This window comes from Bombina bombina, chromosome 3 (assembly GCF_027579735.1).
Source record: "Bombina bombina isolate aBomBom1 chromosome 3, aBomBom1.pri, whole genome shotgun sequence".
In the NCBI taxonomy this organism is placed as follows: Eukaryota; Metazoa; Chordata; class Amphibia; order Anura; family Bombinatoridae; genus Bombina; species Bombina bombina.
In genome coordinates, this window is record NC_069501.1 from 561,689,100 (window position 1) to 561,761,188 (window position 72,089).

Genomic DNA, 72,089 nt, shown 5'->3' on the forward strand with positions numbered 1-72,089 from the left:
AATTCCGATTGGCTGATAGAATCCTATCAGCCAATCAGGATTCGAGGGACGCCATCTTGGATGACGTCATTTAAAGGAACCTTCATTCGGACTTAGGACATCGGAAGAAGAGGATGGCTCCGCGTCGGATGGATTCAAGATGGCTCCGCTCCGCTTGATTGAAGATGCCGCTTGGATAAAGACATCTGCCGCTTGGAGAACCTCTTCTGCTCCGATCGGATGAAGACTTCTGCCGCTCCGGATATCCACTTCTGGCCCATCGGTGCCCGGCTGGTTGAACACGGCTCCAGGTAGGGTGATCTTCAGGTGGGGTAGTGTTAGGTTTTTTTAAGGGGGGATCGGGTGGGTTTTAGAGTAGGGGTATGTTGGTGGTGGGTTGTAATGTTGTGGGGGGATTGTATTTTTATTTACAGGTAAAAGAGCTGATTACTTTGGGGCAATGCTCCGCAAAAGCCCTTTTAAGGGCTGGTAAAAGAGCTGATTACTTTTTAATTTAGTATAGGGTAGGGCATTTTATTATTTTGGGGGGCTTTGTTATTTTATTAGGGGGCTTAGATAAGGTGTAATTAGATTAAAATTCTTGTAATATTTTTTTATTTTTTGTAATTTAGTGTTTGTTTGTTTTCGTACCACAGTTTAGTTTATTTAATTTTATTTTAGTTTAGCTAATTGTAGTTAATTTATTTAATTAATTTATTTATAGTGTAGTGTTAGGTGTAACTTAGGTTAGGATTTATTTTACAGGTAATTTTGTAATTATTTTAACTAGGTAGCTAATAAATAGTTATTAACTATTTAATAGCTATTGTACCTAGTTAAAATAAATACAAAGTTGCCTGTAAAATAAAAATAAACCCTAAGCTAGCTACAATGTAACTATTAGTTATATTGTAGCTATATTAGGGTTTATTTTATAGGTAAGTATTTAGTTTTAAATAGAATTAATTTATTTAATGATAGTAAATTTATTTCGTTTAATTTAAATTATATTTAAGTTAGGGGTGTGTTAGGGTTAGGGTTAGACTTAGGTTTAGGGGTTAATAACTTTATTATAGTAGCGGCGACGAGGGCGGGAGATTAGGGGTTAATAATTGTAGGTAGGTGGCTGCGATGTTAGGGAGGGCAGATTAGGGGTTAATAAAATTTATTATAGTGTTTGCGAGGCGGGCCTGCGGTGGTTTAGGGGTTAATACATTTATTATAGTGGCGGCGAGGTCTGGTCGGCAGATTAGGGGTTAATAATTGTAGGTAGGTGGTGGCGGCGATGTTGGGGGGGGGCAGATTAGGGGGATAATAAATATAGGTGTCGGCGATGTTAGGGGCAGCAGATTAGGGGTTCATAGGGATAATGTAGGTTGCGGCGGTCTGCGGAGCGGAAGATTAGGGGTTAATAATAAAATGCAGGTGTCAGTGATAACGGGGGCGGCAGGGGTTAATAAGTGTAAGGTTAGGGGTGTATAGACTCGGGGTTCATGTTAGGGTGTTAGGTGTAGACTTAGAAAGTGTTTCCCCATAGGAAACAATGGGGCTGCGTTAGGAGTTGAACGCTGCTTTTTTGCAGGTGTTATGTTTATTTTCAGCAAGTTCAGCCCCATTGTTTCCTATGGGGAAATCGTGCATGAGCACGTTTTTCCAGCTTACCGCTACCGTAGGCAACGCTGGTATTGAGAGTTGAAGGGAAGCTAAATTATGCTCCACGCTCCCTTTTCTGAGGCTAACGCAGCCATTCAGACAACTCGTAATACCAGCGTTGGCTTAAGGGTGCGCTGGAAAAAAAAGCCTTGTTAGCACTGCGGGTCTTTACCGACAAAACTCGTAATCTAGGTGATGGTTTATAAATCATTTAATGTATAATAAGAGAGGTTGATTACACTATTCACTGGTACCTTGTCTGTCTTTGACTGGTTCTCATTGGGGGGGGCATGGAAAAAACCTGATTCAATTCCAGTTGTGCCGATGTACTAGGGAGGACTATTATAGGAAATGAGAGGACTATTATAGTAGAAATAAATCCTCTGTAAATAATGTCGAGACAATTTGGCAAGCCTTTAAGGCTGTGATAAGGGGGGAAATTTTAGCTTTTTTAGTTAAAACAAAAAGGAAAAATAATAATTATTGGATCCAACTTACAAATCAGATTATTAATACTTATCAGCAATATTTGCAGTACACCACTAGAGAAACATGGAAGGCATATATGGAGGCGAAAAAGCAAAGAGATGCTTTCTGTTTTCAAAAAGAGGCCCAATCTGAGTTAAAGAGAAATAGCAAACATATGATGTTTGGTAATAAAATAGGGAAGTATTTATCAAATTTAGTCAATTTTCAGAAACAAAAAAACCTGATCATCTCTATCAAGTTGAAGGACAGAATACTCAATAAACCAGAGGATATAGAGCGAGAGTTTTATCATTTTTTTAAAAATGTATACGCGAATAAAGAAGTAGACTCTAATAAGAAATATTCATTTTGGGGAAAGATTAAACAACCCCCAATATCGAGAGATGGTTTGGAAAAGCTTAACTATCCAATCACGGAGGATGAAATTAAAGCGGCTATTAAAAACTTGATGCTAAATAAAACGCCAGGCCCGGATGACATACCAGGAGAACTTTATAAAATCTTAGATGACAAAATTATTTCTTTATTGAAGTTAATATATAATTCTTTTTTATAGAGGGAAAGACTCCATCAAGATATTTTAAGGAATCTAAGACAATCCTGATTCTGAAACAAGGGAAGGAAGCTAATTTAATGAACTCCTATAGACCTATTTTCCTATTGAATGGGGACTATAAAATCTTTACACATATTTTAGCTATAAGACTACAATTGATTATTAATACCCTAATCCACCCGGACCAAACGGGTTTTGTTAAAGAAAGAATATCAGGAATATCAGGAAATTAGAGATAGTGTTAAATTATTGCTATATAGCCCGTGAGGAAGATACATTCTTGGGCAAGGATGCAGCTATTATTACTTTGGATACACAAAAAGCATTTGATTCCTTGATATGGAACCATATGTTTACTACCATTAGGCAATTTGGAATCATGGGCCACTTTTTTAGCGTAATTCAATCGTTATATATTAATCCTTCATCGGCCTTGGTAGTAAATGGGAGCGTCACAGAGAGCTTTGCATTACAGCGAGGAACTCGTCAAGGTTGTCCTATTTCACCTCTCCTCTCTCCTCTTTAATTTAGCATTAGAACCATTAGCTATACACCTCTGGGATAAGATTGATGGAATTAATATAGACAAGTATTAGATTCAGCAAGCTATTTATGTGGATGATTTATTGCTTTTTACTCAAAATCTTCAAGTTAATCTACCATTGATCATTAAGATCTTAGACAATTTTCAAACTTTTACTGGTTTTAGTATTAATAAAGATTAAACAGAAATACTTTGGTTGATTAAACACAGGAACTCACCCTTAACACCATTTAAAGAAGCAAAAGATTAAATATTATACTTGGGGCTGAAATTCTCACGAGAACCCAAAAATTGGTATGCTTTAAATATTCCTCCCCTGATTACATCTTTTAGGAGAGATATTGATAGGTGGATGAATCTGCCTTTGTCTCTGGCAGGTAGAATTCATTTAATTAAAATGGTTACCCTACCTAGGTTTTTATATACACTCCAGGCTTTTCCACTAATAATACGTAAAAAAGATACTCTTTTGATTAATAAACTTTGCAGCAATTCATTTGGAAAAACAAAAGATCTAGAATTGCCATGAATCGATTAGCTGCGGGTAGAAAAGGCTTTGGAATGGCAATACCGGACTTTGAGAGTTATAATATAGCAACTAATGTTAAATATATATTTGATTGGTTCTTAGAGTTAGGACATTTTTCACTCTATGAAATAGAAGAAGCGATGGTAGCGCCTTTTACATTAAAAGCACTCATTCATATGTCCAATACTTCAATGCCCAAAAAATTATTGGTTATAACACAACCTATACAGGCTTGGCATAAGATGTGTGCAAGATTAGGTGTTAATTATAGAGTATCTTCATTCTTAACTATTAGAGGAAACCCAGACTTCTCTGAAGGATATGATTTAGCAAGATTCCAAAAATGGTCTTTGGCAGGAATTAGATTTATAAGTCAGCTTATTAATATGGAAAATAATAGAGTTAAAACCTTTGATGAATGTAAGAGAGAGTATGGGATTTTAAATAAACAATTTTTCTCATATCTACAAATATATATTATGCGGACCAATTATTAGGAATTAGAGATGTGGAATGGGAGAATATAGCTATAAAACACAATTTAACGCTATTTGGGCAAGGGAATTTATAAATTTCAAGTATATATTTGTCCTTATTGAATTCGCAAGAACTTAGTAATGTTACATACCTTAAGCTTAAATGGAATGAAATTATTCAAATTCAAAATGAGATTGATTTACTGATGACTTCCTTGAGCAGGACAGTTGAAGCTATGAAGGCAGAGTATTTTAGAGAACAGCAAATAAAATTTTGTATCAAGTCTTCATCACTCCAAAGTACTTCTCATATTGGACAAAAGAAGGTGATAAGTTATCTTGTATAAAATGCAAGTTTAAGTTGGCAGACATAGTTCAATATTTTTGGCTATGCCTAATAATTCAAAGAATTTGGGGAAGATTTAAGTTTGGGCGACCAGGACGTTAAACCAACATATCCAACTGTCTAAATGTAATATTTTCTTTTTAACAACGTATAAGTAAGCTGGTGGGAAACTTTATTTCTTAATACAGCTATTCTCCTTGGAAGAAGAGTGATTTTGAAATATTGGCAAACCTATAAAGAGCCTAGATTTACAGAGTTTAAGAATGCTATCCGAAAATAAGCTATTAGAACAAGTAAGAGTACAGATGGAAAATGAGAATAATATAAAAGGGTTTTTTACAAAATGGGAAGATTATATTAAAACTCTGGACATCAATACACAAAAGACAGTGATCCATCCTTTCAAAAATGTAACCTTCATATTAGAGTCCAATCTAAGATGCGATTGGCTTTACCCATAGGGTTGACGAGTATTTATTTATAGGAGGGTTATATATATTTCCCCCTGTTTTTTTGTTATGTTTTTTTCTCTCTCAAAAAGGTAAGGGGAAGGGGAAGGAAACGTTCATCAGCTAATCAGATTTTTTCCCCTTTAATTCCGATTGTCTGATAGAATTCTATCAGCCAATCGGAATTCAAGGGACACCATCTTGGATGACGTCACTTAAAGGAACTTTCATTCGGGTAGAAGACTTCGATTGAAGAGGATGCTCCGCGCCAGATGTCTTGAAGATAGAAGATGCCGTCTGGATGAAGACTTCTGCCCGTCTGGAGGACCACGTCTGCTAGCTTGGAAGAAAGACTTCTCCCGGCTTCGTTGAGGATGGATGTCTGGTCTTCAAAACTGTAAGTGGATCTTTGGGGGTTAGTTTTTTTAAGGGTTTATTGCGTGGGTTTTATTTTTAGATTAGGGTTTGGGCAATTGAAAAAGAGCTAATTGCCCTTTCAAGGGCAATGCCCATCCAAATGCCCTTTTCAGGGCAATGGGGGCTTAGTTTTTTTTAGTTAGGATTTTATTTGGGGGGTTGGTTGTGTGGGTAGTGGGTTTTACTGTTGGGGGGTGTTTGCATTTTTTTTACAGGTAAAAGAGCTGATTTCTTTGGGGCAATGCCCTGCAAAAGGCCCTTTTAAGGGCTATTGGTAGTTTATTGTAGGCTAGGGGATTTTTTTATTTTGGGGGGGCTTTTTTTATTTTGATAGAGCTATTAGATTAGGTGGAATTAGTTTAAATATCTGATAATTTCTTTTTTTATTTTGTGTTTGTTTTTTTGGTAATTTAGGTAATTGTATTTAATTTAGGTAATCTATTTAATTGTAGTGTAAAGTTAGGTGTTAGTGTAACTCAGGTTAGGTTTTATTTTACAGGTACTATTAGTTATATTATAGCTACCTTAGGGTTTATTTTACAGGTAAGTATTTAGTTTTAAATAGGAATTATTTAGGTAATGATAGTAATTTTTATTTAGATTTATTTTAATTATATTTAAGTTAGGGGTGTTAGGGTTAGACTTAGGTTTAGGGGTTAATAGTTTTAGTATAGTGGCGGTGACGTTCGGGGCGGCAGATTAGGGGTTAATAACTGTAATGTAGGTTGCGGCGATGTTAGGGACAGCAGATTATGGGGTTAATAATATTTGACTACTGTTTGCGAGGCAGGAGTGCGGCAGTTTAGAGATTAATATGTTTATTATAGTGGCGGCAATGTCGGGAGCGGCAGATTAGGGGTTAATAATTTTATTTTAGTGTTTGCGGTGTGGGAGGGCCTTGGTTTAGGGGTTTATAGGTAGTTTATGGGTGTTAGTGTTCTTTTTAACACTTTAGTTATGAGTTTTACGCTACAGCTTTGTAGCGTAAAACTCATAACTACTGACTTTAGATTGCGTTACGATTCTTGCGGGATAGGCTGTACCGCTCACTTTTTGGCCTCCCAGAAAAAGCTTGTAATATCGGCGCTATGAAATTCCCATTGAAAAAAGACTTTATGCAAATTGCGTAAGTTAATTTGCATTATGGCCAAAAAAAGTGTGCGGTACAGCTTTTTTTGCAAGACTCGTAATAGCAGCGGTAGTGAAAAAGCAGCGATATAACCCATAACGCTGCTTTTTCACTCATAACGCAAAACTCGTAATCTAGCCGAATGTTAGATGTCAAATAATGGACATTAAAGCCCATACACAAACACAATAAAGTGTTTTTAGTGGGCAGTAAAGCAAAACTATAATCTTAATATCATAACAATAGATGGGAAGCTGTGTATGCTACCTACCTATCCTCTATATACAGGAATATACAAGTTATGGGGTTACTTAGCTATGGACTGCTTAGCATTTGTGTATAGATCATGTTGATCATCAGTTCTTGGATTCACTAGCATTTCTAGTATGGAGACAGCTACATTAGATGTAAACCATAATATGTCTTATTTTACCTGATGAGTGACACATGTTCAGCCTCACCTATCTACTGATGAGATTATGTCCTTACTGTCTTGTTGGCTTCTGCCACAAATCTTCTGTAGTGTAATCATCAATGTAAACTGGTAGGCTACAACTACTTAGGTCAGAAAAAAACATGTCATATAATGCATGTACACAAAAATTCATAGATATTCTCCATGGTACTTTCTTTAGCTTTTCCTGTTCTATTATCCCCATAGAAACACATGACACAACCATTTAGTGTGTGTATATTTTAGTGTGTGTCTGTGTTAGTGTCTCTGTGTGAGTGTGGGTATGTGTTAATGTGGGTCTGTATGTGTGTATTAGTGTGTGTATGTGTTAGTTTGTGTCTGTGTAATTTTATGTGTTAGTGTGCATCTGTGTTAGTGTCTCTGTACATCTATGTTATTTTGTGTCTGTGTGAGTGTTCCTGTGTGTAAATTTCTGTGTTTGTGTGTGTGCACAAATTTGTTTTAGTCACTTGGCCAAATGGGGGGAGGGGGGGCTGATCAATAGCTTAGTCAGGGGCCCCAAAATCTCTAGTGGCGGCACTGTGAGTGTCTATATGTGAATCCCTTTGTGTGACTGTGTGTTTCAGTGTATGAGTGTGTTTGTGTCTTTCTGTGTTTGTGTTTTACTACCTTACAACATTTCCAAGTTTGACTACACTTAAGAATAAAGTGCAGATATCTTTTAGTCACTTGGTCAAAAATTGCACATGTCAAAGGGGGGGCACCTGTTCAATGGTTAAGTAAGGGGCCCCAAAATTTCTAGTGGCGAACCTGCTGTTACCTTTATTAGTACCAGAGGATAGGAATAAGTGCTTCCCCTCTAGGTGTGATTGCGGAAACACTCTGGGTCTGATATTCTAAACCTCGCTGCACAGGTGAGATGATCTAAGAAGTCTCGTCTGTACCACAAGACCCTTAAAAAAACAGAGATTTTGTTTGATTTCTTTCCATGCCAGCGAGGTTTTGAACATCAGGCCCTCTGAATCAAGGAAGTTTTTTTATTTATGTACAACTGCAGTTGTATTTGAATAAATTATGGTAATACTTACATGGGATGTTATGTGTATTCACTGTGACACTAGGTAACATCTCTGCTTAGGGACAGTCTACTAGAAAATGTTTAGGGCTAGATTTCAAGTGGATCACTAAATTATCATGCACCATTACAAGTGGCTGATTATTGCTACCGCGAGCTCGAAAATTAACCAGAGATTAGATCTCTGTTTAAGTTTCTAAAAATGCTCCAAATACCCTCAAAATAGAGGGAATTATATATTTTTTTTTATTAAAAATAAATTACTGCACTAGGCAGTTTTCAGGCTTTAAAATGTGTTAGAAAAAAAAAAGGCACTAAAAAGTACCTTTACATTGCGGTCTATGAGAACTGTTTCCATAACCATAATGTAAATATATATGTATATGCTCATATACATATATATTTATGTGTTAATATGTGTATACATATTAAGAAAAGCAAAAAGGTGAACCAACACTCCCACTATACAAAAAAAAAATCTTTAATATCCCACTGATATATAAATGTATTTCATAGGTGTGCAGAGTCCCAGTGTACTTGTAATAAGATGGCTGAAGACAGACTTCCCCACACAAACCAACACAATATAGCTTGTATTCGCCTCAATCTCAATGTCTGCTAGCTTCCATGCCCATAGTTGGGCGGGCTTGTTCTCAGTTTGCCCTTTAGACGCCAGCGGATCCTCCGACTACAGCATCCACACAGACTGAGAAGGCGTCCAGCCACGACCAAAGCACGTGATGGGAGAATCGGCCAATCCGCCTCTACACACGTGCTTCAGCTGATCTCCACATTAACAGCACAGACAAATGAAACTGGATAGATGTATAGTAATAAGAAAGGATATCGTCTTGTGGGTTAAAAGTCCAAAAATGTATTAAGTCAGCTAGCACACACGGCTTACGTGTTTCGGGTAAAAAGCCGTAATTATAGCCTGGCTGTATGCATGTGAACCTTATGGTTGCGTATTCCTGTTTTAAGCTGACTTAATACATTATTGGACTTTTGACTAGACTGTCCCTTTAATATTGTTTCTATTTGAGACATCTTTAACAATGATGTTCATACCAGGAGGTCAATTTCTCAGCTCTGAAGACTGTAAATACAATTCTAATAGTTTAGATTGCCTGTGCCATACATTGCTACACTATTTGTATCCCCATCTTTTTACATATTCCCCAGAGATCATATGGTTACAAGACATTTTAGATATTATCTGAATATCAGTGGAACATATTATTTATTATGTACATACAGTGTACAGTATTTGCACAATATTATTATTGTCATGTCATTGGTTTGTGTATAGGTTACACCACCATTGCACTTTTTTTTACTTGTTATCATCATAGAGAGACGTATGCTCATTATTAAGTATCAGTGTATAGTAATGATTCACAAACATTTTTGCTCTGGGGCTTCATTAGCACATTTCTGTAATGGGTGTGAAACTATTTCTTTTCTATACATCTGTGATTTCCCAAAAAAGCATTAAAGGGACATTCCAGTCAAAAATTAAATACACATAGATGAATTATATCTGTGAATAGAAACATATTTGCAATATACTTGTGTTAGCAAAAATGCTTCTAGTAAAAGTTATCACTGTTTTAGTGTTAACATTTTTCTCTGCACATGCATGTGACACATAGCTAGATATTGTCACTGCACCCACATTTTAAATAATGCAGCTGCTCAGCTCATCAGTGGGGCTTGTAGCATGGCAGCAATTAACAAATTGAGTTATTACCAGATGGTACAAGCACCTTAGGCTCTCTGAGCAAGTGCTGTGTTTAAAATGCTGGTGCACGGTGCATACTTAAATACACTTTTGAAACAGCTATAGCTTTTATTAGAAGCATTTTTGCTAATACATGTATATTATAAAATTGCTTCTATTCAATACCGAAATGCACCCATGTGGTTTCCTATTTTGGCTGGAATGTCCCTTTAAAGGGACATGAAAGTCAAAGTTTAACATAATTCAGAGAGAGCGTGTCATTTTAAAGGGAAATGACAGCCACAATTTTTCTTTCATGAATCAGATAGTGCATGTGATTTTAAACAACTTTCTAATTTACTTCTATTATCAAATTTTCTTTGCTCTCTTTGCATGTTTTGTTGAAAAAAGCTACGGAGTGTGCACGTGTCTGGTGCACTATATGGCAGCAAGAATGTTATCAATTTGCAAAAGCACTACATGGCAGCACTATTTCCTGCCATTTAGTGCTCCAGGCACCTACCTAATTATCTCTACAACAAAAATCACTCCTATTATTAAATTGAATGTAATCTCTTGGTATCCTTTGTTTAACAGCATATGTACATATCCCTGGCAGCAGCAATACTGGGAGCTAGCTGGTAATTGCTGGTTTCACACATTTGTTTCTTGTTCTTGGCTCACCACATGTGTTCAGCTAGCTCCCAGTAGTGCATTGATTATTGCTTTGGAACTGACTTTCACTCAGCATTTAACCCCTATGTATTTTTATGCGATTGATATAACATTAATAAAATGCTCTAACATATTATTTTCATTTTGCTCTTAAATGCCATTTTAATGTAACACAGTGGAAAAAAATATATAAATATTGTAAATTAAGACATTTGTAAGCAATAAGACACAATGAGCCAGATTACAAGTAGAGCGGTATTTAATGCTCCCGCTCGAGCGTTAACTCTGCTAGAAGTAAGCTTTTTGCATGCATTGGGTAGCACTCATATTACAAGTTGAAAGTAAACTGTTTTCGCTCGCGTGTTAACCTACCTGAGATGCATAAAAATATTAGAATATTGTGTTGTGATAACGTATTCCCCCATAGAAGTCAGTGGAGCAAAAAAAGTGGAAAAAAACACCCTACTCGCCCGAAAACCCTATCTCAAGTGCGCTACTCCAAGATGAAAATATTAATACATTTCACATTCCAAAGTTCTTCATATAGAAGAATATGTTCTATTTACTGATAAATACATACTTCTATTATATATACTGTATATATATATATATATATATATATATATATGATGTTTTTTTGCACAAATATATATTTATACCTATATACAGTATATATATATATATATATATATATATAGATATATATATATGATGTTTTTTTGCACAAATATATATTTATACCTATATACAGTATATATATATATATATATATATATATAGATATATATATATGATGTTTTTTTGCACAAATATATATTTATACCTATATACAGTATATAACTGTATATGTTTCCCATTCCAATCTTATAGTGCAAAAAATTGGAATGGGAAACATTTACAGTAAATACACACTATAACACTTTATTAAAAATTAATATTGCATAAATTTGCTTTTACTTCTTTTAATCTACTTATTTGCAAAGGGCTCCAATGCACTTCTATATATGTCTCTTTATGTGTACATATGTATTTATGTGTTTATGTATATATATAAAGCCCTTTTGCAGCCTTTTCCCCCTAACACCTCATATCTTTGAACTCTTATAACTTTTTTACACAATAATTTTTATTTGATGGTTATTATGATAACTCCTTATTTATACAAAGCAGTAGTTTACCGGTGTAGTATATAGATCATTGTTGTACAGAGGAGCAGGTTCTAGTGTACAGAGGGTTAATCATCAGTGTATAGATACTCATTATTACTATGAAGTAGACCATGCTTATTAAGTGTGTGTAAATACATACATCATTATGTATTCCCACATATGTATTATTAGTATCATTACACAATATCTGTTCTTTGTCAGCATATAGATATTTTTAAATACACAATAAAGTCGTCCTTAATCCCAGTATTGTTTTCTTATTCCCTCCCCTTTCTTTTCTTCCCTATTACACATTACATTCTCCTTCGTTCAGTTTTTAATTTCCTGTACACTGTCTTGCAACTCAAGGGTTAACCCTTCCCAGTCTCATTTCCCTCCCATATACAGCTTGCCCTTTCCACACCAAGAACTGTCCTAGTCCTGATAAGGAGTCTTTCCTGAGAAACAAGCAGGCTGATCCTATCTGTCATTGTCATTGGGTGGAGACCAGGGGCGGAGCCTGCAAATGCTTCACTACTTACCTGGCTGTTAGAATAAAGAGGGGGAGTATTTAAACACTATGAAAAGGGCAGACTCATAACACTTAGCAGCACCTCTCTATCACAGGATGCTCGGCTCAAGCTTGATTCTTCTCTACTCTGCAGCAGGTGAGTTGTGCACCTGGCTCACCTTCATTTTCAGGCCATGTTTATAGAAAATATTAAACTTAGATTTCTTCTGCTGACACAACTTTGTGCACCTTCATGCAAAGAGAGATAGAGGGGAACGATTAAAGGTAATGTTAGTGATGTGAGTGCATGTCATAGTATCAGGATGATAAAACAGATTTGATTGAGAGTTACTGTATTTAATGCATAATATTGGTAAAGAAAAACAGGGATATTAAACACATTGGTGCAGGGGGAGAGAATGGATTGATTATTAATTGCAGTTTATGATAAGCTAAGATGAATGAGTGCACTGAATTGCACAGTGGAGAGAGAACGAAAAAGCAGTGTGAGAAATAGATGTTTTAAAGGGACAGGAAACCCCAACATTTTCTTTCATCATTTGGATAGAACATACAATTTTAAATAACTTTCCAATTTACTTATATGATCAAATTTGCTTAATTCTCTTGTTATCCTTTTCTGAAGGAATAGCATTGAACTACCAGCAGCTAGCTGAACACAGTTAGCCAATCAGTGCAAGAGACAAATGTGAGCAGGCGCCAATCAGCGGCTATCTTCCATTAGTGTAGGATATGTGTGTATTCCTTTAAAACAAGGGATACCAGGAGAACAAAGTACATTTGAAAAAAGTTAACTTAAAATTACTTTACTATCCCTTTAAATACTTTATTGCCACAAACAAGTGAAGATGGGAGATCACTGACTCTGAGAACTGAGTAGAAAATATAGTTATTACAGAAAAAACAACAGGGAATGATTAAAAGGGGATTGGAAGAATTTATATAACTAGGTATTAACTGTGCAGTAAAAATTGAACTATTTCAAGGTTATGTGTTACTACAGATAAGCAAAATGTGAGTTAAGTTGATGGGGTGCACTCTTACCAAATGCAAATGTGTAGCGCTGCGGAATCTGTTGGCGCTCTACAAATAACCGATAATAATAATAATAATAATAATAATAATAATAATAATAATAATGTGTAAGAGGGGAGTAAATGTACTTATTATTAATGTATATGAAAGAAGGAAGAGCGCTGTCAAGAAGCATTATATGCAGTAAGAGTATCAATCAATTACTAACGATGCAAAGAGAGATAATTACTGGAAGATGGTATAAAAAAAAATACTTTTATATAGAAGAGTGAGGAACATGTCATGGAGAGGAGAGGGGGTGTCCAGTAGTGGTTCTAGGAAGGTGATGAGATGCTAAATCACTCAAATCAATATTGAAGCCCCCCATAAAATGAAAATATGTGCTTTAATTTGATGTCAAGTCTATTGTTCAGTGTTAGTGTCCTGGGCAGACCCTTGAGTCTAGATTGAGATCTGCTGATTAGCATTACGTAGACCTAACCCTCAGACCCTGTGTCCAGGAACAGCAGTAACCTGGACCCTAAGAGAAGCAGAAGTGTGTTAATGGAGATGCTGCAGGAACTTGTATGCAGCTGTGGTTACAAAAAAAAAGGGGGAGAAAATAATGAAAATAGACCAATAAAAATTGGGGATAAGGGACATTTAAATAAGTATGATGACTCATAGATTATAATGTGCACAAGAATTCATTTGATGAATATATTCATTTTAAATCATCTAGGAAGAGAGGATAGTAAAAGCTCACTAATTACAAATGGCAACGATCAAAGGACATTTTTTTTAGATAGGACACTGTATTTATTACTGGAAAAAAATCAGATCGGAAAGGTATTGCGGAACTGACTGTGTCCTAAATCTGTTATCTAATAGAGAAATTGATAGTGTTTATAAGCATAGTGCATTCAGCAATAACTGACAATAGAAATCCTGTGCATTAGGCAGACAGGCGAAATGTAGACAATGACATTTCTATGAGTGTGGATTAGAGAGAAGTGAGAGTAATCCTTAATCACTGTCTTGAAGCAGAGAGTGTTTGACTCCTGTGAGTGAGGATGAGAAATGAATGTTCTCAAATCAATAAAAAAGGATAGATTGTTCCTATGAGTTTGAATTAGACAGATCTCCCTATCTAATCTACTTATCAGTATTACAAACTGTGATAGTTTTACCAGGTGTAGTATTTTTCAATGTCACTCACACTGCAAAAAACACATAAAAAAAGAACAGTATATATATATATATATATATATATAAATATATATATATATATATACAGTATATATATATATATATAATATATATATATATATATATATATATACAGTATATATATATCTGTGTGTGTGTATACAATAGTATGTCATCATAAATATAAAATACATTAACAGTTTAATTAAACCAATAAAAGCGATTATAATTAATTAAATGCTGAGTAAATGTAACTGTATGCAATATGTATCTATAGAAATATTATGATAATTATGTATACGCTTGAAATGTCATTTTCTAATGTTTTATAATAGAAAAACAGTGTGAGTATAAACATGAATAAAAAGATAAGCATCACTGTTTTAATATCAGAAGAATTAGATAAGGTTTGCAGTTTGTGCTGTTTTTTTTTTTTTCTTCCTAGGGTAGTGAGTAAGGTGAAACTGGGAAGGGAGAGTTAGCAGACTGGCACATTCCAGGGACTTGACACACACAGTAGACAGGACGGGAAAGGGGGGGGGGGCGAATAAACCCTGAGGTGCTAACTAGCAGTCTATGAGACCACTAATCCAACAATAATACAAAAATAGCCTAGAATGTGCACCTGCATTGTCTATAGCAACTGTCAAATATTCTAGTTTGTCCAGTGCCCTTCTGGATTTATTAGTTTTTATCTTGGGGGAGCCAGAGGTATTTTGCATAAGTAATAGGGGAGCAAGTGGTCTCATGCACAAGTAATAGGGGAGCAAGTGGTCTCATGCATAATAAATAGAGGAGCAAGGGGCCTCATGCATAAGTAATAGAGGAGCAAGGGGTCTCATGCACAAGTAATAGGGGAGTAAGGGGCCTCATGCACAAGTAATAGGGGAGCAAGTGGCCTCATGCATAAGTAATAGGGGAGCAAGTGGCCTCATACACAAGTAATAGGGGAGCAAGTGGTCTCATGCATAATAAATAGAGGAGCAAGGGGCCTCATGCATAAGTAATAGAGGAGCAAGGGGTCTCATGCACAAGTAATAGGGGAGTAAGGGGCCTCATGCACAAGTAATAGGGGAGCAAGTGGCCTCATGCATAAGTAATAGAGGAGCAAGTGGTCTCATGCACAAGTAATAGGGGAGCAAGTGGTCTCATGCACAAGTAATAGGGGAGCAAGTGGTCTCATGCACAAGTAATTGGGGAGCAAGTGGTCTCATGCATAAGAAATAGAGGAGCAAAGGGTCTCATGCACAAGTAATAGGAGAGTAAGTGGTCTCATGCACAAGTAATAGGGGAGCAAGTGGTCTCATGCACAAGTAATAGGGGAGCAAGGGGACTCATGCATAAGAAATAGGGGAGCAAGGGGACTTATGCACAAGTAATAGGGGAGCAAGTGGTCTCATGCACAAGTAATAGGGGAGCAAGGGGCCTCATGCACAAGAAATAGAGGAGAAAGGGGTCTCATGCATAAGTAATAGGGGAGCAAGGGGTCTCATGCACAAGTAATTGGGGAGCAAGTGGTCTCATGCACAAGTAATAGGGGAGCAAGGGGCCTCATGCATAAGAAATAGAGGAGAAAGGGGCCTCATGCATAAGTAATAGGGGAGCAAGGGGTCTCATGCACAAGTAATTGGGGAGCAAGTGGTCTCATGCATAAGAAATAGAGGAGAAAGGGGTCTCATGCACAAGTAATAGGGGAGCAAGTGGTCTCATGCATAAGAAATAGAGGAGAAAGGGGTCTCATGCACAAGTAATAGGGGAGCAAGGGGTCTTATGCACAAGTAATTGGGGAGCAAGTGATCTCATGCACAAGTAATAGGGGAGCAAGTGGTCTCATGCACAAGTAATAGGGGAGCAAGTGGTCTCATGCATAAGAAATAGAGGAGAAAGTGGTCTCATGCACAAGTAATAGGGGAGCAAGGGGTCTCATGCACAAGTAATTGGGGAGCAAGTGGTCTCATGCACAAGTAATTGGGGAGCAAGTGGTCTCATGAACAAGTAATAGAGGAGCAAGTGGCCTCATGCATACGAAATAGAGGAGCAAGGGGTCTCATGCACAAGTAATTGGGGAGCAAGTGGTCTCATGCATAAGAAATAGAGGAGCAAGGGGTCTCATGCACAAGTAATAGGGGAGAAAGTGGTCTCATGCACAAGTAATAGGGGAGCAAGGGGTCTCATGCACAAGTAATAGGGGAGCAAGTGGTCTCATGCACAAGTAATAGGGGAGCAAGTGGTCTCATGCACAAGTAATAGGGGAGCAAGTGGTCTCATGCACAAGTAATAGGGGAGCAAGGGGTCTCATGCACAAGTAATAGAGGATCCAGGGGTCTCATACAGAAGTAAAAGAGAGGTGGTCTTACGCACAATTAATAGGAGAGCCAGTTAGTGGTCTCATGTACAAGTAATAGGGGAGCAAGTGGTCTCATGCACAAGTAATTGGGGAGCAAGTGGTCTCATGCACAAGTAATAGGGGAGCAAGTGGTCTCATGCACAAGTAATAGGGGAGCAAGGGGTCTCATGCACAAGTAATAGAGGAGCAAGTGGTCTCATGCACAAGTAATAGGGGAGCAAGGGGTCTCATGCACAAGTAATAGGGGAGCAAGGGGTCTCATGCACAAGTAATAGGGGAGCAAGGGGTCTCATGCACAAGTTATAGGGGAGCAAGGGGACTCATGCACAAGTAATAGGGGAGCAAGGGGTCTCATGCACAAGTAATAGGGGAGCAAGTGGCCTCATGCACAAGTAATAGAGGATCCAGGGGTCTCATACAGAAGTAAAAGAGAGGTGGTCTTATGCACAATTAATAGGAGAACCAGTTAGTGGTCTCATGTACAAGTAATTGGGGAACTAATGGTTTCATGCACAAGCAATAGGGTAATTAGTGGTCTCATGCAGAAGTAATAGGGAACCAGTGGTCTTATGAACAATTAATAGGGGAGGCAGTTAGTGGTCTAGTCAAGCAAGAGCCAATGGTCTCGTGCACAATTATAAGAGGAGCTAGTGGTCTTATGTACAAGTGATAGGGGAGCCTCTGCTCTTGCGCACAAATAAAAGGGCAGTCGGTAGTCTCATGCACACGTAAAAGAAGAGCTTACTTCTAGGGGAGTCAGGAATCTCTTGCACAAGTAATAGAGAACCAGTGATCTCATGCAAACATATTAGGGGAGCCAAGGTTTTCATACAGAAGCAATAGGGTAGCCAAGGTTTTTATGCACAAGCAATAGGGTAGCAAAGGGTCTAATGCACAAGTAATATGGGAGATAGGGGTCTCATGCACAAGTAATAGAGGAGCCAAGGGTCTAATGCACAAGTTATAGGGGAGCCAAAGGTCTAATGAACAAGTAATAGGGGAGATAGGGGCCTCATGCACAAGTAATAGGGGAGCCACGGGTCTAATGCACAAGTAATAGGGGAGCCAAGGGTCTAATGCAGAAGTAATAGGGGAGCCAAGGGTCTAATGCACAAGTAATAGGGGAGCCAAAAGTTTAATGCACAAGTAAAAGGGGAGCCAAAGGTCTAATGCGCAAGTAATAGGGGAGATAGGGGCCTCATGCACAAGTAATAGGGGAGCAAGTGGTCTCATGCATAAGAAATAGAGGAGAAAGGGGTCTCATGCACAAGTAATAGGGGAGCAAGGGGTCTTATGCACAAGTAATTGGGGAGCAAGTGGTCTCATGCACAAGTAATAGGGGAGCAAGTGGTCTCATGCACAAGTAATAGGGGAGCAAGTGGTCTCATGCATAAGAAATAGAGGAGAAAGTGGTCTCATGCACAAGTAATAGGGGAGCAAGGGGTCTCATGCACAAGTAATTGGGGAGCAAGTGGTCTCATGCATAAGAAATAGTGGAGAAAGGGGTCTCATGCACAAGTAATAGGGGAGCAAGTGGTCTCATGCATAAGAAATAGAGGAGAAAGGGGTCTCATGCACAAGTAATAGGGGAGCAAGGGGTCTTATGCACAAGTAATTGGGGAGCAAGTGGTCTCATGCACAAGTAATAGGGGAGCAAGTGGTCTCATGCACAAGTAATAGGGGAGCAAGTGGTCTCATGCATAAGAAATAGAGGAGAAAGTGGTCTCATGCACAAGTAATAGGGGAGCAAGGGGTCTCATGCACAAGTAATTGGGGAGCAAGTGGTCTCATGCACAAGTAATTGGGGAGCAAGTGGTCTCATGAACAAGTAATAGAGGAGCAAGTGGCCTCATGCATACGAAATAGAGGAGCAAGGGGTCTCATGCACAAGTAATTGGGGAGCAAGTGGTCTCATGCATAAGAAATAGAGGAGCAAGGGGTCTCATGCACAAGTAATAGGGGAGAAAGTGGTCTCATGCACAAGTAATAGGGGAGCAAGGGGTCTCATGCACAAGTAATAGGGGAGCAAGTGGTCTCATGCACAAGTAATAGGGGAGCAAGTGGTCTCATGCACAAGTAATAGGGGAGCAAGGGGTCTCATGCACAAGTAATAGAGGATCCAGGGGTCTCATACAGAAGTAAAAGAGAGGTGGTCTTACGCACAATTAATAGGAGAGCCAGTTAGTGGTCTCATGTACAAGTAATAGGGGAGCAAGTGGTCTCATGCACAAGTAATTGGGGAGCAAGTGGTCTCATGCACAAGTAATAGGGGAGCAAGTGGTCTCATGCACAAGTAATAGGGGAGCAAGGGGTCTCATGCACAAGTAATAGAGGAGCAACTGGTCTCATGCACAAGTAATAGGGGAGCAAGGGGTCTCATGCACAAGTAATAGGGGAGCAAGGGGTCTCATGCACAAGTAATAGGGGAGCAAGGGGTCTCATGCACAAGTTATAGGGGAGCAAGGGGACTCATGCACAAGTAATAGGGGAGCAAGGGGTCTCATGCACAAGTAATAGGGGAGCAAGTGGCCTCATGCACAAGTAATAGAGGATCCAGGGGTCTCATACAGAAGTAAAAGAGAGGTGGTCTTACGCACAATTAATAGGAGAACCAGTTAGTGGTCTCATGTACAAGTAATTGGGGAACTAATGGTTTCATGCACAAGCAATAGGGTAATTAGTGGTCTCATGCAGAAGTAATAGGGAACCAGTGGTCTTATGAACAATTAATAGGGGAGGCAGTTAGTGGTCTAGTCAAGCAAGAGCCAATGGTCTCGTGCACAATTATAAGAGGAGCTAGTGGTCTTATGTACAAGTGATAGGGGAGCCTCTGCTCTTGCGCACAAATAAAAGGGCAGTCGGTAGTCTCATGCACACGTAAAAGAAGAGCTTACTTCTAGGGGAGTCAGGAATCTCTTGCACAAGTAATAGAGAACCAGTGATCTCATGCAAACATATTAGGGGAGCCAAGGTTTTCATACAGAAGCAATAGGGTAGCCAAGGTTTTTATGCACAAGCAATAGGGTAGCAAAGGGTCTAATGCACAAGTAATATGGGAGATAGGGGTCTCATGCACAAGTAATAGAGGAGCCAAGGGTCTAATGCACAAGTTATAGGGGAGCCAAAGGTCTAATGAACAAGTAATAGGGGAGATAGGGGCCTCATGCACAAGTAATAGGGGAGCCACGGGTCTAATGCACAAGTAATAGGGGAGCCAAGGGTCTAATGCAGAAGTAATAGGGGAGCCAAGGGTCTAATGCACAAGTAATAGGGGAGCCAAAAGTTTAATGCACAAGTAAAAGGGGAGCCAAAGGTCTAATGCGCAAGTAATAGGGGAGATAGGGGCCTCATGCACAAGTAATAGGGGAGCCACGGGTCTAATGCACAAGTAATAGGGGAGCCAAGGGTCTAATGCACAAGTAATAGGGGAGCCAAAAGTCTAATGCACAAGTAAAAGGGGAGCCAAAGGTCTAATGCACAAGTAATAGGGGAGATAGGGGCCTCATGCACAAGTAATAGGGGAGCCACGGGTCTAATGCACAAGTAATATAGGAGCCAAAGGTCTAATGCACAAGTAAAAGGGGAGCCAAAGGTCTAATGCACAAGTAATAGGGGAGATAGGGGCCTCATGCACAAGTAATAGAGGAGCCACGGGTCTCATGCACAAGTAATAGAGGAGCCAGGGGCCTCATGCACAAGTAATAGAGGATCCAGGGGTCTCATGCACTGGCAATAAAGGAGCCAGGGGTCTCATGCACAAGTAATAGGGGAGCCAGGGGTCTCATGCCCAAGTAATAGGGGAGCCAGGGGTTTCATGAACAAGTAATAGGGGAGCCAGGGGTCTGATGCACAAGTAATGGGGGAGCCAGGGGTCTCATGCACAAGCAAATAGGCTTTCCTTTTACCCTGCTTGTATTATTGTCAGACTCCTAAAATGTACAGCTTGGGGAAACTCCTACTCATTTCCCTTGTAATATGCCTAGATGAGATTGCAAATCAATCTCCTAACAGCCTAATGCCTGCTGTCACTGCAGTGTAGCGATATATATGTTACCAAGAGCTGACATTTGTGCAGCAGAGTAGTGCTGCTATTCAGCAGGTGTTTACACTGCATTTCTGGCTCTTGTGTAACTCCTTGTGGTGAGGGAGGGGAAAAGGTGAGCTGGCGGTTAATTACAGGCTTGTAAATGAATGTACAATGTGAACTTCGCCGGTTAGAGGAATGTAATGTGCATTGCAAGTGCCTTAAGCAATGTTATGTGTGTGCGTAGAACATATAGGAGAAATTCATAGCTGCATAGATTTTGTTCAACACAAAGTACAGGCACTATTATGTCTGAGACACAAACAGCTCTTTAGATAATTGTGCTGAGTTTCTAAAAGTAGATAATAAACATGTAGCCTATACATTAATTACAAGTATAATCTAATAACAAACACTGTAATATGTATAATGAGGATGATGATGAGATCTGCAGGTTGCCAACTATATTGGCATATTATATTGAAAATATAAATATTGTAACTGAATTGTCATTAGATATTAATATTTAACACACATATATATATATATATTTTCTTTTAAGTTTTATTTTGTTTTTCAAATGATCTGATTTTAGACACTAAATTAATGCGGAGGCTGATATTTTTAGTGATTCCAGGGTGACAACCACACTATGAGTAGATTTATTAAATGTCGAGCGGACATGATTCGTTATAGCGAATAATGTCTGCTTGACATCGCTAAATGCCGACAGCATACAATGTCCGCATTTATTATTGTACAAGCATAATGCTGCTCACTGGTGGCCAATCTGCTGCTAGCAGGGGCTGTCAATCATCCTGATCTGATTGGATCGGGATGATTTCGATCCGCCACCTAAAAGGTGGCGGAGAGGTTAAGGAGAAGCGGTTTTATGACCGCTGCTTCTTAACTTCCGTTTCAGGCGAGGCTGATACGATGGGGCTCGAAAAAGCATTCGCTGCTTCATAAATGGAGCCCTATATTTTAGATATGATCTGTTGCATGTTTCTGTTATTATACTGATAATAATCAAGTTCTGTTTTACAATATATTTATCTTCTTTCCTTAGCCACAGGGGTTCTTTGCAGCATGGAGCCCCCCTCTCTCCCACCACTCAACTTGCACATTAGGACAAAAAGATGTTCCTGCAACAACTGGATGGATAAGGAGTGTGTGTACTTCTGTCACTTGGATATTATCTGGGTAAATACAGGAGGGTAAGTAATATGATTGGCAGTATCTTAAAGCATAACGATTCCTACATTCTGCATCATGTTTATAGCATTAAAGGGACATAAAAGTTCAAACAGAAAATTATATAACGTGTAAGAGCATTTTATTGTTCTACTATTTTTTGCCGATGATCTAAATGTTGCAGGTTTCACACCGACTCTCGCATGGGCTTCCCTGGCGGAATTATCTGTAAAAAGGGGCAGTCCCTGTGAGTGGCGAGATGTCTCCTATATAAAGTTATGCAGCTCACTGGAAAGAGAAATTGCGCTGGGTAGAGCAAAGTTAGTAGTGAGCAGGAGTATTGATTATTTTGCAGATTTTGTCACAACCTCGCCACCTTTAAGTTTGCAACAAAAAACAGTGAGATCAGTTGGGTGGAAATGTTTAGATAATTACGCTTTGAGAGACTATTTCATACACGCCCATGTAACGATAAAACAACAATTACGCTTGTATTTTGTACTTATAAGTAAGACTTTCTATGTGTTTTTGACACATCCAGTGTTCTTAAATTACGAGTTATTCTGCGCATATTTAGTACAATCTATTTCTGTGTAATTTACATAAAAATTTTATGTTTTTGATAAAATACGATTTTTTGGTGAACAATTTAGTTCCAATTTTTGATGCACCTTAACAATACAATTTTTACTATCTATTTATGTGTCAATGGTTCAGTTATTTATTTAGTATTTTTAAATTACATTTTTTATTGTGCATTTTTGTAATTTATGCATCTCCTCCCAATACGAAATTGCAGTATACGTCACTTAGCGATACACCATGTTTTCAGGGTAAAAAGTGGCTTTAGATAATTACACCAGGGAAACAGATGTACTGGCAACATTATTAAAGGGCCACTAAACCCAAAATCTTTCTTTCATGATTCAGATAGAGAATACAAATTTAAACAACATTACAATTTACTATGATTATTTATTTTGCTTCATTTTTTAGATATCCTTAGTTGAAGAAAAAGCAATGCACATGGGGGAGCCAATCACACAAGGCTTCTATGTGTAGCAACCAATCAGCAGCTACTGAGCATATCTAGATATGTTTTTAAGCAAATAATATCAAGAGAATAAAACAAATTAGATAATAGAAGTAAATTAGAAAGATGTTTAAATTGCATTCTCTTTCTAAATCATGAAATAAAAAATTTGGGTTTCATGTCCCTTTAAATAATATCTCACAGGCCTTATGTGTTTAACCCCTATTAGTTAAATATCAGCTCCAGAGTACCAATGCACTACTGGGAGGAAGCTGAAAACTTCTGGTTAGCCAATAACAAGAGGCATCTGAAAATAACCCACAATCACCAGCTTTCTCCCACTCGTGCCTTGCTGCTCTTAAGCAGTTTTGCCTTTCAACAAAGGATTCCAAAAACAATGTAAATTTGGGCTTCTATGTCCCTTTAATGTTTGTCTAATTTCTTTGCACAGACAAACTCTCCCTTATGGTCTGGGGAACACCCAACAACGTCGCAGAAGGTCAGCCCCACGCTGCCAGTGTAGAGATGCTACAGATGGGAACTGTCTCAAATTCTGCCGCTCTGAGGCCAGGTGAGAACGGAGAATCTGTCTCTTTAGCTGTTATTGTATGTTAAGAGTGAAAGGAAACATATACAATAGCAATAACTCTCTTGTGTGTCATTAAGTAGACATGAAACTGTCATTGTTTAAATAGAATATGCAATAAAGAAATCCAATTTACTTCTGCTATTAACTTTGCTTTGTTCTCTTGGTATCGTTCCTTGAAATGTAAATCTAGCTAGGCTCATAGGAGCTCAAGCTTGTGCATGTGTCTTTAGCAAACTATAGTAGCAGTGTTTACAATAATGTTTTTAGCAATGTTGTACATTGTTGCAAACACTTTTAACCTAACTAAGCATACTCTTTGACAAAGGATACCAAGAGTATAAATCAAATATTGTCGTTTAAAGGGACACTAAACCCAAACATTTTCATTCATGGTTCAGATAGAGAATACAATTTTAAATAACTTACCAAATTACTTTTATTATCTAATTTGCTTTATTCTTTAGATATCCTTTGTGAAGAAATAGCAATGCACATGGGTAAGCCAATCACACGAGGCACCTATGTGCATCTACCAATCAGCAGCTACTGAGCATATCTAGATATGCTTTTCAGCAAAGAATATCAAGAGAATGAAGCAAATTAGATAAAAGAAGTAAATTAGAAAGTTGTTTAAAATTGCATTCTCTATCTAAACCATGAAAGAAAAAATTTGTGTTTCATGTCCCTTTAAGTAAAATGAAAATTTGTTTTGTTTTTATTTCAAATTGCATGTTATATCTGGACATTTTCATTTTGACTTTAGTGAACATTTAAGTGGGATTAAATCCTCTCTAGTCTTATCTATACTTAAATGAATTTGTGGAGTTAATTTTCCAGTCAATGGAGAAATAAGTACAATTTATTAAAGGTTCAATGGAAAAACAATGGAACTGGAAGGGCTAAAGTTAGTGAATCCAGTCCATTTCATCCCCCTGTGTTGAGAGTGACAGACTTTATGTATCATATCTGCTTCTGGTGGGAGGGATAGAATGCTTATCCATAGCTCTTTTTTCCTGTCAGTCTGAAATAAATGGGTTAAGTGGGTGGAATTTGTTGTCTCTCTTTGTCTCATAATTGCTTTATTATCTTGCTTTACTGGAGCAATATAAGATAGCTGGTATTTTGCAAGTTTGTCCTCTATCAACACTTTGGCTGTGGGTTACATAAAAAAATATGGGACAAATCCTAATTATGCAGCAAACAGAACTGTCTGAATTTCCATATGGTCATGAGATGTTCCCTAATATAATGCATTGTCATCATAATAATTTCATTTCAAAAGCAAGACTCTTTTTTTCTGTTAATATGTTCCTTTATTGCATTTGACATTAGCAAACATATAATAACTGTAGAATATGCCACTCATATGAAAGCTAAGGGACACAAAGTATGGCTTCTTATAACAATGTAACACAGTGACACATAAAGAGCTATGGGACGTGGAATATGAATTTGATTGACATTGCCTCAAGTGACCTGTGACCTTTGATTTTCTTTGTATTTCCTCTCCCTCTCCCTGCTGCATCTGTATTGTCATTGCTATTATATATTTCTTCTTTAGGGATTTTGCTGCAAATCAGTCAGAGGGAGAAAAGGCAGTATTGCCAGGAAAAGGTTTCCAAAAAGCAAAGACGTCTCAAGGTCGCCTGTTGCGTGCACTTCGGTAAGAACATAATAATGCTTATCATCATCAGTATTCCTTACACAGCAAGAAAATGATGAAACTGATATTAAAATGATATTGATGGGAAAACTGAAATTTGCATGAGTGTGTTTTAGTTTTTGATAAAAGCATTTTTTTGCATGTTGCTTGTGCCTCGCTCGTACACCTGCATTCCAACACTGCACCTGCTTTAGATAGACTTTAATCTATCACTTCTAATGAAGATGAGCTGTAATTTACTTTTAAATCTAGCCGTGTCATTCTAATACACCGTGCTCCAGCTGCCTACTTCAAAACTCATATTTTTTGTGAGCTAACGGTTTGAACTGTTCTCCAATTGTAGCTAGAGCACTGATTGGTGAAGAACAGTTCAAACCATTAACTCACAAAAAAAATTGAAGTGGGCTGCCGGAGCGCAGAGTATTAGAATGTCACGGCTAGATTAAAAGTAAATTACAGCACATTTTCATTAGAAATTATCAATTCAATTCCATCTAAAATATAACTTAGTTTCTGGACCTGATTTTAAAACATGTAAAGTTTACCTGTCTTTTTTTTGGGAGCCAAATCAGACTTGCTACTTGAGTAAAATTTAATTAATTTGCAGTATTCCTTGAAAAGCATGTTATCCTCTCTGCCAATTGTTTGTAAAGTCCAGAGTTTGAACTTAATTTCTTGCAAGAGTTGATAAATCTTAATTTCAAATTTATATTACAAGAATAGAGGGCAACGTAAATTATTGCATTATACGGCAAAGTTTTTTTACAACATATAATTAAACATTTTATATTACAATTTCAGTGTTTCATGTCCCTTTATAGTCTCTATAATATACATGCCAAAAGCCAGGCAAACCATTAAACCTGTAGTGACAAGGAACAGCTACCCTGCAGAGATGACAAGTGTCAAGGATACTTCTAAATTCTTATTTTTGTGTAGACTTCACATTTGCTAGGGGTCTGTTATGTGTATAGCTCAAGGGAAGATTCACTTTGCATTGTGCCTTTAGAACAGAAATCGTTGGTCTCTGCACTTGATCTTTCAAAAGTAATAGGCAAAAGCGTCCAGGGAGTCTTAATTGATAAATGAAAGGTTAGAAACTGTTACAGATGCCATTAAATGGTTATTTCATCTGTGTTTATGTCAGATCCTTACCTTATATTTACCTCCCCGCACCTCTATGATTTACAGACACTGGAAAGGCAGAGAAATTTTAATTGCCCTATAAAAATTTCAGAGATAAGACATGTAAACAAACAGGAAATTTTATTCTCCACAATCATTTGTCAAGGACTGAAGGTGGAAAGAATTCTTTATATAAGATGAATAGATATAGGGGCCTAACTATCAAGTTCCGTGGTGAGCTTGAAGCCCCGTGTTTCTGGCGAGCTTTCAGATCTCAGGAAACACCAGTTATGAAGCAGCGGTCTAAAGACCGCTGCTCCATAACCTGTCCGCCTGCTCTGAGGCGGCGGACAAACATCGCCGGAAATACGATTGGGTTGATTGACACCCCCCTGCTAGCGGCTGATTGGCCGCGAATCTGCAGGGGGCGGCGTTGCACCAGCAGTTCACAAGAGCTGCTGGTGCAATGCTGAATGCAGAGAGCGTATTGCTCTCCGCATTCATCAAGGTCTGTCGGACATAATCCGCAATGTCAGATCAGGTCCGACAGGCCTTAGACTGTAAATGACTTTGAATAGGATGGCAGACCATTGCTGTTGCTACAAGGGGTAGATTCGCTTTAAGGACTTGTTTAGTTTGGTATCATAAATACATTCAGTGTAACATTGAATACAAATATTTAACATTGGCATTTCTGTCACATTTTTGTACTCAGCAGTAAGTATTTTACAATCAACATTACGCTGATTTCTGCTATTGTGATGTGAGAGCTTGTGTTTGCTCACTTAGTAGTCATAAATCACCCTCGCTGAATAATATCTAATTAATTATGTTTTACAAGCACAATTTCTCTTTTATCCCTTGTACTTTGCCATCCCAAGAAGGTGCTAATTTTACAATGCAACTCAAACAGCAGCTTTCTTATATTTAATCTGAATAAACTGAAGTAATATTAAGCATAACCCTTCCTATTGCACGTTAACAAATGGCTGCCTTTCTGCTGAATTTTACTTCCCTTAGATCTCTCAGCCAATCAGAGGTCACATATGTGCTTAGCTTAAAATTACCAGCCAGTTTCAGCTCAGGATCGACAGAGCATTGCCATTCTGATGCTGATTTTAACTGTATTTAACCCTGTTGCTGGCTAGAAAATATCACATGAACATCTCTTTGTAGAAAGGAAAATAATATACCATACTTAAAAATATGTCACATACCATTGTAAAGCGAAATTGAGCATCCAGTCAAGATGTCAAGATGCTTGTCTCAGGACTTGCGAGGGAGCGTGTATCTGGCTTGTGTAGGCACATTATGGACTAGATTTATCAAAGCTGAGGCATACAGGGGCACATATACGCTCCCCTGTACGCCTCAGCTCGCCTGTGGCGGGGCGAAATTACCCGCAGGTAATCAACATTGCACATCCCGCCCCCTGCCCGCGCACAGCCGATCACGCATGGGCAGGAGCTGTCAATCTCCTCGGTCGGACTCGACCGCAGAGATTGAATTTCGCCACCTTAGAGGTGACGAAGAGCTTAGGGAAGCGGCGGTCACCAGATAAATTACGCTCACCCTTGATAAATTACGGTGAGCAAGTTCTTGTGAGAACTTGCAGCCGTAGGGGCTTGATAAATCAAGCCCTTACTTCCCTCCTCCTGACGGTAAAGGGACATAATACCCATAGACTAAATCACTTAAAAGTGATGCAGCATAAATTTAAAAAGCTGACAAGAAAATATCACCTGAACATCTTGTGATATTTCATAGTAAACTTCCATATGCCGAGAATGGAAATAACATGACTGTAGCTGCTCATACCAGATGCACGCTCCCTTGAAAGTCCCGGGATTAGCATCCTGATTGGCTGCTTAAAGTCCCTTTACAATGGGATGTGGCTACTGAGGAAATCTTAAGGTCCTTTATTACGTAGAGATGTTCAGGTGAAATTTTTTGCTGCATCACTTTTAAGTGCGTCAACAGTTGAGTATCATGTCCCTTTAATGAAGTTTACTATGAAATCTTAAAAGATTATGGTGAAATCCTACAATAACACAATAAAGCAAAGTGTGAACTGGTAATGCTGATTGGCTGTATTTTACCATGCAGATGACAGGAAAAAGAGTGCTGTAGCACTTATTCTGGTGGTAATAATTGATATGCTTTAATTTGCATTACTGACTGATGACTCAAACAATCAGGAACAGCATTTGCACGTACCCACCAATCACCAGCTGTTTTTTCTTAGTAGATGCAATGCCAAAACAGGACTTTACCAATGTTTTTATCCTTTTTGTTGACTTAAACACATAGGGCTAGATTACAAGTGGAGCAGTAGTTTGTGCTCGTGTTTGAGCGTTAAAGCAGCAAGAGTAATTTTTTTTGCGCTTAGAGATTTGAGTTGAAAGTAATACGGTTGCGGTAACAAAGTTGCATTAACTAATAGACTTTGCCAAGTCACAAACGCAAAATCACATTCCTCCATAGACTTTAATTGAGCTGAAAATGTTGACAAAAAAAAACCTAACACCCACAAGTCACGCAAACATGATCGCAACATAAGACGATAATATTGTATATTTCATAATCCAATGTTCTACACGTAGCAGAATAGGCTCTCTTATTCAAATATATATCTGATCGATTTTTGCACAAATATATATTTATACCTATATATAGATGATTATATATAAGTATAGATATATACAGATATAAATAAGATTATCTATTGTAATACATAGAACATTTCCCTCTGTTTGCAGAACATTGGAATGGGGAGTATTTACAGTAAATGCATAGTTAAAACCATTATTAAATATAAATATTGCATAAATATGATTTTTCATGTTTTCATCTATTTGACTGCAAAGGTCTTCATTGCACTTATATATATATATATATATATGTCTATATATGTATCTATGTGTTTATAGGAGTATATATGTCTGTAAATACATAGATACACATATAAATACATAAACACATATGTACACACACACACACACACACACACACACACACACACACACACATATATATATATATATATAAATATATATATATATACACACAATACATACATATTTAGACATGTATATGTATGTATCTCTCTGTTAAATCCCTTTACAGTCCTTTTTGAGACCTCATATCTTTAAACCCTTAAAACTTTTTTATGCAATATTTTATTTTAAAAATAATTTTTATCAGACCGTTTTATTATGAGTGTAACTGCTAAATGCATTTTGGTGTGTTTTGTACAACTTTTTTTAATCTCATGTAACAGTTAACCAGAGCTCTGAGATCGTGGTAATCATTCTAGAGTAAATCGCGATTGCGCTCATGTATTCACATTTATTTTCAACTTAAAATACACGCGAAATTTAATTTAAAGGGCCTCGAAAAACCAAGATTGCTAGTGCGTAAGCTATAGCACTCCACTCGTAATCTAACCCATAGAGAACTGGAGTAAGTAATGGAAAAGATATGCCCTAGCAAATTAGAGCACGCCATTTTCCCATTACAATATACCTTTAAACATGATCTTAAACAGCAGGAATTTCCCGGCTTTTGTACATTTAAATGAAAATGTAAATTCTACTGCTGATAAAAAGTTGTTTGCCTTTGAATTTAGTTTAGATTTATATACTTCATGTGAAAAATAAAAGACTTATCAAACAGGAAGATCGCTCATTTTATAGGAGCTTCCACTAGCTCCAAAATGCAAAAGATGTGATACGATCAACTCTTAACAAAATTATTATTTAAATGCTATTTGTCTTCTAACCAACTCAAACATTGAGTTGATGCAAAGAGAAAAGAACATACAGATCATAGTATTGTTAATAAGGAAATAACAGACAGGGTATTTCATTGTACTTAAAAAAAGACTAGAACATTTTTCATATCATATTTTTTTTTAATCTAATTGAGATTAAATGGTGTGTTTTATAACTTGTTACAAAGTATATTTATCTAAATCAGATTTAACACTAAATACATTTCAGGCACCTACCTCTAATTATGGGTGCTGCCATATTGGAACCTAGGTTTCACTGCAGGTATCTTAAAGGGACACTAAACCCAAGAATTTTCTTTTACGATTCAGATAGAGAATACAATTTTAAACAACATTCCAATTTACTTATATTATCTTATTTGCTTCATTCTTTAGATATAGTTTGTTGAAGAAATAGCAATGCACATGGGTTAGCCAATCACATGAGGCATCTTTGTGCAGCCTCCAATCGGCAGCTACTGAGCCTATCTAGTTATGCTTTTCAGCAAAGGATATTACGAGAATGAAGCAAATTAGATAATAGATGTAAATTAGAAAGTTGTTTAAAATAGCGTGTTCTTTCTAACTCATAAAAGAAAAAAATGTCCCTTTAAATTAGTTGCAGCATGTCAGTGTTGGAATGCAGTGAAAGCTAGATCTTAACTTGGCAGCACCCATGACTACAGGGAGGTGGGGAATAATCCCTATACTATACTTATAACATGTACTTAGAGTTTAATGTCCCATTGGAAAATACTTTTTCTCTACTGATGTTTGTCTTTGAAGGGATAAAAATTCTGTGCACAGATAATTTAATATAAGGAATTCAGTGCACACATTATAAATTATGACTGCACATCTGTCTATAGAGGCACATTAAAATATTTACAGTAAGTCCTCAGACCTCTAAGCTACAACACTATGATCTGTGTGTCTATTTCTCTTGACATGATCTACATACTTTGAGTTGGTTGGAGGAGATACAGCATTTAAGGGAACCTACCTTTCAGAAGAGGATTGCAATCACACCTGTACATTTAGTAGCTAGTGGAAGCTTCTATACAATGTGAGTCTTTTAGTGATTTGTTTTTCTATTTGATAAATGTATTTTTATCTTGTGTATATGCATTATGTGAGGGGCCGATTTATGATGCAGTAGTTTCCGCGCGAGCCTTAAGACTGCTGCTTCTTAACTCATCCGCCACCTCTGAGGCGGCGGATAGTAATCATCCTGATCAGATACGATCGGGATGATTGACACCCCCTGCTAGCAGCCGATTGACCGCGAATGTGCAGGGGGCAGCATTGCGCAAGCATTTCATGCATTTCATACGCTGTCTGCATTTATCAATGTCGTCGGATATGATGTCCGTCTGAACATGATAAATCGACCCCAGGAAATGCATTTTTAAGCAACTTTCTCACTTACTCCTATTATCAATTTTTCTAAATTCTCTTGCTATCTTTATTTAAAAAGCTGGAATGTAAATCTTAGGAGATGGTCCATTTAAGGTTCAGCACCTTGGATAGCGCTTGCTTATTGGTAGCTACATAATAAGAGTAAATTAGAAAGTTGCTTAAAATTGCACGCTCTATCTGAATCATTAAATAAAACATTTGGGTTTAGTGTCCCCGTGATACTTACATTTTGGTTTGGTTGTTGAAAAATAGATTTTTTTCTGTGCTGAATAAATATTGATTTTTTTTGTAGTGGGAGTTGTCCCCATCAGCCAGTGTGATGCAGAGTCCCACGACTCATTTATGCATAACCATGCACTTCATGTTTGTTTCTCCTTAAAGGGACAGTATACTCCACAATTTTTATTGTTTAAAAAAATCGATTATCCCTGCAAACAGGACGAGATTTAGATTTTTAAATGTTATAAATGTTATTAATATAATAATGTTGATGGTGCAAAGCTGGGGAATTGGTAGTAAAGACGTTATCTATCTTTTTAAGCAATACAAATTTTGGAGTAGACTGTCCCTTTAAATTCCAAACGCTTTTACTTAAAGAGACACAAAAATCTAAAATTTTTTTTCATGATTCAGATAGAGCATACAATTTTAAATAACTTCCCAGTTTACTTCTATAATCAATTTTGCTTCATTCTCTAAGGGGTCAATTTATCAAGCTCTGTACGGAGCTTGATGCCCCTTCAGGCTCGCCGGAAACAGAAGTTATGAAGCAGCGGTCTAAAGACCACTGCTCCATAACCTGTCCGCCTGCTCTGAGGCGGCGGACAGAAATAAACCCGATCGAATACGATCAGGTTGATTGACACCCCCTGCTAGCGGCCGATTCTCTGCAGGGGGCGGCATTGCGCCAGCAGTTCACAAGAACTGCTGGTGCAATGATAAATGCCGACAGCGTATGTGCAGCGGACATGAGCCGCTATATCGGATCATGTCTGCTCGCACTTACATAAATCGACCCCTTAGTATCTTTTATTGAAGGATCAGCAATGTACTAATGGGAGCTAGCTGATCACATCAAAAAGCCAATGATAAGAAGTGCATACCTACAACTGAGCTGCCAATCAGCAGCTAGCTTCCAGCTCCTGAGCCTACCTAGGTGTTCTTTTCAGCAAAGGATATCAAGCGAAAGAAGCAAATTAGATAATAGAAGTAAATTGGAAAGTTGTTTAAAATTTGAATTTCAGCCATATGAAAATCTTAAAACAACATGACTCTGACTGTAATCTGTTTTTTTTTTCCCCTGCAGGAAGGCCATAGCTAAAAACATGCAAACTGCAGATGCCTCATCACAGCATTGGTTTTCTATGACAAGGAAGAAAAAGCGGTAGATGGTAGAAGCAGCAAGAGAGAGTGAGAGACTTATAATTGCTTTGATGAGCTCCAAAGATGAAGGAATAATACAGCCCCCAGTAAAGGAAGGTGTCCTCTTCGCAGGAGACTGCATTAGGCTGTTCAGCCATATTCTGGAGAGAGATAAAACAATTCTCTTATCTTTGTTCTTGGATATCAAAAGAGTTTTGAGGATTGTAGACATATATGATCGCAAATATAAGGCTATGAATCTGCCTCTGAGTTTGGATGACTGTGAAGGAGCTAAACAGTTTTAAAGGTCCTCTCTAAAACACACATTTCTCAGTGCTATACTGGATGTGTTGTTTTTGCTGAGGTCCTGGAATAACATCTAGTGAGAATGACAATGCACCATTTAATATTTATTTTTATGTCATACAGTAGTTTGTACTGGACCATACATGGAACTACAAGATTTCCTTCCCAGGAAGATATAAGGAAGAAAGATTCTCTGGACTGGATTGGTTTACTGCTGGAAGTGGGCAAGCAAATCAGCTAGACTACTAGTTGATGTTTCAGCACCATGGACTTGTGACCATGTTTCCTGATGACTTCCATTGTGATTGAAAACATTATGTAATCTTGGATGCAGCTGTCACCAAATAATCTATCTCCTCTGATATTGGAAACATGTTTAAATGATGGAGAAAATATTTGCTTTATTTATGGTATCCGTAAACACGTAAACAAATCCTAGGCTTTTAGGTAAAGAAAATGGTTAAGTCTATGGAACATTTTGGGATATTCTGAGAATTTCTAGATCTCCATGGTATAATAACTAATCGAGGCAACCACATGCTAAAAGACATACACTTTTTTGTATCAACATACATACTCATTCTGACAAACTGCATTTCATGTTCTCTTCTTTGTTTTCAGTAACACACTTTTTAGCCGACACATACTGTAGACACACACTTTAATCTAGGTTTTCTAAGGCTGGAGAGGGAGTCCTCATATTCTGTGTCCATATATTTAATTATAAACAGACCTGCATTATATTTCACTTAGAAAGTTGTGGGCTCGGCCATCAAACACTCATCAAACACTAAATACATTTTATAAGTATAGTTTTGAGGCTATTACCCGCCTTCCTCTAGTCGTAGGTGCCACCAAGTTGAAATCTAGCTATCACTGCAGCGACTCTCTTTCACATGCTTGCAGTCAAACCTAGGTTTCAAAATGGCAGCATCCACAATAAGATAGTGGTGCATAAAATGTACATGTTGTACAGTGTTTGATGTCCCTTTAATCATAAATTTCCTAAAAAAATATCTACACAATAAACTTTGATGTTTAAATCTTGGTTTAATTTAAATTCACATCTATTATTTTTAACAATCATAATCTGGTTTGTAAGCACTGCTTAATCTTATATGTAAAACATGCATAGGTAATTAAGTATACATTATATTTCCCCGGCAAGAGCATGTTCTAAGCAGAGTAAAAGTAAGTAATATCCATTATAGTGATTATTAAAAGGGTGTAGTGAATTTAGGACATTTTCCCTCAACTTCTGTTTTCAGGTACTCATTACAGACCACATTTAAATAAAAAAAAAAATCCTACATGATAAAGGCCCTGCTATGGTGTAATGTAAAGTACATATTTACCTTCTGGAAAAACTGAGGACATCTCTGCCTACATTTTTTCTGGCCTCTGAATGTACTCTCCCAAACATTATGAAGGTGAGGACCAAATTGGAGCTTGGAGATTAGAACCAGCATATTTAGAGAGTAGTGGAAAACAATGGAGGAAACAATGGAGGTAAATGTGGAACACTTAGGGACCAATTATCTAAACTTTGCCAGATCAGACCTGTTTTTTTTACACTGACACTCGCGGGGACTGACCTGGTGGAAATATCTTAAAAAAGGGGAAGTCCCTGTGAGTGGCGAGATGTCTTCTATAGAATGGGGCTTGCTGAAAAGGGAAACTAAGTTAGCAGTGAGCAGGGGGCACACTTTAAAAATTAAATCATGCAGCCAATGTTAAGTTTTTTTTATAAAATATGATTTTTTGATGAACAATTTTTTGTTACGGTTTTTGATGCACATTAACAATACAATTTTGTCTTGTGTATTTTTATGTGAATGGTTCAATTATTTGTTTTGTATGATTTTTAAATTACAAATTTTTATTGTGCACTTTTGTAATGTATGCATCTCCTTTCCATAAAAAATGCAGCACATGCCCATTACCGAGACAACATGTCTCAGGGTAAAAAATGGCTTTAAGTAATTCCACCAGGGAAATAGAATTATTGGCGAGCATTCCTAAATAATCTCATCAGCCAAGCTTTAGATAATCGGCCCCTTAGCTTTTAGACAATGTAAGTATACGAATTGAGGGACATAATGCTACACTAAAAAAAATTATGGCATTATTGCTTAGTTGTAAGTATGTGTTTGATCGCGCAAAATAAGTTAAATACGTAATTAAAGTGAACATTAGACTGGCAATGCACTGCTGATCCTGAGCTGAGAACACACCTGTGATTGGTGGCGAGTCTGACGACACATATATGCCCTTACTGATTGATTTATTGCTGATCCAGGACTGTCTTAATGATAGCATTTTCCTATTACAGCTTTATGTCTGTTTAAGCTTAATCAAACCATTATTCATATCAGTACCACCCCACTAAAATATGGTCATTACAGTAAACACGCTCTCATATATAATTTCTTTCTCTCTCAAGTCATATTTTCTTCATAAATCATATTAATTTTGCCCGAAAAGCTCTCATGGTTTTGTCTGACATAATTAGAGCATTCCTGGAATACTATGCACTATCACAGTTATAATTATTATAATTATATGTTATAATTATTATACATACGGGTTAATAATTCTTAACCTGCAATTAACAATCATCCTGTTTGTTTTCTTAAGTATTTAATGGGTAGAATAGAAATAATTAAATGTAACATTTGTCTGTCACACCACTACAGCCCTATCTACAGTACAAGATGATTTCTGATAAGGTATCTTACTGGAGGCATTGGAAGGGACATCTCCACGTAATGATTTGTTTGTAATAGTTAATTATCTGCCTTGTACAAGATACAGTTTGCGTAGATTGTTTGTACAAATCCATGCATATCTATATATATATACACACTTCAAAAATAGACAGGCACTCTCCGGTATTAAATCCAAAGTTTTTTCCTTTTATTGTGATGTTTTAGGGTATTTAGCCCCTTCCTCCGACAGAAAAATACATACGTGTATTTTTCTGTCTGATGAAGGGGCTAAATACCCCGAAACGTCACAATAAAAGGAAAAAACTTTGGATTTAATACCGGAGAGTGCCTGTCTATTTTTGAAGTGTAGATACGAATGTTCAGGAGCACCCTGGATAATTGCCTTTTTTGGAGAGTGCTGGTCTATAATTGAATGAAGTGTATATATATATATATATATATACATATATTATGCACAAAACACAAGCTTAATTTGTTAGTTTGTAAGTCATGTTATTTAAAGTGCTGTTTAAATATTGAAAATATTTATAAATTATTATTATAGTACAATGTTGTTTTGTTTTTTAAGTTGATTGATTTTATTTTTAATTCCAGTAAAATGTATAGTAGTATTTTTGCTTTATTTTAATTCTGTTTTGGAAAGTAGAAAGAATATTCATTGCCAGAAGCTCATTAACAATACCCTGTTCATGATGTATACTGTACTTTAAAATTCTACATGTCTCTTAGACAAATCTAAAAAAATAAAGTTGTGTTCTGAAAAAAATAGATGTGTCATTTTAGTTCATTTTTAGTCATTTTAATTTAAAATAAAGACTTGTATCTGTGGATGTTTAAAGGTTCATCAAACCACATTTTTTTCTTTTATGAATCAGATAGAAAATACCGGCTAGATTACGATTTTTTGTCGGTAAGGCTTGCGGGGCTAACGAGCCTTTTTTTCCCACTGCTCCCTTAAGACAACGCTGGTATTACAGGTTTTTTTAAAACCTGGCGTTAGCCGCAAAAAGGTGAGCTTAGAGCAAAATTTAGCTCCACATCTCACCTCAATACCAGCATTGCTTGCGGTAACGGTGAGATGGCTAAACGTGCTTGTTCACGATTTCCCCATAGGAAACAATGGGGGAGAGCCGGCTGAAAAAAAACCTTTTAAATGACATCATCCAAGATGGCGTCCCTTGAATTCCGATTGGCTGATAGGATTCTATCAGTCAATCGGAATTAAGGTAGGAAAAATCCTATTGGCTGATCCAATCAGCCAATAGGATTGAGCTTGCATTCTATTGGCTGATTGGAACAGCCAGTAGAATGCGAGCTCAATCCTATTGGCTGATCCAATTAGCCAATAGGATTGAACTTCAATCCTATTGGCTGATTGGATCAGCCATTAGGATTTTTCCTACCTTAATTCCGATTGGCTGATAGAATCCTATCAGCCAATCGGAATTCAAGGGACGCCATCTTTGATGACGTCATTTAAAGGAACCTTCATTCAGTGTTTGGACGTCGTTTGAAGAGGATGGCTCCACGTCGGCTGGATTGAAGATGGACCCGCTCCGGATGGATGAAGATAGAAGATGCCGCATGGATGAAGACTTCTGCCGCTTGGAGGACCTCTTCTGCCCGGATCGGATGAAGACTTCTGCCCCTCTGGAGGTCCACTTGTGCCCGGCTGGGTGAAGATGGCTCAAGGTAGGGAGATCTTCAGGGGGGTAGTGTTAGGTTTTTTTAAGGGGGGATTGGGTGGGTTTTAGAGTAGGGTTGGGTGTGTGGGTGGTGGGTTTTAATGTTGGGGGGGTATTGTATTTTTTTTACAGGTGAAAGAGCTGATCACTTTGGGGCAATGCCCCGCAAAAGGCCCTTTTAAGGGCTATTTGTAATTTAGTATAGGTTAGGGAATTTTATTATTTTGGGGGGCTTTTTTATTTTATTAGGGGGATTAGATTAGGTGTAATTAGTTAAAAATTCTTGTAATTCTTTTTTTTCTGTAATTTAGTGTTTGTGTTTTTCGTAATTTAGTTTATTTTATTTAATTGTAATTAATTGTAGGTAGTTTAGGTAATTTATTTGATGATAGTGTAGTGTTAGGTGTAATTCTAACTTAGGTTAGGATTTATTTTACAGGTAATTTTGTACTTATTTTCACTAGGAAGTTATTAAATAGTTAATAACTATTTAATAACTATTGTACCTAGTTAAAATAAATACAAAGTTGCCTGTAAAATAAATATAAATCCTAAGCTAGCTACAATGTAACTATTAGTTATATTGTAGCTAGCTTAGGGTTTATTTTATCAGTAAGTATTTAGTTTTAAATAGGATTAATTTATTTATGTTAAATTTATTTTGTTTAATTTAAATTATATTTAAGTTGGAGGGGGTTAGGGTTAGGGTTAGACTTAGGTTTAGGGGTTAATACCTTTAATATAGTAGTGGCAATGTTGGGGGTGGCAGATTAGGGGTTAATAAATGTAAGTAGGTGTTGGCGATGTTAGGGACGGCAGATTAGGGGTTAATAAAATTTAACTAGTGTTTGCGAGGTGGGAGTGCGGCGGTTTAGGGGTTAATATATTTATTAAAGTGGTGGCGATGTCCAATCGGCAGCTTAGGGGTTAATATATTTATTAAAGTGTTTCCGATGTGGGGGGGGGGGGGGGCTCGGTTTAGGGGTTAATAGGTAGTTTAGGGGTGTTAGTGTACTTTTAGCACTTTAGTTAAGAGTTTTATGTTCCGGCGTTAGCCCATAAAACTCTTAACTACTGACTTTTAAATGCGGTAGAAGTCTTCACAGGAGAGGGTCTACCGCTCACTTCTTCCAAGACTCATAATACCAGCGTTTGGCAAATCCCATTAAAAAGACAGGATACGCAATTGACGTAAGTGGAATTGCTGTAGCCTCGAGTCACGGAAGAAAAGTGAGCGGTAGACCCTTTCCTGCCTGACTCGTAATACCAGCGGGCGTTAAAAAGCATCGTTGGGACCTCTCAACGCTGCTTTTTAAGGCTAACGCCAAACTCGTAATCTAGGCTTACAATTTTTGAAAAGTTTCCAATTTACTTCTATTATCACATTTGATTCGTTGTCTTGTTATTCTTTGTTGAAGAGCTATCTAGATAGGTAGCGTGCACATCTGCCGCACTGCACGACAGGAAATAGTGCTGCCATCTAGTGCTCTTGCTAATGTATAATATTGTAGCAAACTGCTGCCATATAGTACTGCAGACACGTGCACACTCCTGAACTTACCTCAGCCAGTGGCGGCTGGTGACTTTTGAAGATGGGGGAGCACTAGCCCCGCCCCTCAGATGGCCCCGCCCATTTTATTGTGTGTGTATGTATATATATATATATATATATATATATATATACACACATACATACATACATACACGCACACACTATGCCAGTTACCTTAACACATTCTTGTACAAGGTGAGGGCAGTGTGTTATGTGTTATGTGTGTTGTATGTACATAACTAACCTGAAAGACAAGAGCACCACTTACACCCTGCAGTTACTATATATATATATATATATATATATATACTGGGTACAAGAGTCCTGTTACTGGAGCAGTATAAGGACATATATATATATATATATATATATATATATATATATATATATATATATATATATATATATATCTATATTTATAAAGTCCTTATACTGCCCCAGTGACAGGACTCTTGTACCCAGTATATATATATATATATACACACTGTCTGACAGTAAAGTAGCCAGCCATCATAGCAAGCCACTATCCTGACACCCAGAGACAAGCAGACAGTATATGTATTAAACATTATTAAAACATGTATTCTGTTTGTCTCTGGGTGTCAGGATAGTGGCTTGCTATGGCTGGCTGCTTTAGTGTCAGACAGTGTATGTATTAAACAACAGCATGCTGCTTACTTTCCATCTGTCTGTTCTGAATACTTTCTCTCTCCCCTTGCCATAGAAACACAGATCTGCAATTAAAGGTAAAGAAAAACAAAAGAAGCTGCTTGTTGAACTGTTTACTGCGGCAATATCATGAGAGCTGGAGCACTGTAATCAGTTCAACAAGCAGTTTCTTTTTTTTCTTTACCTTTAATTCCAGATCTGTGTTTCTAGGACAAGGGGAGAGAGAAAGTATTCAGAACAGACTAATGTTCCCTCTAATTATATTTACAGCTGTGCGGACTTGCTACTGGTCTGAGCAATTTTTTTTTACATGACCTGACAACTGGGCAGCACTTTAAAATAAAAATTATAATATAAATAATATAAATATTCAATGAAAACAATGACAACCTGTATACTTTTTTTTATAGAGGCAAATACAATTTGTGGGGTAAGTGTTAAATCCCTGAAAGCTCCATCCAATACAAAAACATTACCATAATATAAGAAATATATATATATATATATATATATATATATATATATAGCCCTAAATGACAATAATTTAGGCTTTATGATCTATGGGCAGTTGAGCACTGTCATATCAGGATATCAGAGGGTTTTCTATACAGGCATACTGACAGATATACACTAATCACTGTGTGAATCTGGTATCAGCACGTGAATACTAAGTATTCAACAGAAGACATAATGGTTATTAATCCAACATAAAATATGGAAATACCAGATACATCATCCTTCTCCCTACTGTCAGTAATAGTACAATCACAGAAATGTCAGCCAATTCCACTTTTAGGTAATACTTAGCCATACAATGTCACCCTGTAGTTCAGCAAAAAGGTACCAAGCAGAAGCTCTATCTGAGATATAGCGGTCCCCACTGGACTCACTTGTGCAACAACAAAAGTTACCTTCCATAATTGAGAGTTACCGAGGCCCCACTACACCAAACGTAGGCCCCTGACAACCTACTCACAATCTTTGCCGGCTTATAATACATACCTCCCTGCAGCTGATCAGTTTCCATAGGGTCTGGTCACATTCAAACGGTGCAGAGCTGATCTTATTAGTACAGTGGTGCGGCAGAGCTGATCTTATTACAGGAGTGCTGTAATAAGATCAGCTCTGCTGCAGGATTGTTGTGTGTAAATCATTGTGTACATTTTACATTGTGTACCATGTTTGCTGGCTACCAGTTAGATCAGGTACCTCACCATTCTTACCTGTAAGGCTCAGAAGCTCCAGTCATCCCAGGAGTCGGACACATCCTGCTGTTACCGGCGTCGCTGTAACTGTGTTTTGCCGGGCTGAGGGCTCAAAATCTATAACTAACCCCTGTGATGCGCGGACTTCATTAACATTTGCGCAGGGATTTGAAAAGCAGTGCGCGGTCGCGCTGCCGCGCTCGCTACAGGGAACAATGGAACAGACAGATGAAAAGTAAGTAGCATGCTGTACTGTACGGTAGCACTAGTTTTTCTCTGAGCCTTGCTAGTACTTACCCTCCCTGTGCTGCTGCTGCCCCCCTCACTGACTGTTCTCTCCCTGGGCCGGGCTGGACAAATGCCTCTCACTGAGCTCCTCTCAGCTCAACGACTATCTCCGCAATGAGATTTTGCACCGTTGAGCTGGGAGGAGCTTGTCAAGCGTCATCACGTGACTGTGAGTGATGACTCTCTACTTTGTCACTGGCTGCTGCCTTTCTCTGTAAATAACACCTCCCACAGCTCGCACAGGCTGAAGTGTGCGATACACAAAGTATGGGGATGGGGAGGCTGGGAGCTGCGCAGGCTGCAAATTTAGGATGCGCATAGCACACTGCCATATCTCTAGCTACCGCACATGCGGTTAGTGTATAAATTATATAATAAAAAAAATAAAAAAAATTTTTTCCTTATTAAACAAACTGTTTGGATTTTTTGGGGGACAAAAAAATATATAATTTTTACAGTAGGGGGCTATTGGAAAAATTATATTTTTTTTCTTCTGTTTTTTTTTCTTTCTTCTGGGTTGTTGGGGGGGGGCACGTGCGAGTGTGCTCAAATGGAGGAGCCTCCACTGACCTCAGCGCTTTTCAACAAAGGATAACATAAAGAATATTTGATAATAGAAGTACATTGGAAAGTTATTTAAAATTTTATGCTCTATCCAAATCATGATTTTTTTTAAAAAACATTTTTTTTATGTCCCTTTAATGTTATTACTACCCTGCGTGTAGGGTTGGTAGAGCAAATATTTCCCTTTATCTTTTTATTTATGAATACAAATTTCTATATTAAGAATGTCAAATTTTCCTAGTTTAATTTAACATTTGATTTAAGAAATTCACAGTAACCAAATGTATAATTTAAATGTTGTTACCATTCACCTGCAGCTCAAACCATTTTAGAGATTAGTTTTAGGAGTAGGGGGTCCAGCAGAGAGATTAAGGGCTCGATTTATTAAAGCTGAGGCGGACAGGGGCGCATATACATGCCCCTGTACGCCTCAGCTCGCCTGTGGAGGGGCGAATTTACCCACAGGAATTCTCCATTGCACATGAGCGCAATTTTGCGCCTGCGTGCAATCCCACCCCCTGCCCGTGCACAGCCAATCACGCGTGGGCAGGAGCTGTCAATCTCCTCGGTCGGACTAAACCACAGAGATTGAATTTTGCCACCTTAGAGGTGGCGAAGAGGCTAGGGAAGCAGCGGTCTGGTGACCGCTGCTTGTTAAATACGGCGAGCAAGTTCTTGTGAGAACTTGCAGCCGTAGGGCTTTGATAAATCGAGCCCTAAGTGGTAACTATTCCCCCCTAGAATAGTGATGATTCCTGTGAGAAATGGTGATTATCTCATCAACCATCAGTGAGATTTATTATGGTTAGGGCAGAGGCAATTATGGTTTCCTCTATATTCCTTTCTGATTTACCTATTACCTAATTTGATAGAGAGATGGTCATAATTTTCAGGTGAACACCATGGTAATGTTTTTCAGGGGCTGTATTAGACTCTTAAAAAGCGTGATGAGATCCAGTTTGGAAACAGGGAAACCCTTCTTTTCCACTAAGGTGTCTTGTGCTCCTCGCATTGGAAGATGTTTGTCAAAAATTGTAATCATCTACCTAATACATATAGCGAATGGAGGAAGGGCAACTCCATTCCTCATATGAGAGTATTACCATAGCAACTGCAGTCACCTGCCTTCTAGGTGACATTTAAACTGCTAAAGCTCTGAAAGTTCTACTTTTAAAATGAGAGGTCATATACCCATGAGGTTCTGAAGTGATCACCATGGTTTTCCCCAGACAGATTAATTTCCATATGGTACAAAACATATAAATGTCTCTCATCTTCCCAAAATACAGAGGGATGTGTCAATTATTCTCTTTCAAATGTGTGGTCCTATGTCCATCATCTGCAAATGATTATAATGATTGTTATATCCCAACTCACAATATAAATTTATCATAAGACCCCTCATCTGAAATATGGGTATCACCAGATAAGGGGTTTTTCTATATTAAAGCTGTAAAAATTATTTTTACTAATACAATAAGAGTTAGGATGGGGGTAGGAGATGACATATTGGACTAGATTAGTGATATTAGCGTTCCACTTTGTAATGACAGCGCAAGATAATGTGTGCTGGTAAATAAATCGCAATGCGAATGAGGCCTTGCGCAGCGAAGGGGGTAAGTAGCGCAGTGATAGACATCATTTTTAAATATACATGTATATGAATATATACATACTGTATATATTTATTTGTTAATATGTGTATATACATACATATTTACATTGCGGTCTATAGGAACACATAGTTCCCATAGACCGCAATCTAAAGGCACTATTCAGTGCTGTATATTTTCTAACACCCCACTCCCACCAACTTTAAAGCGACAAAACTGCATAGTGCAGTTATTTTTTATTAAAAAGATTATACTTTTTTTTTAATAAAAAAACTATAATGCCCTCTATTTTGAAGGCATTTGAGGCACTTTTAAAAAAGTTACATTTGCATGTTTGTTGACGCATAATAATTTAGTGCTTCACTTGTAATCTAGCCCGTTGTGTCAAAATAAGTTAAGGGATATTAAGCAGTGCTCCTTTAGCAAACCGTCGGCTAGATTACGAGTTGTGCGTTAGGTTTAAAAAGCAGCTTTAAGAGGTCCTAACGCTGCTTTTTAACGCCCGCTGGTATTACGAGTCTTGCAGGTACAGGTGTACCGCTCACTTTTTTGTCCAGACTTGGAAATACCGCAAATCCACTTACGTAAATTGCGTATCCTCTTTTTTTCAATGGGACTTGCATAGCGCGGGTATTACGAGTCTGCCAAAAAGTGAGCGGTAGACCCTCTCCTGTCAAGACTGGTACAGCATTTTAAAATCAGTAGTTAAGAGTTTAACACTACAACGCAGTAGCATAAAACTCTTAACTAAGGTGCTTAAAAGTACACTAACACCCATAAACTACCTATTAACCCCTAAACCGAGGCCCTCCTGCATCACAAACACTAAAATAAAAATTTTAACCCCTAATCTGCCGAACCGGACATCGCCGCCACTATAATAAACATATTAACCCCTAAACCGCTGCACTCCCTCCTCACAAACATTAGTTAAATATTATTAACCCCTAATCTGCCAGCCCTAACATCGCCGCCACCTACCTACATTTATTAACCCCTAATCTGCCACCCCCAACGTCGCCGCCACTATAATAAAGCTATTAACCCCTAAACCTAAGTCTAACCCTAACACCCCCTAACTTAAATATAATTTAAATAAATCTAAATAAAATTACTACAATTAACTAAATTATTCCTATTTAAAACTAAATACTTACTTATAAAATAAACCCTAAGCTAGCTACAATATAACTAATAGTTACATTGTAGCTAGCTTAGGGTTTATTTTTATTTTACAGGCAACTTTCTATTTATTTTAACTAGGTAGAATAGTTATTAAATAGTTATTAACTATTTAATAACTTCCTAGTTAAAATAAAGACACATTTACCTGTAAAATAAAACCTAACCTAAGTTACAATTACACCTAACACTACACTATAATTAAATTAATTACCTTAATTAAATACAATTAATTACAATTAAATAAAATTATCTAAAGTACAAACCCCCCCACTAAATTACAGAAAATAATAAAGAAATTACAAGATTTTTAAAATAATTACACCTAATCTAATCCCCCTAACAAAATAAAAAAGCCCCCCAAAAATAAAAAAGCCCTACCCTACCCTAAATTACAAATAGCCCTTAAAAGGGCCTTTTGCGGGGCATTGCCCCAAAGTAATCAGCTCTTTTACCTGAAAAAAAAATTACAATCCCCCCTAACATTAAAACCCACCACTCACACAACCAACCCTACTCTAAAACCCACCCAATCCCCCCTTAAAAAAACCTAACACTAACCCCCTGAAGATCACCTTACTGGGAGACGTCTTCACCTAACTGGGCCGAAGTCCTCAACGAAGCCGGGAGTAGTCTTCATCCAAGTCGGGCGAAGTGGTCCTCCAGACGGGCAGAAGTCTTCATCCAGGCGGCATCTTCTATCTTCATCCATCCGGCGCGGAGTGGGTCCATCTTCCAGACATCTGAAGCGGAGCATCCTCTTCTTCCGACGGCTAGACATAGAATGAAGGTTCCTTTAAATTACGTCATCCAAGATGGCATCCCTTCAATTCCGATTGGCTGATAGAATTCTATCAGCCAATCTGAATTAAGGTAGAAAAAATCCTATTGGCTGATGCAATCAGCCAAAAGGATTGAGCTAACATTCTATTGGCTGTTCCAATCAGCCAATAGAATGCAAGCTCAATCCTATTGGCTGATTGGATCAGCCAATAGGATTGGACTTCAATTCTATTGGCTGATTGCATCAGCCAATAGGATTTTTTCTACCTTAATTCCGATTGGCTAATAGAATTCTATCAGCCAATCGGAATTGAAGGGACGCCATCTTGGATGACGTAATTTAAAGGAACCTTCATTCTGTGTTTAGCCGTTGGAAGAAGAGGATGCTCCGCGTCGGATGTCTGGAAGATGGACCCGCTCCCCGCCGGATGGATGAAGATAAAAGATGCCGCCTGGATGAAGACTTCTGCCCGTCTGGAGGACCACTTCGCCCGGCTTGGATGAAGACTACTCCCGGCTTCGATGAGGACTTCGGCCCAGTTAGGTGAAGACGTCTCCCGGTAAGGTGATCTTCAGGGGGTTAGTGTTAGGTTTTTTTAAGGGGGGATTGGGTGGGTTTTAGAGTAGGGTTGGTTGTGTGGGTGGTGGGTTTTAATGTTGGGGGGAATTGCAAATTTTTTTAAGGTAAAAGAGCTGATTACTTTGGGGCAATGCCCCGCAAAAGGCCCTTTTAAAGGCTATTTGTAATTTAGTGTAGGGTAGGGCTTTTTTTTTATTTTGGGGGGCTTTTTTATTTTCTTAGGGGGATTAGATTAGGTGTAATTATTTTAAAAATCTTGTAATTTCTTTATTATTTTCTGTAATTTAGTGGTTTTTTTGTACTTTAGATAATTTTATTTAATTGCAATTAATTGTATTTAATTTAGGTAATTAATTTAATTATAGTGTAGTGTTAGGTGTAATTGTAACTTAGGTTAGGTTTAATTTTACAGGTAAATTTGTCTTTATTTTAACTAGGTAGTTATTAAATAGTTAATAACTATTTAATAACTATTCTACCTGTAAAAAATAAACAAACCCTAAGCTAGCTACAGTGTAACTATTAGTTATATTGTAGCTATTTTAGGGTTTATTTTAGAGGTAAGCATTTAGTCTTAACAAGGAATTATTTAGTTAATTGTAGTAATTTTATTTAGATTTATTTAAATTATATTTGTTAGGGGGGGTTAGGGTTAGGGTTAGACTTAGGTTTAGGGGTTAATAACTTTATTATAGTGGTGACGACGTTGGGGGTGGCAGATTAGGGGTTAATAAATGTAGTTAGGTTGCAGCGAGATTGGGGGCGGCAGATTAGGGGTTAATAAATATAATGTAGGGTTCGGCGATGTTGGGGGCAGCAGATTAGAGGTTCATAAGTATAATGTAGGTGGCGGCGGTGTCCGGAGCGGCAGATTAGGGGTTAATAATATAATGTAGGTGTTAGTGATGTCGGGGGCAGCAGATTAGGGGTTAATAAGTATAAGATTAGGGGCGTTTAGACTCGGGGATCATGTTAGGGTGTTAGGTGTAGACATAACTTTTATTTCCCCATTGGAATCAATGGGGCTGCGTTAGAAGCTTTATGCTGCTTTTTTGCAGGTGTTAGGTTTTTTTTGCAGCCGGCTCTCCCCCATTGATTCCTATAGGGAAATCGTGAACGAGCACGTTCAGCCAGCTCACCGCTAACGTAAGCAGCGCTGGTTTTGAGGTGAGATGTGGAGCAAAATTTTGCTCTTCGCTCACTTTTTTGCTGTTAACGCCGGGTTTGTAAAAACCCGTAATACCAGCGCTGTCTGTAAGTGAGCGGTGAGCATAAACTGCTCGTTAGTACCGCACAGCTTCTAACGCAAAACTCGTAATCTAGGTGATACTTTTTACCTGATATCTAAGCTTCTGCAGAAGGCCTCTTTATCTCAGGGCTTTTGACAGACTTGCATTTTAGTCAATCAGTGCTGACTCTTAAATAACTCCACGGGAGTGTGCACAACACTATCTGTGTGGATAACATGAACTAGCACTGTCTAGCTATGAAAAACTGTCAAAATGCACTGAGATGATAAGTGGTTTTCAACAGTTTAGAAATCAGTTTGAGCCTACCTAGGTTTAGCTTTCAAAAAAGAATACAAAAAGAACAAAGCAAATTTGATGATAAAAGTAAAATGGAAAGTTGTTTAAAATTGTATGCCTTATCTGAATCATGAAAGTTTAATTTTAAAATGAGGAATAGATATTGCAATTATTTCTACTAATTATAACCCACTGCGTAGTGCTTTTTTAATTATAAAAATTAAACAGACTGTTTAATATCCCTTTAACCCCTTCAGCGTGCATGAAGAACTATGCACACACGTGGGGACGTCACAAAGGGGCCTGACCAGGATGCACCCGTAGCTGCAAGGAACTGAAGAGGGGGAGGTTCTTCAAACCCCTTGATATTGATTCTTGGCTCCCTTACAAGTCACAAAACTTGGATTGTCTGTTCTTTCAAATGGTGGTCTTAGAGCAGTAATAGAAAGCAGATCTTTTAATAATAAAGTATAAAAACACATTGTGCTTGGGAATATTTTCAGTAGACAAGTCCCTCTCTTAAAAAAAATATATGAATGTTGTCTGTATAGTCAAGTGATCACTATAGTAACAGTGAACACTTTGTAAGAAAAAACATAATTTATGTAAGAATTTACCTGATAAATTCATTTCTTTCATATTGGCAAGAGTCCATGAGCTAGTGACGTATGGGATATACAATCCTACACCCCTCACCACACCCACAATTCAGTGTAACGAATAGCCAAGAAGTGGGGTGATAAAGAAAGGAGCAAAAGCATAAACAAAGGAATTGGAATAATTGTGATTTATACAAAAAAATCATAACCACCATAAAAAGGGTGGGCCTCATGGACTCTTGCCAATATGAAAGAAATGAATTTATCAGGTAAATTCTTACATAAATTATGTTTTCTTTCATGTAATTGGCAAGAGTCCATGATCTAGTGACGTATGGGATAGCAAATACCCAAGATGTGGAACTCCACGTAAGAGTCACTAGAGAGGGAGGGATAAAAAATAAAGACAGCTAATTCAGCTGAAAAAATTAATCCACAACCCAAATCATAAATTTTAATCTTATAATGGAAAAGAAAAAAAATGAAATTATAAGCAGAAGAATCAAACTGAAACAGCTGCCTGAAGAACTTTTCTACCAAAAAATGCTTCTGAAGAAGAAAAAACATCAAAATGGTAGAACTTAGTAAATGTATGCAAAGAAGCCCAAGTTGCTGCTTTGCAAATCTGATCAACTGAAGCTTCATTCTTAAAAGCCCAGGAAGTGGAAACTGACCTAGTAGAATGAGCTGTAATCCTCTGAGGTGGGGATTTACCCGACTCCAAATAAGTGTGATAAATCAAAAAACTTTAACCAAGACGCAAAAGAAATGGCAGAAGCCTTCTGACCTTTCCTAGAACCAGAAAAGATAACAAATAGACTAGAAGTCTTCAGTGGCGTCACTATGCTTGGTGTCACCCGGTGCAGTAACTCATGGTGTCACCCCCCCCCCCCCAAGAAATATATATTTATATATATATATATACACACACACACACACATGTGGGCAGAGAGTACACTGCTCAATAGATGAATGAGTTTCAAAATATTTGCAGCTAATTTTTGTGAACATTTACTAGCTTGTAGATAAAATGACATAATAAACTTTTATTTTGCATATAAAAAAATCTACTATATCTTGAAATTCTCAATGTCTGCATATGCAATAACCATACCCACATATAAGCTAACCAAATATAAAGAAACATGGGCCAGCAAATAAACACACATGCATTCATGCAGTCATACTCATACATAAATACCAAACACAAATAGCAAGACCATTTTAGGGTTAACAATCACATACACAAAAAAATAATTATTATTATTATAATCACTCTTGCACTTATAGAAAACTAAACCCACACAACGGGCAATGTACATGCTTACAAACTGAAGCTTAACACAGAAAAATACATAAACAACAAAGCATACACACATGCTCATACAGAACACAGTTTGGGTTTACTTCAGTCACTTATAGTATCCTTTGCTGGAAAGCAAACCTAAGTAGCATTAGAAGCAGCAATGCACTACTGGAAACTACCTGCTAATTGGTAGCTGCACATATATGCCCCATCATTGGCTAACCAGATGTGCTTTGTAGTGCACTGCTTCCCATAGAGCTTACTTTAACTATGTGTTTAAAACATTTGCCAGAGTAACATGCAAGCTATATTACAATAATCATAAATGACTAATTTAGGAGAAATAAATAGGTACTTTGTTACATATACATGCACACACATACAATGCACGCTGTAACACATATGTATAGCTATACGCGAGTTATAAATATGAATAATATGTCTGGTTCTTGTACAGCTATACATGAGTCATAAATATGAATAATACGTGACCATCTGGTTCTTGTACACACACCGAGTGTTAATGTCTCACCTGAGCAGCTCCTTGCCCTCCACTCCCACCAGGTACTGCCCTGCTGAGCTTAGCTTCATTGTCTTCTATGGAGGACGCAGTGTGAGCTTCTGCAGGGAGCTGCAGGTGAAACTGAAGGAGATAGGGCCCTGTGAGGAGCCAGCAACAGCCATAACTCCCAAACCCCTGCGCACTGCCTGCCAGGAGATGGAGAGAGTTCTTTATCAAGCATGTCGGGACTTGTAGTCCAGCACATTCTTCTGGTGAAGTGGTAAGCACAGCCTTCTGGGAAATCTCCAAGCATGCTGGGGCTTGTAGTCCTGCTTAGCGCTGATAGGAGCTCTGCGCTTCGTGCTTTATTAATTGGGTGATGTCTGAGGCGTGAGCTGGTAGTTTTGTCACTCTTCTGTGTGTGATAGTTTATTGATAAGTCATGCAAAATAAATACCAATGAATAGGGGTTCATCTCCAATCTCCTTCATATCCTTCAGAGACTTCACTCGACTGAAGCCTCTGAAAAATGTGTCAATGATGTTAATCTGGTGGTGTCACCCCCTGGAGGGTGTCACACAGGTGTGGGCCGCACAACCCCTGCACCCCCCTAGTGACACCACTGGAAGTCTTCCTGAAATTTTTAGTAGCTTCAACATAATATTTCAAAGCTCTCACCACATCCAAAGAATGTAAAGATCTTTCCAAAGAATTCTTAGGATTGGGACACAAAGAAGGGACAACAATTTCCCTACCAATGTTGTTGGAATTCACAACTTTAGGTAAGAATTTAAATGAAGTCCGCAAAATTGCCTTATCCTGATGAAAAATCAGAAAAGGAGACTCACAAGAAAGAGCAGATAATTCAGAAACTCTTCTAGCAGAAGAGATGGCCAAAAGAAACAACACTTTCCAAGAAAGCAATTTAATGTCCAAAGAATGCATAGGCTCAAACGGAGGAGCCTGTAAAGCCTTCAAAACCAAATTTAGACTCCAAGGAGGAGAGATTGATTTAATGACAGGCTTGATACGAACCAAAGCCTGTACAAAACAATGAATATCAGGGAGTTTAGCAATTTTTCTGTGGAATAAAACAGAAAGAGCAGAGATTTGTCCTTTCAAGGAACTCGCAGACAACCCCTTATCCAAACTATCCTGAAGAAACTGTAAAATTCTATGAAGTCTAAAAGAATGCCAAGAGAATTTATGAGAAGAACACCATGAAATGTAAGTCTTCCAAACTCGATAATAAATCTTTCTAGAAACAGATTTATGAGCCTGCAAAATAGTATTAATCGCTGAGTCAGAGAAACCTCTATGACTAAGCACTAAGCGTTCAATTTCCATACCTTCAAATTTAATGATTTGAGATCCTGATGGAAAAACGGACCTTGAGATAGAAGGTCTGGCCTTAGTGGAAGTGGCCATGGTTGGCAACTGGACATCTGAACAAGATCCGCATACCAAAACCTGTGAGCCCATGCTGGAGCCACCAGCAGTACAAATGATTGCTCAATGATGATCTTGGAAATCACTCTTGGAAGAAGAACTAGAGGCGGAAAAATATAGGCAGGATGATAACTCCAAGGAAGTGTCAATGCATCCACTGCTTCCGCCTGAGGATCCCTGGACCTGGACAGGTACCTGGGAAGTTTCTTGTTTAGATGAGATGCCATTAGATCTATTTCTGGAAGCCCCCACATCTGAACAATTTGAAAAAACACATCTGGGTTAAGAGACCACTCTCCCGGATGTAAAGCTTGATGACTTAGATAATCCGCTTCCCAATTGTCTATACCTGGGTTATGGACCACAGAAATTAAACAGGAGCTGGATTCTGCCCAAACAAGTATCCGGGATACTTCTTTCATAGCTTGAGGACTGTGAGTCCCACCCTGATGATTGACATATGGCACAGTTGTGGCATTGTCTGTCTGAAAACAAATAAACAGCTCTCTCTTCAATAGAGGCCAAAACTTTAGAGCTTTGAGAATCACATGGAGTTCCAAAATATTGATTGGTAATCTCATCTCTTGAGATTTCCACACCCCTTGTGCTGTCAGAGATCCCCAGACAGCTCCCCAACCTGAAAGACTCGCATCTGTTGTGATCACAGTCCAGGTTGGACGAACAAAAGAGGCCCCTTGAACTATACGATGGTGATCTAACCACCAAGTCAGAGATAGTCGAACATTGGGATCTAAGGATATTAATTGTGATATCTTTGTATAATCCCTGCACCATTGGTTCAGCATAGAAAGCTGAAGAGGTCTCTTGTGAAAACGAGCAAATGGGATCGCGTCCGATGCTGCAGTCATGAGACCTAAAACCTCCATGCACATAGCTACTGAAGGGAATGATTGAGACTGAAGGTTCCGACAGGCTGCAACCAATTTCAGACGTCTCTTGTCTGTTAGAGACAAAGTCATGGATACTGAATCTATTTGGAAACCTAAAAAGGTTACCCTTGTCTGAGGAATCAAATAACTTTTTGGTAAATTGATCCTACAACCATGTTTTTGAAGAAACAACACTAGTTGATTTATGTGAGATTCTGCCGAACGTAAAGACTGAGCAAGTACCAAGATATCGTCCAAATAAGGAAACACCGCAATACCCCGCTCTCTGATTACAGAGAGTAGGGCACCGAGATCCTTTGAAAAGATCCTTGGAGCTGTCGCTAAGCCAAAAGGAAGAGCAACACATTGGTAATGCTTGTCTAGAAAAGAGAATCTCAGGAACTGATAGTGATCTGGATGAATGGGAATATGAAGATATGCATCCTGTTAGTCTATTGTGGACATATAATGCCCTTGCTGAACAAAAGGCAGAATAGTCCTTATAGTCACCATTTTGAATGTTGGTACTCTTACATAACGATTCAAGACTTTTAGATCCAGAACTGGTCTGAATGAATTTTCTTTCTTTGGTACAATGAACAGATTTGAATAAAAGCCCAGACCCTGTTCCTGAAAAGGAACTGGCACGATTACCCCAGATAACTCCAGGTCTGAAACACACTTCAGGAAAGCCTGCGCTTTCTCTGGGTTCACTGGAATGTGTGAGAGAAAGAAACTTCTCACAAGCGGTCTTACTCTGAAACCTATTCTGTACCCCTGAGAGACAATGTTCTGAATCTAATGATTTTGGACTGAATTTATCCAAACATCCTTGAAAAATTTTAATCTGCCCCCTACCTGCTGAGCTGGAATGAGGGCCGCACCTTCATGCGGACTTGGGGGCTGGTTTAGATCTCTTAAATGGCTTGGATTTATTCCAGATTGAGGAAGGCTTCCAATTGGAGACAGATTCCTTAGGGGAAGGACTAGGTTTCTGTTCCTTTTTCTGTCGAAAGGAACGAAAACGGTTAGAAGCTTTAAATTTACCCTTAGATTTTTTATCCTGATGCAAAAAAGCTCCCTTCCCCCCAGTGACAGTTGAAATGATAGAATCCAACTGAGAACCAAATAATTTATTACCTTGGAAAGAAAGAGATAGCAATGTCGATTTAGAAGTCATATCAGCATTCCAAGCATTCCAAGATTCTTCTAGCTAAAGACATATATCTAACATCAATTCTGATGATATCAAAAATGACATCACAAATGAAATTATTAGCATGTTGAATTAATATAACAACGCTATACACATTATGATCTGATACTTGTTGCGCTAAAGTTTCCAACCAAAAAGTTTAAGTAGCTGCAACATCAGCCAAAGAAATAGCAGGCCTAAGAAGATGGCCTGAACATAAATAAGCTTTCCTTAGATAAGATTCAAGCTTCCTATCTAATGGATCCTTAAAAGAAGTACTATCTTCCGTAGGAATAGTTGTACGTTTAGCAAGAGTAGAGATGGCCCCATCAACTTTGGGGATCTTTTCCCAAAACTCCAATCTATCAGTAGGCAAAGGATACAATTTTTTAAACCTTGAAGAAGGAGTAAAAGAAGTACCCAGTCTATTCCATTCCTTAGAAATCATATCTGAAATAGTATCAGGAACTGGAAAAAACCTCTGGAATAACTACATGAGGTTTATAAACCGAATTTAAACGTTTACTAGTTTTAGTATCAAGAGGACTAGTCTCCTCCATATCTAATGCAATCAACACTTCTTTTAATAAAGAACAAATATACTTCATTTTAAATAAATAAGAGGATTTGTCAGTGTCAATATCTGAGGCAGGATCCACTGAATCAGACAGATCCTCATCAGAGATAGATAAATCAGAATGTTGTCGGTCATTAGAAAATTCATCAACTCTATGCGAAGTTTTAAAAGACCTTTAACTTTTATCAGAAGGCGGAATGGCAGACAAAGCCTTCTGAATGGAATCAGAAATAAATTCTCTTAAATTTACAGGAATATCCTCAGCATTAGATGTTGATGGACCAGCAACATGTAATGAACTACTACTGATGGAAACATTCTCTGCATGTAAAAGTTTATCATGACAACTATTACAAACCACAGCTGGAGGAATAGTTACCACAATTTTACAACAAATGCACTTAGCTTTGGTAGAACCAATATCATGCAGCAGGATTCCAGTAGTATATTCTGAGACAGGATCAGATTGAGATATCTTGCAGTATGTAAAAGAAAAAACAACATATAAAGCAAAATTATCAATTTCCTTATATGACAGTTTCAGGAATGGGAAAAAATGCAAACAAAATAAGCCTCTGACATAGAAAAAAAGACCAGAGGCAAAAGGAATGAGGTCTTAAATAAAGAAAAAATGTTTGGCGCCAAGTATGACGCAACAAACTGAAAAACATTTTTTGGCACCAAAAACATCCGGAACGAAACTTGAGCGTCATAGATGACGCAACCTCAAAAAAAGACTCTGCGCCAAATAAGACGCCGGAAATGACGAATTTGCGTCAACAAACGTAATTTTTCACGCCAAAAAAGTCTTGCGCCAAGAATGACGCAATAAATTATAGCATTTTGTGCTCTCGCGAGCCTAATACAGCCCGCAATTAGAAAGAGTCAATTTGAAAACCTCAGGTAAGAATTTTTTTTTTAAAAAAACATTTCGCAGATATGAAACTGACAGTCTGCAAAAAGGAAATATACTGATAAACCTGAATCATGGCAAATATAAGTACAACATATATTTAGAACTTTATATATAAAGTGCCAAACCATAGCTGAGAGTGTCTTAAGTAAATGAAACATACTTACCAAAAGACACTCATCTACATAAAGAAGATAGCCAAACCAGTACTGAAACGAGAATCAGTAGAGGTAATGGTATATAAGAGTATATTGTCGATCTGAAAAGGGAGGTAGGAGATGAATCTCTACGACCGATAACAGAGAACCTATGAAATAAATCCCGTTAGGATGACCATTGTATTCAATAGGGGATACTCCCTTCACATCTCTCTGACATTCACTGCACTCTGAGAGGAAAACCGAGCTTCAGCCTGCTGCAAAGCGCATATCAACGTAGAAATCTTAGCACAAACTTACTTCACCACCTCCATAGGAGGCAAAGTTTGTAAAACCGAATTGTGGGTGTGGTGAGGAGTGTATTTATAGGCATTTTGAGGTTTGGGAAACTTTGCCCCTCCTGGTAGGATTATATATCCCATACGTCAATAGCTCATGGACTCTTACCAATTACATGAAAGAAAAGGGGTTTTATTTCTGTACTGCACAATGGAGCTTCTCTTATCTATATTATAAGCCCCAAAAGCCCATATGGGTCCCTGTTTCACATGTGGCTATACTTGATGACAATTTAGTAAGATGATCACAGTAACAGCAGTTGTCACTGGGCCATTCTCAATATTATTTACTAAAAGATACAGTTTTTGCTGCAGCTATCTCATGTGCCATGAATTACAAATATATATAAACAATATATAATTTGTGTGAGTCACTCACTGAAATTTGACTTAAAATAGGGTTTAAATAAAGGTATCAAAAAAAGCTCAAAATTGTCTCAGACTGGGGTGAAAAAAGGCTTAGCAGTATAAGGGTTAAATGCATAGTAAACCCAAATATTTTCTTTCATGATTCAGATACAGCATGCAATTTTAAGCAACTTTCTATTGTTGGTTTAGTACCCTGGATAGGTTCTGATCTTAAAATTGGCCGGCTCCAAAGATTTCATTCCTGCTTTTTAAAATAATGATTCCAAGAGAACGAAGAAAAATTGATAATAGGAGTAAATTAGAAAGTTGCTTACAATTGCTTGCTCTATCCGACTCATGAAAGAGAAAATTTCGGTTTAGCATTCCTTTAAGGAGCCTGTCTATGGTGCACTATCTTTTACTTTTACTTGCGTTCTATCTTTACTAAAAGAAAACAAAGCAGGCAGGTTTAGGTTAGTGCGCTTATTATAAGTTGAAAGTAAAAAGTAGTGCGCGAGTGAAAGTCTGATGCGTCATGCGTGCTAACTTCATGACTTTGAATATCGCAACTGCTGTCTGTGGGTGACACTGCTTAATACTAACCATACCTACTAACGGGGTTCTGCACCGTAAGAAGCAAATTGCCTGGATGCTTATGGGATGCTGGTTTATTTGCAAAGGGACTTGGGTGGAAATAACCCACGACTGGTGAAATATTACAACAGGGAGCTCCCTGAATAAGGGTACCCTTATTAACCTGTCTGGACTATAGTATCAGTTACCGCTTTTGTGGCTTTCTTTCAATTTAATTTTTGAACTAATATCTGCATAGATTAAATAATTGGTTTAAAGCATTTGCAGGTTGTGACCTCTGATGTTTTTCTCATTAGGACTGTATAACGTTTGAGTGCCAGATAAGAGTATACTTAGACTACCTGTGGGAAACATATTTTGGTGTCATCCACAGCTGTTATTCTTCTTCGTATATGTATGAATGTATGCAATTATACCTCTGTTGCACTGCACACTTACATATCAATTTATAAGGGTAAGTGGGTAATAACCGGTGTCTTATTAATACTAGTGCCAATCATCCCTTTTAAATATATATATATACAATCCTCGGCAGGGCTCTGCACACACTTGCATTTATAACAGCAGCCCTGGTGCATTTAAACACAATCCATATCCACCATAGTAAAGTACTCACCAGGTCTTTTTAACAGATTTATTCAACACTGAAAATAGTGACGTTTCGGAGATGTTATCCCCATCTTCAGACTTAAAAAAAATAAATAACATAAAACATACCTTAATATTTATAGAACCTTCACCAAACATCCGCACCTCAACCGGAAGACCCACAGCGTTGTTGCCACACCACTGAGCAGGTCCGGACGTTGCCAAGGGAACCAGACGCGGTGTCCTGTGTAATCTATTTTAAGGAAAAAATACACATCGCAATCAGAACATCATATAATATAGCTAAGCAATATGTGATGCCAAGTATTCACCTCTTTGACCCAAACCTGGTCTATTGCTATATACATATACAAACAATAACTATTGCATCTATTACATCTCCATCCAGCGCTCATTATTAGATATATACCTAACCCTTTACTTTATCTTTCTAACATTTTGAAATCTATGTAACTTAACTATGCATTCTCATCAATTTATTTGTATATTGCTATATTATACATTTCTAGAACTTTCATACATCATTGGACAAGTAATTAATTTAAGATCAGACATAGAGTAACCTGCACCACCAAGTACATTGTGTATTTATTACACTGATTGTGTGGTTTATTCTATGTTGGAAAGACAGTGGATGACCTCCACACATGTATGGCCAATCATAGAGCTTTAATCAGATCTGCCATAAAGAATTAGAATTTTGCACAGCCTGTAGCCAGGCATTTCGCATTGAATGGCCACTCAGAATCTGATCTAAGATATGTTATTATTGACCATGTGCCACCCCTTTCTAGAGGGGGTGACAGAGGAAAACTGCTGCTACAGCATGAGTCCAGGTGGATATTCAACCTGGGTACATTGGTGCCCAGGGGTTTGAATACACACCTGGATTGGCACTGTTTTTGTAGGACCTTGGGTCTGACAGCATAGCTAGATCTTCCCCATTTTGCTGTTGTCCACTAGAAATGTATAATATAGCACTATACAAATACATTGATGAGAAAAATTGATGGGTAGAAGGTGGAAACGTCACCTTATTGAAAAAATTGAGCTGTGCAGTGGGCGGCCAAAGGCTTAGGTTAGCACTGAAGGCGCAGCAAAATAAACATAACTATCCATCAGGCATTTTTTTAACAGATGCATGAAGGTCCCTTATTTTTAATGATGTTAAATCCTAGAGTTTTTCTAACGCTAGAATTTACTATCACTTTAAGGTGCAATTATTTATTACTTTCTGTATTTCCAATTTTTATGTGCATGTTCTTTGCTTTGCCACAATGATTTGTGCATTTATGGTTTGTAGGAATCATTTTGTTCTCTCTCATTTTGATGCATTTGTGTTTAATAAATTTGGTTCTTTATTTTGCATTTAATTACCAAAAATGTTTGAAATTATATAGATACTTTGTATAAATTATACAGAGCAACATGCTCATTATAAATGGATATATGTCCAGTATAAGTATATATAGTTGTATATTTATCATCAGCTTAACAATACTCATCATCACTTTAAAGAGGCCAATGTTTTAGTTTTTTTTATCAGTATTTAGATACCATCAATAGAGCGCGCATTATATTGATTATCATTATAAATTTACAATAGCTTACTTTAGGGTGTGCCTATGATATCTTTGCACCAAATGACTTGGTATTTATAGGCTACTTGTGTGTGTAATATAATAGACACACCCAATAATAAAGTTATTATATTATAAAACATGCGTTGGAATTGGAAATAAGAATTTGATGCCAAAGCCCATTTATATTATCTTTCAGTATATTTTTGGCCATAATATTACATTAAAGAGATATGAGACTCAAAAATGTTATTTAGTGATTCAGAACAAACCATTTAAAAAAGTTTCCAATTAACTTCTATTATCAAATTTGCTTAGTTTCCATGATATACTGTGTTGAAGAGATACCTAGGTAGGCATCTGTAGCAAAACATGACAGGAAATAGTGCTGCCATCTAGTGCTCTGGCAAATGCATAACATTCTTGCAAAACTGCTTCCATATAGTGCTCCAGAAATGGGCAGGCTCTTAAGCTTATGTCCCTGATTTTCAACAAAAGATACCAAGACAATAAAGACAAATTGATAATAGAAGTAAATTTAAAAACTGTTTAAAATCGCATGCTCTATCTGAATCATGAAAGAAAAATGTTGGCTTTCATATCCCTTTAATCTGAAGTTTTGCTTTTTTTTCATTGTTTCCTCCTAGAGAGGAATTAAAAAAAAATGGTCCTGAAAAAGCTACATTTTATTGTCAAAACGTGAAGTGGAATCAGCTAGTGAGGATTAGTAGCAGTGCACAAACAATACTGCAGTATTCATTTCAATTAAATTTAAACAGCTTTTCCATTTTTTCCAGACAAAAAATATTTCCAACTTGTATAAATGTTATTTTTGGTTCTTTTGTTCATTGGATAGTTATGTCATATGCAAGGGATACATCCCATGATGTACATACATTTAAGGTACGTTTTCTGCAAATCCCAGTTAGTAAAACATGTCATGTAAAGTGTATCACAGTAAATATGGCAGATTATTGTAACAATAAAATATTCCAGGTAGAGAGTAATTTTGTAACAAAATATTTATGAAATGTATTTAAAATTAAGGGTCTCCTACAGAAATGTGGCATCATAACATTTCCTTTATTACATTTTGAAATATTTTTTTTCCCATATAATTTCTATTTTTTTTAAATAATGTTTAATAAATGTCCTTCCTTTTTTTTAATTCATATTGCATTGCAATAGAGTTAATACTTAAAACAAGAACGTTCTGAACATTAACCAATCTACAGTAGCTATAGTAATCTTTCTAGGTTTAGGGCATTTAAGTGTAAGCTTTGATATATAAGTATTTAAAATAAAATGAAATAATCCTCCCTTAAAAGAGATTTCAAGCAGTGATGTTCACTGTTAAAAACAATAGTTATATTCTATAAACTTTCCTTCTTAAGAGCTGCATTTTTAATATGACATCATTTACAAAATTATTCTGTTGGTAAATAAAATAATGGTGGAAAGTGTTCACTCATATGCTCTCTGTGCAAATTATATTCCCTTGAGCTTTGTGTGCAATTAAAGGGACATGAAACCCAAATGTTTCCTTTCATGATTTAGAAAGAGCATGCTATTTTAAACTACTTTTAAATTCACTTTGATTATATAGTTGGCTTCATCTTTACAATATCCTTTGTTGAGAAGCATATGTAAATAAACTCAGTAGCTGCTGATTGTGGCTGCACATAAATGCCTCATGTGATTGGCTCACCCTTGTGCATTGCTACTTCTTCAACAAAGGGTATCTAAAGAATGAAGCAAATTAGATAATAGAAGTAAATTGGAATGCTTTTTAAAATTGTATTTCTCTATTTGAATCATGAAAGAAACATTTTGGTTTTCATGTCCCGTTAAACTATACAATAATATTTTGAATCCCTTATTTAGATTACTTTTATTCCTTCATCCTATCTCTCACTCTTTTTAAGTTGATGATTAAATCTACTATTCCTGATTGTAATCACTTTAAATTTGAACTATAGTTGTATTACTTTAAAATTATAATGATCTGGCAGATTTATGTCCTTCTATGCATGCAGGGATAAAGGAACTTAACCTGTTGTTCATTAGTACTATGTCTGAGTGAAGAATATTGTTATAAAATAACTGAGAATTTATATCACTGTATTTACCAAATGAAGGTAAAAATATTAAATTCTATGATCTATATGTTCAGGTGCAGAAGTTTTGACTGTAGTATTGTTTAACCTTTTAAGTGCTAAGCACGTTCCCACCTGGGTGCTAAGATTTTTTTAAGGTGTTTTTATTTTTTTATTTTTTGAACAATTTTTTTTAACTTTTTAAACTTTTTTTTCAGACCCCCAATACTTACACTGTTGGTTAGGCGATTATCTTTCCAATGGTGGGTCTTGGGGGTCTGTAGCTGCTTAGATGCCTGAGATACAGGCTTCTAAGCATCATGCCCCCTGCTCCTATACTTAACATTGTTAAGTATAAATAAAGTTGCGCGGTGACGTCACCACGCAAAACGGGAAGCCCCGGTGATGCCTGTCACTCTACAGGCACGATCGCCGGGGTAGGAGCGGGTGGGAGCCCCCAGATATCCCTCAAGATGGGAGAGTGCTAGTGACGGCTCTGAGCTGTCATTAGCACCAGAGTGGGAAACTCTGTGACGGGTCAGAGCCGTCATTAGCACTCAAAGGTTTAAAGTTTCCCATATTGGCATATAGAGAAAACATATTTATTTATTTTTTTACTCAGAATGCGCGAACCGCCATTGAATTCAATAGGCAGGCGAACTTTAAAACCTACAAGGACTCTTTCTGGCCACAATAGTGATGGAAAAGTTGTTTCAAGGGTACTAACACCTGGACTGTTGCATGCTGGAGGGGGATCCCTGTCAAAACTCCCATGGAAAATTACATAGTTGATGCAGAGTCTGCTTTTAAGCCATAATGGGTCTAAATCAACTAACATTCCCAAAGTGGCTGTCTCAAAACATCCCGGACAAATTTTCATTTTTAATTATTAGAATACTGTCACAACAAATATGATTGGTGTAAATATTTTTTAAGTAGGCCTGCCACACAGGCTTGGAAGGCTGTAGAAAAGTGCAATTCAAAGGCACGAGCAAACTGAGGGTTAAGATCATCAACAATAAAGATTTTTTTAATTTTAATTAGTAACTATACTGTGACAAAAAATTTGGATTGGTGTAAATAGTTGGCAAGACGGCCTGGCACAAAAGGATGGCAGGCAGGAGATGCAATTCAAGGAAACTAGGAGACTGATTACTGACGGTCTAAACAGTGATGATTGACAATTTTTGAAATACTGTTAACAGAAATATGATTGCTGACAACAATTGGCTAGGTGGGGGCCTGGCTCACAGCAGGCTGCAAGGCAGGAGGAAAGTGCTATTCAATGGCACCAGCAAACTGAGGATTCAAATCACAGCAACTATTACCAAAAAATTTAATTTTTAATTATTAGAATACTGTCACAACAAATATGATTGGTGTAAATATTTTTTAAGTAGGCCTGGCACACAGGCTTGGAAGGCTGTAGAAAAGTGCAATTCAAAGGCACGAGCAAACTGAGGATTAAGATCAACACTAAAAAAATTTTTTATTTAAATTAATAACTATACTGTCTGAGTGTGACAACAATTATGATTGGTGTAAATAGTTGGCTAGACGGCCTGGCACAAAAGGCTGGCAGTGGCAGGCAGGAGGTAAATGAAATTCAATGGCACTAGGAGACTGAATATTTGCAGTCCAAAAAATTATGTTTTTTTTTTTTTTTTATTACTGTTACAAGAATTGTGATTGGTGCCACTAATTGGCTACTTGGGCCTGGCAGACAGGCTGGCAGATATGAGTCGTGGATGGTAGGTAGGGCAGCAATTTAACACAGTATGCTGTGTAAGTGACAAAAACACAGGACTGATAGAAAATTAAGTTACATTACACTAGCAAAATATTTTAAAATTTTAGATTTTAATATTAAAATTATGTTAAGAAGTGCAATGCACATATGACTCTATGAGTGGTCGCACTGGCTGGCTGCTACGTAGGGCAGCAATTATAACAACAGTATGCTGTGTAAGTCAGATAGACAGTTAGACACAGGCCTGATAGAAAAACATAATTTATGTAAGAACTTACCTGATAAATTCCTTTCTTTCATATTAGCAAGAGTCCATGAGCTAGTGACGTATGGGATATACATTCCTACCAGGAGGGGCAAAGTTTCCCAAACCTCAAAATACCTATAAATACACCCCTCACCACACCCACAATTCAGTTTAACGAATAGCCAAGAAGTGGGGTGATAAAAAAGTGCGAAAGCATATAAAATAAGGAATTGGAATAATTGTGCTTTATACAAAATCATAACCACCACAAAAAAGGGCGGGCCTCATGGACTCTTGCTAATATGAAAGAAATGAATTTATCAGGTAAGTTCTTACATAAATTATGTTTTCTTTCATGTAATTAGCAAGAGTCCATGAGCTAGTGACGTATGGGATAATGACTACCCAAGATGTGGATCTTTCCACACAAGAGTCACTAGAGAGGGAGGGATAAAATAAAGACAGCCAATTCCTGCTGAAAATAATCCACACCCAAAATAAAGTTTAACGAAAAACATAAGCAGAAGATTCAAACTGAAACCGCTGCCTGAAGTACTTTTCTACCAAAAACTGCTTCAGAAGAAGAAAATACATCAAAATGATAGAATTTAGTAAAAGTATGCAAAGAGGACCAAGTTGCTGCTTTGCAGATCTGGTCAACCGAAGCTTCATTCCTAAACGCCCAGGAAGTAGAAACTGACCTAGTAGAATGAGCTGTAATTCTCTGAGGCGGAGTTTTACCCGACTCAACATAGGCAAGATGAATTAAAGATTTCAACCAAGATGCCAAAGAAATGGCAGAAGCTTTCTGGCCTTTTCTAGAACCGGAAAAGATAACAAATAGACTAGAAGTCTTACGAAAAGATTTCGTAGCTTCAACATAATATTTCAAAGCTCTAACAACATCCAAAGAATGCAACAATTTCTCCTTAGAATTCTTAGGATTAGGACATAATGAAGGAACCACAATTTCTCTACTAATGTTGTTGGAATTCACAACTTTAGGTAAAAATTCAAAAGAAGTTCGCAACACCGCCTTATCCTGATGAAAAATCAGAAAAGGAGACTCACAAGAAAGAGCAGATAATTCAGAAACTCTTCTGGCAGAAGAGATGGCCAAAAGGAACAAAACTTTCCAAGAAAGTAATTTAATGTCCAAAGAATGCATAGGTTCAAACGGAGGAGCTTGAAGAGCTCCCAGAACCAAATTCAAACTCCAAGGAGGAGAAATTGACTTAATGACAGGTTTTATACGAACCAAAGCTTGTACAAAACAATGAATATCAGGAAGAATAGCAATCTTTCTGTGAAAAAGAACAGAAAGAGCAGAGATTTGTCCTTTCAAAGAACTTGCGGACAAACCCTTATCTAAACCATCCTGAAGGAACTGTAAAATTCTCGGTATTCTAAAAGAATGCCAGGAAAAATGATGAGAAAGACACCAAGAAATATAAGTCTTCCAGACTCTATAATATATCTCTCGAGATACAGATTTACGAGCCTGTAACATAGTATTAATCACAGAGTCAGAGAAACCTCTTTGACCAAGAATCAAGCGTTCAATCTCCATACCTTTAAATTTAAGGATTTCAGATCCTGATGGAAAAAAGGACCTTGTGACAGAAGGTCTGGTCTTAACGGAAGAGTCCACGGTTGGCAAGAGGCCATCCGGACAAGATCCGCATACCAAAACCTGTGAGGCCATGCCGGAGCTACCAGCAGAACAAACGAGCATTCCTTCAGAATCTTGGAGATTACCCTTGGAAGAAGAACTAGAGGCGGAAAGATATAGGCAGGATGATACTTCCAAGGAAGTGATAATGCATCCACTGCCTCCGCCTGAGGATCCCGGGATCTGGACAGATACCTGGGAAGTTTCTTGTTTAGATGGGACGCCATCAGATCTATTTCTGGAAGTTCCCACATTTGAACAATCTGAAGAAATACCTCTGGGTGAAGAGACCATTCGCCCGGATGCAACGTTTGGCGACTGAGATAATCCGCTTCCCAATTGTCTACACCTGGGATATGAACCGCAGAGATTAGACAGGAGCTGGATTCCGCCCAAACCAAAATTCGAGATACTTCTTTCATAGCCAGAGGACTGTGAGTCCCTCCTTGATGATTGATGTATGCCACAGTTGTGACATTGTCTGTCTGAAAACAAATGAACGATTCTCTCTTCAGAAGAGGCCAAAACTGAAGAGCTCTGAAAATTGCACGGAGTTCCAAAATATTGATCGGTAATCTCACCTCCTGAGATTCCCAAACTCCTTGTGCCGTCAGAGATCCCCACACAGCTCCCCAACCTGTGAGACTTGCATCTGTTGAAATTACAGTCCAGGTCGGAAGCACAAAAGAAGCCCCCTGAATTAAACGATGGTGATCTGTCCACCATGTTAGAGAGTGTCGAACAATCAGTTTTAAAGATATTAATTGAGATATCTTCGTGTAATCCTTGCACCATTGCTTCAGCATACAAAGCTGAAGAGGTCGCATGTGAAAACGATCAAAGGGGATCGCGTCCGATGCAGCAGTCATAAGACCTAGAATTTCCATGCATAAAGGCTACCGAAGGGAATGATTGTGACTGAAGGTTTCGACAAGCTGTAATCAACTTTAGACGTCTCTTGTCTGTTAAAGACAGAGTCATGGACACTGAATCCATCTGGAAACCCAGAAAGATTACCCTTGTCTGAGGAATCAAAGAACTTTTTGGTAAATTGATCCTCCAACCATGATCTTGAAGAAACAACACAAGTCGATTCGTATGAGATTCTGCTAAATGTAAAGACTGAGCAAGTACCAAGATATCGTCCAAATAAGGAAATACCACAATACCCTGTTCTCTGATTACAGACAGCAGGGCACCGAGAACCTTTGTAAAAATTCTTGGAGCTGTAGCTAGGCCAAACGGCAGAGCCACAAACTGGTAATGCTTGTCCAGAAACGAGAATCTCAGGAACTGATAATGATCTGGATGAATCGGAATATGCAGATATGCATCCTGTAAATCTATTGTGGACATATAATTCCCTTGCTGAACAAAAGGTAAGATAGTCCTTACAGTTACCATCTTGAACGTTGGTATCCTTACATAACGATTCAATATTTTTAGATCCAGAACTGGTCTGAAAGAATTCTCTTTCTTTGGTACAATGAAGAGATTTGAATAAAACCCCATCCCCTGTTCCGGAACTGGAACTGGCATAATTACTCCAGTCAACTCTAGATCTGAAACACATTTCAGAAATGCTTGAGCTTTTACTGGATTTACTGGGACACGGGAAAGAAAAAATCTCTTTGCAGGAGGTCTCAACTTGAAACCAATTCTGTACCCTTCTGAAACAATGCTCTGAATCCAAAGATTGTGAACAGAATTGATCCAAATTTTCTTGAAAAAACGTAACCTGCCCCCTACCAGCTGAGCTGGAATGAGGGCCGCACCTTCATGTGGACTTAGAAGCAGGCTTTGCCTTTCTAGCTGGCTTGGATTTATTCCAGACTGGAGATGGTCTCCAAACTGAAACTGCTCCTGAGGATGAAGGATCAGGCTTTTGTTCTTTGTTGAAACGAAAGGAACGAAAATGATTATTAGCCCTGTTTTTACCTTTAGATTTTTTATCCTGTGGTAAAAAAGTTCCTTTCCCACCAGTAACAGTTGAAATAATGGAATCCAACTGAGAACCAAATAATTTGTTACCCTGGAAAGAAATGGAAAGTAAAGTTGATTTAGAAGCCATATCAGCATTCCAAGTTTTAAGCCATAAAGCTCTTCTAGCTAAAATAGCTAGAGACATAAACCTGACATCAACTCTGATAATATCAAAAATGGCATCACAGATAAAATTATTAGCATGTTGAAGAAGAATAATAATATCATGAGAATCACGATGTGTTACTTGTTGCGCTAAAGTTTCCAACCAAAAAGTTGAAGCTGCAGCAACATCAGCCAAAGATATAGCAGGTCTAAGAAGATTACCTGAACACAGATAAGCTTTTCTTAGAAAGGACTCAATTTTCCTATCTAGAGGATCCTTAAACGAAGTACCATCTGACGTAGGAATAGTAGTACGTTTAGCAAGGGTAGAAATAGCCCCATCAACTTTAGGGATCTTGTCCCAAAATTCTAATCTGTCAGACGGCACAGGATATAATTGCTTAAAACGTTTAGAAGGAGTAAATGAATTACCCAAATTATCCCATTCTTTGGAAATTACTGCAGAAATAGCATCAGGGACAGGAAAAACTTCTGGAATAACTACAGGAGATTTAAAAACCTTATTTAAACGTTTAGATTTAGTATCAAGAGGACCAGAATCCTCTATTTCTAAAGCAATTAGGACTTCTTTAAGTAAAGAACGAATAAATTCCATTTTAAATAAATATGAAGATTTATCAGCATCAACCTCTGAGACAGAATCCTCTGAACCAGAGGAATCATCAGAATCAGAATGATGATGTTCAGTTAAAAATTCATCTGTAGGGAGAGAAGTTTTAAAAGATTTTTTACGTTTACTAGAAGGAGAAATAACAGACATAGCCTTCTTTATGGATTCAGAAACAAAATCTCTTATATTATCAGGAACATTCTGCACCTTAGATGTTGAAGGAACTGCAACAGGCAATGGTACTTTACTAAAGGAAATATTATCTGCTTTAACAAGTTTGTCATGACAATCAATACAAACAACAGCTGGAGGAATAGCTACCAAAAGTTTACAGCAGATACACTTAGCTTTAGTAGATTCAGCACTTGACAGCGATTTTCCTGTAGTATCTTCTGACTCAGATGCAACGTGAGACATCTTGCAATATGTAAGAGAAAAAACAACATATATATAAAGCAAAATTGATCAAATTCCTTAAATGACAGTTTCAGGAATGGGAAAAAATGCCAAAGAACAAGCTTCTAGCAACCAGAAGCAAGAAAAAATGAGACTTAAATAATGTGGAGACAAAAGTGACGCCCATATTTTTTCGCGCCAAATAAGACGCCCACATTATTTGGCGCCTAAATGCTTTTTGGCGCCAAAAATGACGCCACATCCGGAACGCCGACATTTTTGGCGCAAAATAACGTCAAAAAATGACGCAACTTCCGGCGACACGTATGACGCCGGAAACGGAAATAGAATTTTTGCGCCAAAAAAGTCCGCGCCAAGAATGACGCAATAAAATGAAGCATTTTCAGCCCCCGCGAGCCTAACAGCCCACAGGGAAAAAGTCAAATTTTAAGGTAAGAAAAAATGTTAAATTAAAATGCATTATCCCAAATATGAAACTGACTGTCTGAAAATAAGGAAAGTTGAACATTCTGAGTCAAGGCAAATAAATGTTTGAATACATATATTTAGAACTTTATAAACAAAGTGCCCAACCATAGCTAGGAGTGTCACAGAAAATAAGACTTACTTACCCCAGGACACTCATCTACATATAGCAGATAGCCAAACCAGTACTGAAACGAGAATCAGCAGAGGTAATGGTATATATAAGAGTATATCGTCGATCTGAAAGGGAGGTAAGAGATGAATCTCTACGACCGATAACAGAGAACCTATGAAATAGACCCCTTAGAAGGAGATCACTGCATTCAAATAGGCAATACTCTCCTCACATCCCTCTGACATTCACTGCACGCTGAGAGGAAAACCGGGCTCCAACTTGCTGCGGAGCGCATATCAACGTAGAATCTAGCACAAACTTACTTCACCACCTCCATCGGAGGCAAAGTTTGTAAAACTGAATTGTGGGTGTGGTGAGGGGTGTATTTATAGGCATTTTGAGGTTTGGGAAACTTTGCCCCTCCTGGTAGGAATGTATATCCCATAGGTCACTAGCTCATGGACTCTTGCTAATTACATGAAAGAAATACAATTAGATTACACTAGCATAATGATTTAAAGACTTTTTTTTGGAAATTTTAAGAAAAAGGTTAAGCACATACATATGAGTCGTGGCTGATAGCCTTGGAAGGGCAGCTATTAAAAACAGTAGGCTCTGTATGTCGGATACACACACGCCTGATAGAAAATACTATTAGATTACACTAGAAAAATGATTGAAATTATTTTTTTTGGGGGGGGGGGATTAAAAAAAGGTTAAACACATATGAGTCGTGGCTCATAGACTAGGGAGGGCAGCAAGTAAACACAGTAGGCTCTCTATGTCAGCAAAACACACAGGCTGGATAGAAAATTATATTACATTACACTAGCAAACAAATTTAAACTTTTTTTTTTTTATATTAAAATTAAGGTGAAAGAAAAATAGATATGAGTGCTGGGTGGCTGCCTGGCACAGACCAATTAACCAAAAGAATGAAAAAAAAAGAGGTATATTAATGCTGAGTGAGCCTGACAGACACAGGCATGATAGTAAATGTAATTAGATTACACTAGAAAAATATTTTTTTGTGTTTTTTTTTTTTAAATTAAAAATAATGTTATAAACGGATATTAACACTGCTGGCTGCTGGCTGGCACAGAGCAATGAACCAGAGTATATGCTATGTGACACTGGCCTGATAGAAAATGGAAAAAAATTACACTAGAAAAATAATTATATTTTTGGGTTAGTTAAATTTAAACTAATGTTGTTAGGGAGATATCAGTGGTGGCAATAGTCACAGCATATGCTGTGAGCCTTAAATACACAGCTGAAAGCCAGGCAAATGCTAATAAAAAAAAAAAGAAAAAGAAAAAAACGGCACGAAATATAGCCCTAAAAAGGGCTTTTTGGGGTGCTGTGCTTGCAGCAGAGATGAGTGGAGTCCTTCTGGACTGTAAATACACTAGCCTAGCTATGTTTTTACTATTAATGTCAGGAACAAAAACAGAACACGTCCTCTCATTAAAAAAGCAAGGTCGTTATGAGTCTAAAATGGCGGATTCCGAGTAGCTGGGAGTGTCTGTGAGGGAGTGTCTGATTTTGATTGGCTCTAATGTGTCAGGCGGCTGTGACATAAAGGGTCAAAGTTTCCACAATGATGACACATAGGGGCGGATCGAACATCGCCATGTGTTCGCCCACAAACGCGAACGCGAACAAGCTATGTTCGCTGTGAACCGTTCGCGGGCGAACAGTTCGGGACATCACTACTCAGAAGTACTTTAAAATTCTACTTTTAATTTCATGTCTTATAGGAGATAGGTCTGGTCCAGAGAGGTAGATTTGGGTATCATTCACATAAAAATAATATTGAAACCCCTGGGACTTTATTATGGAACCACATGATGGCATATAGATTGAAAAAAGAAGGAGACCAAGGATAAAGCGTTGTGGTACCCCAAAAGAAAAGGGTAAAGGGGCAGAGGGTGCTCCAGAGAAGGCTATCCTAAAGGTACGGTTAGACAGGTAGGAAGAGAACCACGAGAGGGATGGGTCACAAGGGCCAAAGGATTGGAGGCTTTGGAGCAACTGTGGGTTGTTAACAGTATCAAAGGCTGCAGACAGATCGAGAAGGATTAACAGAGAGAAGTGGCCTTTTGAATGTGCTTGTAAGTAGTTCATTAGTAACCTTAACAATTGTTTACTCTATGGAGTGTTGGGGGCAAAATCCAGATTGCAATGGGCCAAGGAGGAAGTTTAATTTGAGTAAATGGGATAAATGTGTATATACTACAGAATTTTTTGGCGCTATACAAATAAATAAAAATAATAATAATAATATACTAACCTTTCTAGAAGTTTTAAGGCAAGGCAAAGTAGGGAAATAGGGTAGTAATAGGGTGGATGGGGAAGTTGGATCGAGAGAAGGATTTTTGAAGATAGGTGTGACTAGTTCATGTTTAAGAGATGAGTGAAATATATCAATGCTGAGGGAAAGGATAAAAATGTGTGTGAGGATAGGAGTAAGTAACTGTGAGGGAATGGGATCGAGTGGACAGGTAGTGAGGTGAGAGGACAAAATATGGGCATAAACCGCTTCCTCAGTAACAGGGGCAAAAGAGCTGAATTTGTGGTATTTGGATGATCGTGAGCCATTGAGGAGGCTACAGACTGGTAGTATGTTGAGAGAAGAATTCCTTTCTGATGGAATCAATTTTGTTGATGAAGTGGCAAACTAAATCTTGACCTGAGAGATAGGAGGTAGGGGTTGACGGAGAAGGGTATTGAAAGTGGAGAACAGACATTTTGGGTTTGAACAAAGAGTAGAGATAAGAGTAGAGAAGTTTAGAGAGGTTAAGGGCAGAATAATAGAAGTCTAAGATGAACTTGTACTGAAGAAAGTCAGCTGATCACCAAGATTTTTTCCAATGTAACGTGTCAGAGTAGTAGGCCAGGACTGAGGATGAGTGTATAACTTCCACGCTATGGTAGGAGGGGCAAATTGTCAAGTACCCATGTAAAAGTGGAGTTGTAGTGAAAGGTTGTTCAGGCCAGAAAAGGAGGAAATGGAAGAGAGCAGAGGTTTGAGATAGTTTGTGACATAGTCTAGTGACAATGCTATTGTGTAGTTTGGTGTAAGAGTCAGCTGAAAGGAGAGTTGTAGGAAGTGCTGTGATGTTGCAAGTGAGGAAATGATGGTCAGAAAGAGAAAAAGTGGAATTTGTGAAGTTTGAGAAAGGGTATTGATAGCTGAAAACAGATGAAGGGAGTGTCTGTCATTATGAGTGGGATTCAGTCAGTCTATTGTGACAGACCACAAGAAGAAGTGAGCTGGAGAAGTTGTTTTTTTTTTGCAGCAGGGACTTGCCTGAGGAGAGGATATAAGATAGCCAGGTAGCAGAACAATTGAAAATTGAGTTGAGGAGCCGGGGGGAGGAAGCAATATATAACCGCAACACATACAGATAAGGAAGAGAATAAGGGTTTCAAAGGAAGAAAATGTGAGGGTTGAGATGGGTTATATTTGTTGTAATGTGCAACAAGAGGAAAGTAAAATTTATACACCACCTCCTTATGGCTAAAGTAAAGACCCCCAAGTGACAATGCAGCAATGGAGGCTGTGTCTGAAGGAAAGAGTCAGGTTTCTGTGAGAGCCAGAAGGTTGAGGGAATGGGTGATGAAGAGGTTGTTGATAGACTTGAGCTTATTGTTAACAGTTTAACAGTGCACACGTGAAGGGGGTGTTGGCATTAGATACAAAAGGAGTTTGAGTAATGTTTCCAGAGTTCTGATTTCTAGAAAGACACACATGGGTGGGCGAGGTAAGTAAGTCTTGGGTGACCAAGTTTGGTGATATATCACCAGTAGTTAGTATGAGCAAGAGGGAAAGTAACATAAGAGAGTGTTTAGGAATGTGTGAAGTTCATGAGAGCAAAAGTGAGGTGAGGGTAAAAGAGATGGGCCAATGAATGTAGCAAATGGTAAGGGGGAAGAAGTAAATTAATAATTTACACCGAGATTACGAGTTTTGCGTTAGCCT

At 37.8% G+C, this 72,089-nt stretch overlaps 1 protein-coding gene across 1 annotated transcript; it reads left to right on the forward strand.

Moving 5' to 3' along the window:
- Nucleotides 1-12,163: 12,163 nt before the first annotated feature.
- EDN2 (endothelin 2) lies at nt 12,164-35,078 on the forward strand. The gene is made up of 5 exons (XM_053707096.1): nt 12,164-12,268; nt 21,796-21,943; nt 23,405-23,524; nt 25,104-25,205; nt 32,828-35,078. The coding sequence occupies exons 1-5, from the start codon at nt 12,229-12,231 to the stop codon at nt 32,907-32,909; spliced, it is 492 nt and encodes a 163-aa protein (XP_053563071.1). The 5' UTR covers nt 12,164-12,228; the 3' UTR covers nt 32,910-35,078.
- The last annotated feature ends 37,011 nt before the right edge of the window (nt 35,079-72,089 follow it).

Bases quoted from the DNA above. Each gene is read 5' to 3' on its own strand.
- EDN2 (XM_053707096.1), top strand. From the start codon at position 12,229: ATGCTCGGCTCAAGCTTGATTCTTCTCTACTCTGCAGCAG. The intron at 21,944-23,404 runs GTAAGTAATATG...TTCTTTGCACAG, and splicing joins ATCTGGGTAAATACAGGAGG to ACAAACTCTCCCTTATGGTC. The intron at 25,206-32,827 runs GTAAGAACATAA...TTTCCCCTGCAG, and splicing joins CGCCTGTTGCGTGCACTTCG to GAAGGCCATAGCTAAAAACA.